Source organism: Leptosomus discolor, chromosome 8, assembly GCF_034619465.1.
Source record: "Leptosomus discolor isolate bLepDis1 chromosome 8, bLepDis1.hap2, whole genome shotgun sequence".
NCBI classification, from domain to species: Eukaryota; Metazoa; Chordata; class Aves; order Leptosomiformes; family Leptosomidae; genus Leptosomus; species Leptosomus discolor.
The window spans coordinates 49,828,210-49,898,977 of record NC_141398.1 but is presented as its reverse complement, the minus strand read 5'-3'; the positions used below and the strand labels follow the sequence as shown (position 1 = coordinate 49,898,977).

Sequence of the window (70,768 nt, the reverse complement as noted above, 5' to 3'; positions counted from 1 at the left end):
AAAAGTTAATTTTAGCTAATAAATCTATATATACACATATACACCGGTTTTCCCCCAAATGAAAGTGATTAGACTGGGAGATGTCAGCAGATACAGAATGGGAGATTTCATTCATTCCTAGATATACATTACAGTTGTCTAAAGGATAACTTTAGGAAGTACAGTAGAACAATTCTTCACCTCAAACCATACTTGTTCTGAAAATTATACTTAAATTTTCAGTGAGAAAAGGACCAGTGTGACCCAACAGACCACTGTTGCAATATATTCTGCAATTAGTATGTAAGTAGGATAAAGTGGTAATGGCTCAGTATAATTACCATCAAATTGCATTTAAGTTAATCAGTAATTAAGTTCATGGTTATGTTAAATTGTCAGTAGCCTCTAACCATTGTTACTGGCACAACCGTGCAGTTCCAAAGACTCAAAGTGTTAGGCACACACAAATCTCTAACCGCATGCACACAAAATGCTTCGACAGGACAAGAGGAATATTTTCCTGACTATTTGGCAACGGTTGGGCCTGACTATTTGGCAACAGTTGGGAAGGACCAAAACCACAGTGAGTATGTATGTAATTAAAAATACTCTAGCTTTAAAAAAACAGATACTATAATCTGTTATTGTAAACTGAACAGTCTATCATCAATGGATTCATATGTTTATATTTTGCTTGAATATTTACATAGACAGCAAGATTGTTGCTGCTTTTTATTACTATCCTGTGAAAGACACGGCCCTCTTTCATGAGATCTTCAACCTTCTTATCTGTTGACATGAGTATTTTCTTTTCTCCTGTATAATCAGGGTCTTCTGGATATAACTCATCTCCTGGGGGCAGAAAAAAAAAAGTGTTAGTTATACATTGTCTACCTTATTTTTCAGCCTTTTGATTGAGTGACACTACCAATTTTTAAATATTTATCAGGACATGAAACTCAGTGGGAATATATTTCACTATACGATAGGAAATTGCCTCTAAACATCTTCAGATTTAAACATACAGCCATAAATTTCTGAAGTATCTGTCAGTGATACTGCAGGGCACATTTGAAGCGTGATTTAATGTTCCAGTGTTCCTGGTAATATTAATACACTATAATCATAGTCTGGTCAGATAGGAATTTATATAGGTGGAGAACAAAACAGATACTTTCAAGTGTATAAAGACAGGCTGCAGTAGGACTAAGGATAGAAACTTACTTTGTTGGAGAAAAGTGTTTTACCATATAAATGCATGTTACTCTTGTGCAAAAACACTAAGATACTACAAATACAGAAATTCTAGAGGTCAGTTGTGCAAAAAAAGGAGAAAGTATAATGAAAAGCAAACTAAAGAAGCAGAAGATAATAAGTACATGCAGCTTTTCTTAAAGAGAAGGCAGAAATGTATATGATTTTGTTTCAGGAATGAAAGAGACTTAAGTAGGAGAAGGGGCAGGAGGAAAATGAATAGTGTATCTTTTTAGATCGCTGCCCTAGCACTGCAGCTGTGCTTATCCCCTTGCCCGAAAAAAAGACAGATGGTTAACTGAAGTAAAAGAGAATTCCCCCTGAAAAGGACTAAATAGGAGGAGTTCTACTACATCCTTCAAGTTAAAAGAACATCGAAATGCTAGGATTTCTTCATAAATAAATGCAATATAATGGCAACCATATGAGACAATGAGCTTATGAGTAAGTACAGAAATAACTATGCTGTCTGCCTCAGTAGCTTGTCTCTGACCCATTACAAACCCTATCAAAGAAGGAAGCTCAACAGCAGAAAAAGCGTGCAGTAACTTGACTTAAAAGAATATTTTTCCTTAAAGGTGTAAATGGTTTTTGACATGTGGCTTGAGTACGTGGCAATTACCATTTTACATATTTAAAAGATTTTATATATTTATAATATTTTATATATTTAAAAGAACGTTTATCTGTTTTCATACCTGGCAAAAGCTGAATGAAGCCATCTGAAGCATTTAATATCACAGGCATCCAACATTCACATCCCTCCAGAGCTCGATCAGAGCTGAACTTGTGTAACTCATGGAGCGAAGAGAAGTTGCACAGCCTGCACAATTCATAGAACTGAGGTGGAGCCAACCATATTTCTTGAGATTTAAAGCTTTCAATGGCTTCTGGAGGTGATGACCACTGTAAGGTGAAAACAAGCCTTGAAAGAATAGTTTCATCAGCAGATAGAAAGTATCTGTAACTTTAAAAGCCATTAGCAAGGAAGTCTTTACAGAAAAAGAGCTTGCAACAGTCCGTATTTTCTGAACACAGTAAAAAGCATGTTTAAACTATACCAAAATAACAACAACAAAGAAATTTTTTAAAAATGTAAAACATAAGCAATCTATTAAAAGTACTCTTTTTCGTATAAAAATAAGTGTTTATATTACACATAGGCATGCAAAGTTTGGAAACAGACTTGTTTTTGGACCCTGACTTAAAGTCTACTGAAACCAAGAGGAAAAAAATTAAACTCAGTGTGCACGCGGTTACCAGAGGTTGCTACTGATGCTTCAAGAATTAAAAGCACCTCCAAACATCTGCTTCCTGTACACATTTCAGAGCACAACAGCCAGCTATTCGTGCTGAAACATTGCGTTGTTCTGCAGGTTTAAACTATTGGTAATCTTCACTTTGTCTCACGTGGTGGGTTTGGTAATATAAATGCGTGTATAAACATTTGCAGTAGATTTATGCAGTTACTAATAGAACTATGCCAAACATGAACTCTTTTGAAGATAAGAGAGCTCAGGTACTTTTATATTTCTGTGGCAATATCTGTTAAAAAATACAGAAATATCAGTAATACCAAAATCATTAGCCAAACTTTTACAGAACTGTCTGGTTTCTCATCTAATTCTAACTTGCTTTCAAACTTTTCAGAATTCTAGAAAAGATTAAAGACCCTAATGTACCTGACTCTGAGCTGTCGTTAAGAAGGTTCTTTGTGAAGTTTTTTAGTTTTACCCCTCCAATTTAAAAAAAAAAAAAAGTAAAAAAAAAAAAAGTAAAAAAATTTGTTTTAATACTACACTATTTCAACAAGTTTGTTTGTTTCTTAAAACATTTCAAGTAACTGCAAAAGACAAAAATGCCTAGCAGTGCTGGCAGCTCTGGAGCACTCTGTACGTACCACGTGGATCTCCCCAAGCACACTGAATGTTTAGGTACAATGGCAATACGCCGTTAGTACTGCACGAGTTAACGTACACAGAGTGATGATTTGTCATCCACCTTTGAAGGGCACAGTGATTCAAGGTGAAAATGATCTTACACGGCACGCATCCCGAGTCATAAAACTTCGTGTAAATGGCCTCGAAGAGACACCCTCTTCTGCCAGCAGTTACAGCTGCACGACTGATGGAAGGGGACAGCGGCAGTTACTGACTGGAAGGAGATGTGCAAGGGAGAGGATCTCCGTGAAGAGGAAAACTCCCTTCCCTTTTCTCACATTTTACGGGAGCGTTACAGGGACGGCGAGAGCGCCGGAGCGGTGTTCGGCTATTTAATCTGCCCTGGAAAACAGGCCAGAGGCTGGGCGATGAAGAGGAGGGCTGCGTGGGTCCCTGCGGCGGGCTGCCGGCGGGGCGCGGCGAGGGCCTTGTGGCGCGGCGGCGGGCGCCCTTACCAGGAAGGCCGTCACCTCTCGGTCGTCCTGCGCCGTGCGGGGCGGCCGCTCCTTCAGGCAGCACAGGTAGAAAGCCGTGTCGTAGCGCCGGCCGCCGCGACCAGCCCTGCCGACGGGGGTCAGCCAGTTGCTCCACTCCTGCAGCGCCCAAATATTGGGGACGCAGCCCAGGTGCCGGCACAGCTGCAGGAAGCAGGCCGGGTCCTCCTGCACCCGGCGCCGCCACTCGTTCAGCTCCGCGGCGGGGGGCAAGCGCTCCGCCGGCAGCAGGGGGACCGGCGCGCCACCCGCCGCCGGGCCGCACCCCGGCGCCAGCAGCAGGATTCCCGCTTCCTCGAAAGTCTCCCTGATAGCGCAGATGCGGAAGGCGACTTCCCCCGGCAGCGGCGAGCCCAGCTGCTGCCGGTCGGTGGCGAAGAGCGGGGCCCGGCTGCTGCCGAGAGGCGGCGGCCTCACGAGCCCCAGCCCGCACTGAGGCGAGGCGGGTAGCAGCCCCAGCCAGTCGGCGGAGAAATCCGCCGCCTCCACCAGGCCCCCCGGGAAGACGTGGGCGCTGGGCATGAAGCCGCTGCGGGAGCTCCGCTGCAGCAGCAGCAGCTCATAGTCAAAGAGGCCGAGCGGGGTGCGCGGCAGCCGCGCCGGCGCGCCCGCCGCCAGCAGCAGCGTGGCCGCTTCCCTCCAGTGCCGCAGCCGCGCGTTCATCGTGCGAGGTGGAGGTGGAGGCCGCGGCCGCGGCCGTGGCCGTGGCCGCGATCGCGCCGCGGGGTCGCCAGGGCGCCACCGCCGCCTGGGCTCCCGGAGGAGCCACTGCAACCGCTGGCAGCGGGCGGGAAAGCGCGGCGGGCCTGGGCCGCGACGGTCAGCGCGCTCTTCCGCCGAGCGAGCGCTTGGGCCGCCCAGAGCCGCGGTGGGATGGGGGCCTGGCAGAAGCGGTCGGTAATGCCTCAGTCCGATCGGCCCTAAGCCGGCGAACGGTGTCCTCAAAGGGCAAAAGCTTAAGGAGATACAGAGGGTTTACAGGCACAGGGCGAGCGCCTGAGAGTCACGAGGCGATGGCTTTGGGTTTACTTGAACAGCTATGGCTTGGGGTAGGTCGCACTGCCTGAGGTTTCCTAGCGCTGTGTGTACTTGCAGCAGGACAAGAGGCAAATGTTGAACAGCTGCCTTGGACTCCAAGGTCTCGCCGAATTCTGCTGAAGGGACTGTAGTTACAGCCCCAGGAATCAGCACAGGGTCAGGAACCAAAGACTCGGATTTGTAATCACAATACTGCTGCTGACCCGCCAGCTGGCCTCAGAGAAATCTCCTTATCTCAATTCCACATCGAGGCACGTTGATGACAGAAATAATTTTAGGTCTTTAATTAAGCATGTCATGCTCCAAGTTTGAATTTGTTCTAGTAGACTTCAAAAGGGAGTAGTATGTAGAATTTTAACTAATTTTTATTACAGAGCTCTTCTGTTTTGAGGCTTTTAAGTACCGTGCTATGTGGAAAAAAAAAAGATATACAGGCAAGATCGCAAAACCTCGAAAAAGTCCTTTGGACAGACACTTCACTTTAGGAAACATTTTATTTTGTTTTATTAATTTAGCATTTGATTTCGATTCCTCACTTATTTTTTTTTAATTTGTGAGGAGTTTAAGCAGAAGAAAGTTGATGATACAGGTTGAGAAATTTTGTAAGAATGTTATTTGCATGTAACATGGAAAATCCTCCTATTCATAATGCTTCTCTTACTAGATCCATTTTGGCAAATACTCACATAGTTGCACATGCCTCTGACAACTTAGCCATTTTATTTTCTGTTTGAGCATGTACTTAATGCCTGTGAGATGTGGTTCACCATAACTGAAATGATGTTTAGAGGCAATTAAACCAGTGGGATGCTGGAATATGTCAACTGACAGAACCAAAAATTCAGTCAAGGTCTACACAGACACAGCTGGGCCATAAGTTCTTCCTGACGCTAGGCTGCAGTTAGCAGGGAATAGATCAGCCAGCCAGCTGGTTATATGAAAACGGGCAGGACACCAGCTGTGGTATAGCCAGACATACAAGTCTGCCCTCCTTCTACTTTCCTTCGTCATGACCAAATACACAAGCAAAACCAGGACATCTGGAAACTCTAGCCTCCTTTTTTACACTAATTTAGTCAGTATTGCTCATCAGTAATTACCATCTTAGGCAATGGAAGCATAAGGTCCACTAATGTGCCTGTTTCCTAGTAGAAGGCATTTTGAACCTAAAATCATGATGTTCACCTTGTATTTGTTTGCCTTTTGCACTCTTAGTATAGTTACCTGTTTTACTGCGTTAAGTATACATCTTGTTAGGAACGTGCTTTATCTAAAAGCTGCTTAACTGGTGAAATGTTAATAAACTACTGAGGTTTTTCAAGATTTAATGTCCAATGAGCTTGAAGGCTGATCAAAAAGATTTAGGGTCCATTATGTCAGATCATTTCGGCATAAAGGCATTTTAAGTAGAAAGTACTCGTGTACCAGTAATGAACAGTGCCATTTTTGAATCAGTTGTAATACCAGCACCTGTACAAAACGGTGTTACTGTGGCAAAAATGCAATGTCTGATATGCCTGGAACATTATTTCAGGACATCTTTACAAAAATCTTGTAATAGAAAATAGTGCAGATTATATCTTAAGTTTCTAAATTGAACGTTTTTACCTTTTTTTTTTTTTTTTTTTACCCTATCACAGTCTAAAGTCTCACAAGTGCTAGTATGTAAAGCAGGAATACCCTGGAAAACAGTTCCTCTGGTTTCACTGGTATCCACTGGTATTAAATTTAGCAGATCTAATTTCATAGGCATTCTTGCATGGGGAGTGGAAATTGAATATGTGGCTGCCGTAGTCGCTGCTGTTCACAACCTCAAACATACACAGAATACCAGGGCTGTCGACAGAAAAATAGTTGTGTGGTTATAGCATTGTTCATGACTTCTCAGCCTCTGAAGCAGTCCTTTGGGACCAAAGACAGCCAAGTGCAAGTTAAGGCAAACATTATTTTCCACTCCAGCCGCTGTATTTTTCCAGACAGTGCCAGGGCATGTAAGGCTTCTCTTCCCCCTAAGAAGGATGACATTCCTTACCCCAAGGGTCAGCATATTCATTCTGTTGATCGCAATTTTTTACCTTCCTTTCAGTATTGGCTTACAAAGAGTAGTTCAATATCCATTCATGACAGAGCTGAAGTCATCTCATGCAAAATTCCGGGAGCATATGACCATGTGAGTCTTTCATTGACCCATTTATCAGGACTGGAGGTGAGGAGGTTCTAAGGATGAACACTCAGAAACTCTGTGTGAAAAGATCAAGGGTGCAAAGGGATGTTTTACCCCCTTCCAGTTTCCTACGAAGAAAGGCAAAAGCTTAAGTGCTGTGAGTGTGCATATATCTGCTCTCAAAGCTATAGCTAACTTGCTGGAGGCAGCTCAAAGGAATACAGAAAATGTCTTAAAGCCAAACTAGATGTAAGGTTATGCATAAAGCATGTTTAATTTCTTCATCCCCAACTTAGAGGATTTCTTTCTTCAATATATTCTGCTAAAATGCAGAGCTCATCTCACTTATACTCAAAATTGGTATAGCGTTACAAGTGATTTCAGAAAGAATGGAAAAATCTGAGAAAATCTGTTACTCAGGGTTGCCAATCCTAAATGAAGCATACCACTTTATTCCATTACTGTGGTGTAAGCCTTCCAGCACAAGGGCGTCCTACACTCAGCAGGGATCTGGCATTATGCTTCAAGGGCCAGTATGTAGGCTGGGAATACAGGAGGCTAGTTTGGAGAAAAGTCTCCCCATAGCAAGAATTAGCTAGAGAGATGTGTGACACTCAGTACGATGTAAGAGAGAAGGCTGGGGAGTCAGAGGTCCCCTCTAGAATTAAATGATTAAAAAAATATATTTTTGCTTAAAAATTAAGACTTTGACTGCCTTTCATGCTCCTTGTATGCCAGAACATACGATTCTTAACTTAATGGACCAAACAAACTTCTGTATTTCAGGTTGTTTTCAAAACCAGATTGTGCTGTATTAAGAAATAAACCCTGCTAAAGCAATGCCAAAATTACATTAAATGAAACACCGTAAGATTATTGCACTGATAATAATTCTTTGCGGGGTCATAAGTCAGCAATGTGGAGGTTACTGCACCATTTTTCTCTCCATTTCAGTTACTGCTTATGAGAAAAAGAAAACATTAGTTTGTTTAAAGAAAAAAAGATTTGAGGTCACTAGATACAGAAATGATTGTAAAATTAGCTTTCTGGGGTTTTTTTTTTGTGTGATTAGAATACTTAGCAACAGAACGACTTCATTCCTTTTTGTCACATCATTGGATAAATTATTTTTCACATACAGATCAGGGCAGATCACATCACTGTAATAATCAATTTCAGATGAAAAACAAGGTCCACCATTATTTTGCAATGCTTACATGCTGTCCTGTGAGTTGGAGATGATTATACTAAGTCAATTCTTGGTTTATTTTATGTGCATCTGGTAAAAGCTTTGTCCCCATGCATATGTAGTGTCCACTATATCAAACAAATTGTTACAACCTCAAGTATCAAAAAATTAAGAGATTTCACTGAGCATGTCTACTACTTCTTAAACTGGCTTATTTCAAAGTGACATTCTAAAGCTTTTAGATTGTTTAGCTCATATAACATCAGTGAATAGGCAGACAACAAATAATACAAAAAGTAGATAATTCACTGTATAGTTTTCCAAATATTGTGTCCAAAATGTGAATAAATGTCAAATTATGAAATGCAGGTTTATAATTAGAGCACCATTATATAGATTGACTAAAAAGAATAATTAAAAAAATGTAGCTACCTTCATACAAAACAATATTCCAACGAATCAAAGCAGATCGGAAAACTACATTACAGATATTATTAACAACTGGAAATGTTCTACTTGCAACAAATGCATAATGGATTACGTGTTTCATGAAAACTGAAATTATGGTTCTAGTTCTGCAGCTTTTAATTACATGAATAGTGTTCACACATGTAATTTCTCACTGAACTGAGTAGTGATGGCTTATATGAGTAATGATTCAGACCACTCTCTCTAGGACCCAGAACTCAAATGTGTATTTATATATAAAGTTACACATGCAATTAGCATGTTAGATTAAGTTGCTAAGAGGGTATCATGTTTGGTGTGTCAAGTACTCCTCAGTCATTTTATATGGTATAAATAGTTAAATATTTGCATTTGTCTTCTTTTCTCATTTCCACCTATCTCACTTGATTTTTCCCCCAAGGTTTATGCTATTTATATAGAGATTCTTCAACAAATTGCATTTGAATTTTTAAATAATTTTTTTCTCAATACAATTACATGTGGCTGTATGACCTTATGTTTACTATTCTTACAAAAAACCCATGATTTTTTAAGCGAATGTAATTCCTTAATGCTGTGACACATCAATGAGTTCAACTGTATATGTCCTTTGAACATTTGTGTGCATTTGACTGATCATAGACTTCAGTAATTATTTTAATGCATAGTTGGAAAACTGACCAAAATAACAGACCACACATTTATTCTACGATTGTGACTGCCGTTTCTGTGCACTTGAATTACATCTAGCTTTTAAAGCATTTGTTAGGTTGTTTAATTTGGTGGAGATGTTATTAGTAAGTATGTGATAAATAATGCTGTGCAATACAGCATAAAGGAAAACATAACAGTTCAATCAAACAAAACAAACAAAAAAAACCCAAACCAAAACCCATCTGACCCTCTGGAGGCTCAAGGTGTCGATTTCTGACACTTAGGAAAACCACAGTAGATATTCTGACAAAACTACTGGAACTGAGCAGTAAACATAATTGCTTTTGCTAACTAGCCTCTGTGGGTGACAGGTTTTCAGAGATGCTGTAATTTTATTTGTATTTGCCCACGTGGCTTGTAGTCACATTGCTGCAGCATGAAATGCTTGTGCTTGGCTATATGAGAAGATGCAGAAGAGCCTTCATGCTGGTTAAATGCCATGTGACTTTTCACCTTTCCACAGGTTTAATCAGTGGTAGCCGATTAAGCTACATTTCCACCCGCATCCCAGTACTGCAGCAGCAAGCTGTCAGGACGGATGAGAGAATCCAGCCTGTGGGACCATCTGCTTCCAATAGAAAGTCCCTTGTAGTGTGACACAGAGAGAGAAAAGGGTTGTCTTTTGTAAAATCAGTATCAACATGTAGCAAATCAAAATATTTTTACTCGTATTCTGTATTCAGTTATCCAGAGAATGGGCAGTCAGTTCCGCTCAGGGATATTTTATATTCTTTATCTCACTGGATATAAGATGCTACCTTCTTATAGAGAAGCTATAGTTTAACATTGTGATGCTATTATATCATATTTAACAAAAAGCATACTTTGCTAACGTAAGATGAAGACGTATTTACTACATATATCCATCTCCTTCCTTTTCTTGTCCTTCCCTCAACACATGCAGATAATTTTAGAGGAAAGACATTCTTTTCTAATCCCACTTTTATTGTATGCTTACCATAGCAAATGCTGCTCACGTGTAGACTACTATTTTGTCCAGATCTCTTCCTGCATTAAATGACTTACATAATCGTATTGAGAGAAAGCACTTAGAGATCTGTAATCCACTGGTCTTACTGAATGACTTTTTACATAATGAAAATCTGTGAAGGGTAAATATGTTGACTAGGAGTTCCATTAGCACTTAAATATAAGGTATTTCTGGAAAATGTACATAAACAACACAAACCTTGTAAGAGAAGAAGAAAGCCCATAACCAATCCTTTCAGACTAGAAACAATAAGCAAGTGTTTAATTTTTAATCCAAAAGCTAATGACATCAGTTATTTAGTCCATTTTTAAATAATTGCATTCATGTAAAAAATAGTTACATGAGGAATTTTGAAAATTGTATTTCATATTCATAATGCTGAAGTTGGATGTTACATTGTTTGCAACATAAGGACAATCACTCTAATTATGGTTCTGTGTTAATTTTGTTAGTAAACTGAAAAACAGTGTAGAGGTTTTTATGGTGATATACTGGATATCCTGGAATAAAATTACAAATTGCTGCATTTACCAGACTCGGTTCTGATAGTTTGATACAACTGTTGATCGTTGTTGCTGTCAATACCACAGGACCAAATGTCACGCTGCTGACATTTTGTCTATCTTTTGCTGAAGTGAATGCAAGCTTTGCTGGCTGAAAGGGGGCAGTTTGGATCCTGACACAGCGAGGATCTAATATGTTAGTCCAGTCTATTATGTTCTCTAGTTTTCAATTGCCTAAGCCAATGGTTCCACACTTTACTCAGCAACACTAAACAAGCAGTGCTGAAGGCAATGTCATCCCTATTATCCTAAAAGTTACTGTAGCTGTTACCTAAGGTAGAGATTTCTTGACTTTCCAGACTGCTGATTCCCTTGCAGTATAAATTAAGATATACCACTATGTTCAACTTCGGGAGCTTGAGAAGGGTGCATTTATGTAAAGAAAACTGTAATGAGAGGGCTTAGCGGGTTAGTTTTATTCCTGCAGTTGAAATAGGAGCTTGTTGTTTTTAACAGCTTATTGACAAGTTGTATTAATATTCCAGTTTTTGTTTGGTTTTAATTACTGCTGCAAGCCAACCAGTAAATTATAAGAATGTACTTTATTTTAAGTTAAATAAATAGTGACAGTAACAAGTTTGAATTATTCAAACTGTAGAAAATACCAACCATGCACAGGCAAAGCCAGTATAATTCAAGTCAGGAATAAGGTTTTAGTATACAGCAAATTTAATGTGTGTATCCTGTGAATAAAGACAAAAGAACAGAAGTAGAACAACAATGAACTTAAGCAATGACCATCTTTTGTACTGAAAACATAGTAACATTCTCATTCACTGATCAGCATAAGAGTATTTGCATTTTCATCGTGCTATTTAAATATAGAATCATAGAGTATTTTGAAGTTTGATTTCCCATTTTTCACTTATAAAAATAGCATTTCTAGTCTCCTTCCAATTGCATTCCAGTGGGGAAAAAAAAAAACGAAGACTGCAAATCTACCACATCTCTTTATTTCTAAGTTTAAAAGACGCATCAGTACTTTGGGGCAATGGTGGTTTCACATTGTTTTGATTTTGTGCGCTGTTGTGAACTCTGTCACATTGAGTGTACACTTGTATCAAGTGTAGGAGATTAATGTCAGGAACATTATCCATTTAGATGGTGCCAATCCTCTTTTAGAATTCTACTTAATCTTTTAATTTCAGATAGCCTAAATATAAGATGATACAGATTTTTAGGAACAAACTAATGATGAATAAATCTGCAGCCAGCTTTGTCTTAAGATTTGAAAATACATTATTTTTCCAAGGTCCAATCTTTTAAATACTAATTGTGTGCATACTCATAATGAAGCAAGACTTACATAATTATAGGCTACTTATATTAATTCTTTGAGTTCTGTATCCAAAAATCCAAATTCCAAAAAATGCAAGGGACTGAAAATTTACAATTTACCAGCTCACTAGGGCTTGCTTTTGAAGGTGAGATTACCTATTCTTAAAAATTCTTCTACACAACTAACTGTGGATCAACAGCATACCCACTTCAGGATACCAAGATAATGAATGCTGTACGTGTTACCATTTTCTTATCCACCAGAAATCTGACTTGGATTACTTGGTTTTTCAGAACGTGGTTAAATAGAACATGGAGTTTTCAAGAAGCACAGAACGGAGTCCAACTTCTTGTCCACCTTTGTGTGAACTAAGTAGAGTGCGAAGAGTGAAAATACCCAGAAATCCTTAGTGATTAGTGGTGGCGATCAAAATATGTACATCCTCCTGCAGCTTTTCCTGTATTTTCCATAAATATATTTAGCCAATACAATTGTGAAGGAGATCTCATTTAAATCAACAGACAGCAATTACATCTTGTCTAGACAGACCGAAATAGTAGCACCAATAAATACAGGCTTGACTTTGTTAGAATGCTGCCAGGGATCTCTACGAACCTAGGTTAACTACGTATAAAACACATCCAATGGAATGAGTGAAATACAATAGAAAGGAATGTGGAGTCATCTTATAAAACTGAATTCCCACGAGAATGGAGCTAGACTGGATCAATGTGCAGAACTCACATAATCCTTCAACATCATGATAGTCAGTAGCCTTTAATTCAGGCCTCCACTTACTATTTTTCCTCACCTACGTTATGTTTTTTTCTCACCTACAAGTGACCATGCTCAAATTTGTCCCACACCTTTCTCCTCAAATCCATTTCTCTTAAGTTTCAAAGATGAAACGATTTGCTGCAGTTTTTCAAAGTGTTTCATTCTTTACTCAAAAATATTAGCTGTTTATGAGTGTTGTCAACATTTTAGCAAGCATGAAGACTACTGTCTAGTAACTTCACAAAACATGTCCAATATTTACTTTTTGATAATGTATCCATAATAATGCAGAAGATAATAATGTATTAAACCCCCAACATTACAGGGTCTTCATATTTCCCTGTGGAGTGCCTCATACACCTGTGGCACTGTAAGGTACATACCAAGCATTCTCGAGTGGATAGTGTGTGTTCACAATAATGGCAGACATTTCCATAAGTTACATAATAAATACCATAATACATCAGTCCTTTTACAAAACATAGAGCTTCTCTGCAAAGTTGGTCCCCCCAGTTTTACATTTAAACGTTGACAATTTTATAGGGAAGCACTGTGAAGTTTTATGGTGCTTTTGCATTCACCTCCCAAAACCAATCCTACAGGCTTCCTGTTTCCACATGATTAATTGGACATGAATGAGATATGAAACTGAGACACCTTTTTAGCTTTGTCTGGATTTCTGCAAAGAATTCCGGAACTTGCAGAAATGTGACCGTACATATACAGGCATCAATCCCTGCCTGTTAACATGACAGGTGATCTCTTTTGGTTATTAGAAAGGTCTACTTTAACTTGACATAATTTTTGTTTGCCAAAATCTATTTTAAAAAATTACTGCTTCCGCTATGGGTAGATTCATTGCTTCTATTTTCACAGTTAATTGTGAAGTGCAAACTGCTTCTACAGAAAGAAAAAATTGAACCAGTGGTAAAGAATCAGCCATTCTGCAGGGGAAGACAAAATCGTGGTAAATGTGGATGAGAACCACGAGATTTGCTACTATTTTTCTGAACATGCAACTCCCCCTTTTTTCGCTCTGGATTTGAAAACCAATTAGTCATTTGTGTATGCTCTGACAACCCATGCAACTGGGTTCTGTACAATCCAGTCTAAATTAACAAACAGTATTTGGTATGAAACATTGTTTGTTTTGTTTTCTCCATCCTCCTCCACACCTCCCCCCTCTGCAACCATTAACTTATTTAAATAGAGATTGTTTACATTCTTTTAGTGGGGTTTTCATCCTTCCCCCTTTCCTCCACTGAAATAACATTTTGTGTATTTGATGAAACCCCCCCCATGTATTCTATTCACTCTGTCAGACACAACACCTGTGTTAGCCTCCAAATTTATGTTACTCCCAAATACTGTAAACAGTGACCAACAGCAAACACCAGTCTATTCAAGAACAAAAAATACAGGCTTCTGAGAACAGTGAGCTATTAATAGCAGACAAATCCCTGTTATAGCCAGTAGTGATAATACCCTGATACCTCACAGTTAACCGTTACAAGTCCAGCAGATGAAGACATCCTATTCTGCAGGCTGATTTGCATCTCTTCAAAACGCAAGAAGAAACAAACGTGCATTTTAGGATATTGAGAGGCAGAAGTTCTGCTTTGTTTTTCAAGTGCTAGGTTTAAATTTTCAGCTCATCCAAGTGACCCGTTTTGAAATGAAAGGTGAGGGGTGAAACACTGCAAAGACAGACTGGAGGGGGGTCGCTCTTGGCAGAGCCTGCACCTTCCTAAGAGAGTTTTACCACGCACACTGCCAGGACAATAGCGATAATGAGCACAGCGGAAAAAATAATCCCCGCTAGAACCTTGCTGATATCGCAGAAGGATTTATTTTCCTCCACAGAGATCATGCCAATAGAAGAAGCGCCCACGCTGATGGTGGATTTCAGTTCAGCCCCTGGGTCTTGCTTAGCCTCTACTGTCCACTGGGGGACATTGACCTTCATTTCCATCTCGTACATCATCTCTCCTACCTGGTTGATTTCGTTTTCGAGGTCTTTCAAATCCACCACGTCTATATTGTGCTCAGCCTCGTATTTCATATTCTGGACGCTCATCGCCCTGGCGGCTACACCAGAGGTTCCCCCACTCATGCCTGTCTGGATCAGGTGCTTTTTGGGGACGTTCAGCGGGAACTCGTGGCCCAGCTCCAGGGCTCTCCTCATGTCGATCTCCAGGATCTCTAGGCACGTGGAGAAAATCACCCATAGCCTCTCGAACTCGGCTTTATCTTCCTTACTCACGGTTTTGTCCTTCAGGACCGTGGTGAGCTTGTTCCTGTTGGCCACCGCCAGCTCCTGGGCTTTTTGCCGGGTTTTCTTGAGCTCCTCCCGCAGGTTCTGGGAGTCCGAGGTGCCGCCGATGGTCAGCACCATGTGCCGGTAGCAGGCGGTCACTTTGTTGAGCGCGTCCAGCAGCGCTTTGCACTCCTCCTTCACCATGATCCCGGCGGCGGCGCGGGGCTGCGTCCCCGCCGGTCTGCCCTGCTGCCACTCCGCCCCGATTACCCGGTACCGGGACCGGGGAGCTGCCAAAGCCAGACGCTACCAGCACACATGGCAAGCGGTAGCTTCGCGTCGCGCAGGCATTCGGCACCCTCTTACCCGCCTCGCATCCCCGCCGGCTGCTCAGGCAGTGCCGACGCCCCTAGGAGCCTGAGCGGGCTGCGGGGAGCTCCGGGGGGCAGGCAGCATCGCTCCCCGCTCGCTACTGCCACCGCGCAGGAGAACCGGGGCGGCTCATTCCGCCCCGCGCTGAACGGCAGCCGGCGCTGCCAGCGATCCGGCGGCGTTTTTTGAAAAGTGCTAAACACCGAGGAGAGGGAAGAAAAAAAAACCACGCGCAGGATGAAGCTCTGGAGGACGAAAGCCGGGACGCTGGCAGCGTGCGGTGCGGTGCCGCTGCCGGTGCCACTGCCACTGCCCCGCCGCCGCCGCCCGCCTTTAACTCGTCCCAGCTGGGCGCCCGCGGAGTCACATGGCGCCGCGCAGGGAGCGCCCGCGGCCTCCGGGGTGCGGCTCGGCCCGGCCCTATAAGCCCTCGCAGGCTCCGCCTCCGCAGGCCCCGACCCCGCGGCGGCTGCCTGGCTCCTCGCTCGTTCCCCGCCGGCGCCCGGCCATTGGCTTCGTGCGGCGCTGCTGCCGCGCCGGGCCCGCCCTGGATCCCGGTAGGGCTTGGCTGAGGCGCGGAGCGGTTGGGGGAGGTGGGCCGCCGGCGGCTCTCTGCGGCCGGGGAGGAGGGCAGGCAATGTTGTCGGTGTAAGTAGCCCTCCTGCCGCCGGCGCCCCCGGCTCGGTTCTCGGCGGGAGGACGGCTTTCCGCCGCGCCGAAGGGAGCGGAGGGTTGCGGGACCTGTTCTGGGGAGCCGCCCGGCCCGGCCCGCGGGGCAGCCGCCGCCCCCCCGCCGGCGTCGTCCCGGCGGTGCCCTCCCGCCCCTCCGTGACGGGGAGGGGGGCAGGGCCCGCGCGTCGGGAGCAGCGCGGCCGCGGCCTGGCCGGTGGACGGGGACTCTGCCGGCCTCCGCCGCGGCCTGCTCCCGGGCTGGAGCCGCGGGGCGACGGGGGCCGGCGGCGGGGTTGGGTCGCGCTTGCTCCCGGTCTAGTAGGGCGCTCGGCGCCGCCGGGCTGGAGGCACCCCGGCCGCACGAAGGGATGGCAGACGACCGTGCCCGTGGTCCCGCTGGCACCTGCCTTCCGTCTCGCTCCTTTCCCGCGGTGAAGCGGCGGGAACGTCTAAGGCGTTGTTGAACTTCTCTTAACCCCAGCCACGTCGGCTGTTTAGGTGAGGTCCGTACTGTCGGCTTCCTGCCGAACTTGGGGCGGCCCCGCCGTGTCGCAGGCGCTCCAGGGCAGCGCTGGGGAAGGACTCGTGTTGTCCTCGCCTTTTGCGCTGGGCGTTGAGGAAGGCCAGCGGGCAGTGCTGGTGTGCGATCCGGAGTGCCTGCAGTTAGCTCCCGTCAGGCAGTTACATGTCAGGGCAGGAAGCACACCAGTTCCTCGCTAGCAGAAGTGATGCCTCACGAACTACCCTTGTGAATGTGCTGAAGTACAATATAATGATTAGTGATGGACTCTAGGCTGTGTTTATATGTACATCTGAACCTTCTAGAAGAACGGAATGGAAGAGGAGTGAGACGTAGTAATCCTAACTATGTTGTCTCTAGCACATGATGCATCTTTGTCAAAGTGCACTTCTGCAGAACTTGTCATAACGTATGCTACTGCATATGTCTTGGTGTTTGTGGGTAAGAGAGTGGTTTTCTGATGCTGTAATAACTTGGAAAAGATGTGAAGATGTCTTCCCATGAGAAGGGGGAGCATAAGCCTTTCTCATATCCTGCCACCCGTGTAGCACAGTGTGTGCTATGAGCCAAGGTAACTTGCTACGAGGAGCAGAGTCCAGGCAGACTGGCTTTCTGGTGCTGAGCCCAGCCCTTAGAGTCTTGTTTAGACTATATTCCTTCTGGATCTTGGTAGCTTGGACTCCACTGAGTTTTTTGCTGTTCGGCCTTAATTTTGGCCCTAATTCTAAGCCATATGTAGCTTCTGCTGCAGGTTGCCACCTGTGGAAGAAACAACCTTTTAACTTCTGTAGATTGTTAAGTTACTACAGAGTAAACTGTGTGGTTCTATACCAATTTGTTGGTAGCCTAGAAGCAGTGAATCAATAATGCCTGTTTCCTTGCAGGAGTAAAGAAATACAGGATGATTTTGACCTGATTATAAGTGAAGTCTTATAATTGCTTAATCATTGTCAGGTGGAAAAAGGATTAGCTCTGGGTTTGAATGTGGAGTCCGATGTGACTTAAGTGTTAAGCTTATTGCTCACTAAATTACGCATATTTGTGTGTGTATAGTAGCTGTGTTTAAAGTCTGCCACATATCGCTAAAGTTACTCTTCATTGTGGCACACCAGAATCTTAAAACTGTCGCTCTGAAAGTAGCTGAAATGGGGAGGGAGGGGGGATTGTTTCAGGAACATGTGATTACTTAAAGCTGAAGGTGGCAGCAGTTATAATCTGTATCAGATAATGTCTAAATGCATCTTTAGGTGTGTCATGTGGGAAGAAAGAGGCTGTTATTTAGATTAGTTCTAAATTAAGTTCAGCTGGATGCAATTGTCCAATTCAGGTAGATTGTGGAAACTCTTAAAATGCAGTTGTAGTTTGTCAGACAGGCATAATGTTCTGAAAATCCTAGTCTTGATACGGCTTTCAAACAAGATACTGGCCGGCTGAAATATTGTCCTGGGAAAACTATTACAATGGAGTGTAAAAATCCTTAGAAGTGAGTTAGGAAGCAGCATAACGAGTAGTAGGAGAAATGTATTTCCTGGTTCTGTGGAAAGGCTTTCTTGCATATTAGTGACCATATTCTTCCTATGCCAGTACCCTTAAAAATGTTTGCAAAGTATTCTGTGGTGCTTCTTGAGCATCACTACTTGTTAAATGCTATATCATAATTTTAATAGACTTTTAAGTAGAATTGTAGGTAAATACAAGTCTGTTTTATTTAAGTGGTACGTAGGCCTTGCCTGATGGGCTGGTTTGAGGATTTGATCCATAGCAAGAATCTTAATTTATATCATGGAAGAATGTTAGACTGATATGTCTGTGTCATGGTGTTTACTGTCAGGGAGCTCTTAATTACCTCAGGCTGGTGTATGGTGCATTACATAGCATCAAAACACCAGTGGTGGTTAAAATAATTCCTTTTGCTAGTTGGAAGAACTTACCTGACGAATTGTGTTCCAGCCTTTCTTATCCTTGTTCTGCTCCCTTGAGAAACTAGTGTAATTCTACAATGTTTTTCATAAGTAGATATTCTAGTAATGGTCTGATGTTTTAAGTTGTTTGCAATGATGAGGTAAGACTTAGTGCTGGCTTGCAAGGACTTGGTTTTGCTATTGAGGTGCACAGAGAATGGATTAAATTCCTGTCCAGTTGTCTGGTCTAAGGACAGTCCGAACTAAGGTAAGTGGGATACAGGGTTGCTGGTTTCAGTTACCTTGTATTTCTGTGGGTGGTGTCTGCTGGGTCTGACTGTGCATATTGGTTTCTTTACCGACTTGCTGCTAGTCTTAGAGTTGATATCAACCCTAGGTGGTCTGCTGTGAACAATGGTGGTCTTTAATGCCGTAGTCAAGATACGGTGTTACCTTCTGTGACACCCATCTCAGCAGTAACCCTCAGTACATAGGCCGGGGAATTACACTACTGTCTTGCCTCAGTAACTAACGAATCAAAATAACTGGTGTAAGTAAAGCACTGTTTATCCTTGTATTTCAAGTCCTTAGTTTTTCTTGCCCCCCTCCAAAGAATTACCTGTGCTGTCACCTCTGCAAGCCTGCAGAGATGGCCTGCACCAAATATTGCAAAGTAATGCAGTGCAGCTCACTAATATTTGGAGGAAGCATCCTTGTTTGAGAAGCTGTTTTGGGAACTTTGTACTGTGTGTTAATGTTTTTCCTCTAAATGTTCCTTGTAATTGTTTATGTGGTTCACTGACCAGCATTCTCTGCACTGCGTTCCAGGGCTTGCTTGTGAATAGCTCAGGGTTCCCCATCTGAGAATTTAATGCAGTTTTAATAGTAAAAGAAAGAAATAGAAAAGTAAGCCGAAAAATGAAAGTTCTTTGCAGCTCTAGTGGATTTCTAAAGCTGCAAGAATTGGAACTCTAGTCTCTATTCTTCTGTGAAGAGGAGAATGCAGCTTGTTCCTAATACTGGCTAATGACAAGATTATTTCAAAAATCAATGGAAGTGACTGGATAGAAGTGGGAAGCTTGTCTGTTGAAGGATGAGTCACTCAAAATGTGCTTTCTCTGGAGGAAAGAAACAGGTGACTGGAGAGTCAGGCCAATATGTTCTTTGCCTTCAAGTCTGAGACAAATAAGAATAATGTGTCCACATCAAACTACAGTGGAAATGCACTGTTAGAGTACAAAGGGGGAACCTTCTTACTACTTTTTAGAATCAGCTCAGTTTTAGCTTTTGCAAGGCAGGGTTCATAATGAAAAGCTGCATGAGGAACTGATACAAACCGATCTGCAAGATACTCCCCAGGTGCTGTAGGGTCTTTGGGGGAGGTCTGTCTGAGAAATCTGATGGGAGCAGTGGCAGGAAAGGCCTAAATAGGGCTTGGGGGGTGTTGGGCAGAGACAAAACCAAAATCTTGATATCTTGTACCAGCTCTTAACCCTTCACTGGAAGGAATGTGTGCCTGAAGGGGAGATGCTGAGAGAAGTGAGTGTCTTCCTGGAATGCTGCTGACCCCTCCTTTCCAGACCCTGTTCCATTGCTGTCAGACTGATGTTCTGGGATCATAAAACTTTTTTTTTCTGCTGGTTGCTAGGACGCCTTGAGATGACTGATGCAAATTCACCACTCTATAATTGATAATTCAGAGGTGTTATTCTGATAGATTTCACTTTCACAGAAATCAATACAAGCTGAATCCAAAAGGGGTAGGAATAGATTGTTTCCTCCTTTGCTCTCTCATGGTGAGTAGGGTGGACTAGAACATGTCTTGGAGCCATTTTATGTTAAGATGCTCAGTGTTCTTCTGTTAGGGGAGGGAGTAAGGTTTCTGGTGTGCTCAGAAACAGAAAAAGGATCTTTTGTTTGTTGTTTTTTTTTGTGGTGAATGCTGATTTGAGGGCTGAAGTCCAGATTGTAACCTTTGCTGAGAAGTGGGGTAAATGAGGAGTAATAGTGCAGGTAACAGTGGCTGAAGGGATAACTAGATTTTTATTTGGACTGAGACTAGTTCAATTCCACTGTTGGGTTCCTGTTTGCTTGCAAAGTGCTTCAAGATGTGCTTACCTTTGGCTGTCCTTGCTAACAAGTGATGCTCTTAAATAGGGGGGGAAAACCCACCTGTGTAAAAAAAGTAATTTATAACTAGGGAGCAATTGCTTCCTCTTATTTTTTTTTGCAGAGCTCTGCGGTTTCCTAGTGCAATAAATATGCATACAAACTTTACCAGGAATGTCTGTCTGCTACTCTGAGCTAAACATCTTTTAGTTGAGTAATAAGTTGCTGCTTGTTCTGATTTTTCCTCATCAGCAAGTGGTATTCTAGTTACTGGTCTTAGTTGTTACTGTTGTAGAGTCTGAATGCTAAGATGAAATGGATGTCATCCTGTGAAACTAGGGAGGGGTGGAACTTCACAGTATTGCTGCGTAAGTAAACTTCAGTGAATTTATGCTTCTTGAACATTACCTGCTAATGGATCTGGATTTTGGAGAACATGGCATTCTGCTGCTTTGTAGCTGGACTTTTGTGGAGAGGACACTGTACTTGATGTTAGCATCACAGTGTAATATCCCAACTTTGTCTCATGGAGGGGTTTCAGCTTACTGAATGAGGCTAATAATTTTTGCCAACTTTAGTACCTGTTTTACTGTCTTTGCCAAAGCATTATTAAAATGCCGTAGTGAAAAAATGAATTTTATACTCTTCAGCATTGAATGAAGTGTTTGTATATAGAATCCCTAATTCTGTAATGAAAGGCATTTTCTAAGCAGTGTGTTTTGTTAGGCCTTTAATAGTGGTATAGCAGGATGTTCAGAAGATGATGTGCCTAAGAATTGAGTAAATAGTTGTATAGCTTGAATGTGGATGTGATGTAACTGTGAAGTAACAATGCAAATACAGGGAAATCTTCTACTTTAATGGCTGTCTAATTTTCAAAATGCTTCTTAAGAGGAACTGAAACCTGATAGGTCTGTAAAAGGTACCTCACTTGACCATCAATGACAAAATAAACTGTCATAGTTAAATCGTAGTCATTATTTTTGGTACCTGATCATAAGACTATTTCCAGTGTTTTGGAGAAAACAGATGTGCTTAGATTCTATTATATGTTTTTTCACTTCAGCTATCCCTTGTAATATTAGTTGTCTCATCAGAATTATCATTCTGATCTTAATCTAGAAAGGATTTGGCTGTTTTAAGGCGATGATTGTTTTTTTTAAACAATAACATAATGCCTGTTAGATTCTATGATTAGGTAGTGTCTGTTCTTCCAGCAAGTTGAGCTATTTCTGTGTTTACAAGCATGAAGCCACACATGTAAGTGATTCCATTTAAACCTTTTCTATAACATTAACACTTGTGTATTGCTTTACAGCTCAGCATGATAGAGTATAATAAACTTCATAGTGAATATGGCTTATGAGAATTTTTAGTGGGCTTTCTGTTAAGCATTAAACAGTTCTGGTGATGTATGTAAGACTTTGTACATTTCTTGTGTTCTTAGTATTAGTAAATCTAAAGCTGTCCAAGGTGCATGTAGGAGAATAAGTGCATATCCCCCATGGTGCTGCCCCCCCCCCCCCCCCCCAAGTTAAATTAGATTGAAGTTGGATGTTGTGTTCTGCCAACAAACTCTCAATGGAGTATTCTAATGCATTCCTCAAATTACAGCAATGCATTAGCCAATGTTTTCAGATGCATTTAACTTTTGGGGTAGAAAGAAATTGACTTAATCGCAAAAATGCCTAAGCCAAAATTTGGGGAAGCTTTAATGCACTCTCTTGATTCTGTAGACTTAATCTGTTTCAATTTAGTATAAAGTCCTTTGTTTTTCTGTAACTACTTGAATTGTAGATGGTTTATACATCCACACTTCTGCCTCTCTGAAGAATGCTGTGGATAGGTGAAGGAGGTCCAAGTGAATATGGTAACTTAGCTGTTTCACTTAGTGAGTATTCTACCTTTGCTTTTTATACCCACATTTTAACTGGGTATGATAGCTATCCACTAATGTAGCACTGAGCAGTTGCAGGGGTAAGGGAGAGAGAAAAGGGAAGGAAGTTCAGAATTGTGATTCTCAAACTAATTTGGCTAGTGGAGGTTATTTCCTGCTGTGTAGGAACATGCATGCAGTGAGCAGTTCGGAGTTCGTGGTCTGCTTCTGCCCAAGGTGGGTGACATACCCATATGAACTAGAAGTTTTAGCTTCCTTATTGGGGTACAGCATGTTGATGGCTTATTAGTTGCCTTACAGTAGCTAAAGTGCCAGAATTCAATGTTTGAATGCAGTTTCTTTTCACTTTTTGCTGGAGCTCACAAGTGTGATTCAGAAATACTGTTCTGTAGTAAAAGAAGCTACATGGCTGGAACTGAGTGTTTTAAAACTAGTTTTGTGGTGTGTAACTCATGAACCAGGAACTGAGGATTATAATTTCAAGCTCTTCCTGTAATGATCTGTTAGCTGAAATGATTCTTAAAGTACTCTAGTTGCTTGTATTTTTTTCAGGTGCAGGCAATGATTTAAGAGCTACATCAATCATACAGAAAGCAAGCTTCATAAGCTCAGGTTTTCTGTGGGAGCTCCTGTCCTCCCATAAATCTCTTCCATCTGTTTTGCTAGGGAATAAAATGTTGGTTTTAATTCCTTTCTAGACAAAGCTAATAAATTGGATTTTTTTTGATGGTGAGATACAGGTTTCTAGATGAGGAGGATTTGTGGAATGTGTTCTTCTCTCCCTCTTCCTATTTTGAGAAGAACTCTTTGAACTTAAAGATTTGTTAAGCTGAAGAAGTGTCAATATAGCTGTACCAATTGGGAACTCTTGTGCACTGCAGTTTTGTCTGCAGTCTCGTGCTTGGTTGCTGCCTTGTGTCAGTGTGCTTTTTTCCCTGACACAGTAAGTGGTATGCTAATACCTTCGCCATCGCTGTCCTCAGGAGGGTCAAAGCAGTCTCATCTATTGCTTGAGCAGATGCTGAACATGAATTTGTGAAATAAAAAGGCAGATGAAGATGCCTCAGTGGGCCAACTACATTAATAAAAGCTTGATTTAGAAAATGCCTGAGAGACGGTATAATCTAGACTCCTAGCTTCATGATGTCTATTACCACCTCTAGGAGTGGTCTAACAGGTTCTTAAAGATTTACAACATGAGACTTCGGTAGCTTTGCCAAACAATCTAAAACATGTGTTTATCCTGCCTTTTGAAAGGTGTTCCTGATCTGTAATCTGAGTCTGTGTTCTTCAGCTAAGGCCTGTTTGTTCTACAGATGTGGAAAAAAATGCCCTTCAGGGAGAGCTTGATCCACCTGGGGAAAAAAATCTTACCTGTTTCATGCAGTTTCTTCATGTTAAACAACATCGCTGCATTTCATTTTCTTTGGATTCTTCTTCCAGGGCTTTCTTGCCTTTCTCACTTCAGATTCTCCTCCAGTCAGTTCATCTCCTCTGAAATGCAGCACCCAAAAAAGGATGTGGGACTCCAGAATAAGTCTTGCTGTGGCAGACTATTTTGCAGGCTACACATGTGTGAATAAATTTTCAGATTCATGTTTGGACTGTAAGCTGCAGTCATTGAAGATATTACTTGGAATTGTGGCCTAGCCAGATGCTCAGCAGGCAGGGTATTTTTTTGTAGCTAACCAGTCCTGCTTATTAAAGTCTGTCTTAGCCCTGGTGTTCTACAGATCAGGGGTGAGACCTGTGTTCCTGCAGCAGACCTGCCTCTGGGCTTGCATTGCTTTTTCTTCCCCCACTACTGGTTGAGGAAGCCTATAGCTTGCATTTGGATTGCAGCTGCCTGCCAGGGAATGTTTATAGCAGTTTTCAGGTGTGGAATTGCTGGTGATTATCCTGTTTCCCAGGCAGTGTAGTAGGTCAGATCTTGTGCAAAGCTGTACTATTTCTAAGTTTGAAGTATCATGGTTCCTGAACTTGGCTAGTCTTTTGAAGGTGTCAATGAGCAAACATTTTCTTCCCCTTTGTGATAACAAACTTCATATCTGTGCTCCAAAGACCTCTGTTTTGGGACTGCTGAATTGGTATTCTTTTGTAGAAGCCCTTATTTTTATTGCGTGTTTTGAAAGCAGATGAACCATTTTATCTGGAACTTCACTGGAAAACTGAGGCAGTTATCTGCTACTGCTAAACTTCAGTGGTTGAGGCTGAGGTTGTCCAAGCTGTAAGTAACTGGTCATAACTTAATAATGGAAATTGCTTTCAGCTTTAGCTGATTATGTTTGGGTTTAGCTCATGTTTGTGTAAGGGAGCTTTCCTTGTGCCTAATTATAAGGAGGGACCAGACTGTAGGTCAGCTAACAGTCTATAGATCAGTTAACAGCATAGCTGAAACTCAAAGGCTATCTAAAATTTGATGGGGGTTGTGTGTACGTTTTTCCACTCTATCAAACTGCCATACAATGGTTTCATGCCTCTTCCATGAGAGGCATTTTTTAGCAGTACAGCATTAGGAAGATATTACAAGTGCTACAGAACAAGCATAAGAAGCTCACACTGAACAAATAACATGCTAGGCATAGTTCTACATTTAAGAAAATAAGGGCGTACTGTTTGTGTAAGGGTGGCTTGCTCACATTAAAGTTCTGCTGTTGTTTTCGTGCTTTCCTAGGACATACAGCTGAAACTGCATAAGGAAATCATGCAGCTTCTGTTGATTCCTAAGGGAAGCTGGATGAGGGGAAAAGTCATAGAACTGACTGTGATGTAGATGACCACAAATGATGCATTTCACAGTGACTTTAATTATGATATGGATATTCATATCTCCTTGGTATACCTCTTTCCTGTCACTTTCCCTGGAAAGTTGAGGATTGCCTTTCACAAGGGTTCCTGTTACACTGTCTGGGTGTCTCATTGATGTGTATTGGTCAGGAATCCATTTAGACCAGTGAGTCTTAAGACTGAGCATACTGCAAAAGCATTGATGTCCTGTGATGCACAAGAATCTGCTGTAAAGAAACTGTTAATTCATGTGTCTCAGCTTGTTTTAGATCTTAGCAGTCTGAGTTCGTTTGTATATCAAAGTAATAATGTAGATCTTTCCTCTCCTAAGTTTTGTCTAAACATATCATGCATTTAGACTTCAACACCTCTCAGGCCTAAGGAGACATCATGAAGAGAACTACATAATTAGAAATATATATATTAATGGAAAATAATCTTTCTGAATATCTTCTGAGTAACTATAGCGACCTTATTAGTTACGTGTGCCACTGACTGCTTGCACCAAGACCTGAAACTGCTTTTTCCTTTTAGATAAGGAGAATCAAACTGCCCCCTAGGTATTCCCAAATATTATATTTTAACAGATACCATGTATGACACTAACCGCTTTCCATATATATTTTAGAAAATCTCCTTGAAATATCTGAAGTCCATATGGCTATGTATGATGAAGATATCTTGAAAAATCCCTTCTATTTGGCCATTCAGAAGCGGCGTCCTGATCTATGCAGTAAAGTTGCAGAACTCCATGGTATTGTAAGTATAAATAAGTAGATTTAAAAGCTGCTTATTAAATATTAACTATATGAATTTAAATCATATGCCTGCTATGATGCATGCAAAGATTAGTATGAGCCTACAAAACTTGGAAGTGGAACAGAGCAACTTTTAGTTTAAGTTGCTTGTTATTTCCTAACACAGACCTCTTGATATATTGCATGGTAATAAAAGATCAAAGTTGGTGTTTTTAAACTTTACAGGAAGCTTATTTTCTTTGCTATGAACTAAAGTTACATATTCTCCCATTTGCTTGTAACTTTAAATGGGATTGACCTTTGAAATCCCTGGTGAACAGACAATCCTAACTTCTGACAGGATTTTACATAGCAAAACAAAGCCATTAAACTGAGCTGGAATAAAAACTCCAGTCTTTCAGATTTCTAATCTGGCTATTCTGCAGTCTTCATCCAAAATTGTGCGGAGATGACATTAAACTTGGAGTTTATTGTTACCCGATTATAAAATACAGGGTTGTTTCGGCTGTGTGTTATTTAAGATGATGTGATTAGTGAAACGCTAAAATCTGTTTTCTGTTCTGGCTGTATTCTAACACCATTTTGGAAGGCTTCTGAGTACTGAAAGAACCACTTGCTTTATGCTTCTCTTCCTTGACCATGACATATATTTCTTTTCAGCATGTATACAGTGTTTGTTGTATTCATAATGTGTTGCTTTCTAATTAAGAATTTCTCTCCAACTGCTAATGTGTAGTAGACCCAAGGTGTTTTTTACTGTAGTTTTTTCTTTTCTGATGGATTTTTTTTTAGTTTGAAAATATACTTCACTTTTATCTGCCTAATCTTAGGTCATTAAGGTGACTGGTGCTCTGTAATGTAAGATTTCATCTCCTCCTCTCAGTATTGTTTGCTTCAGTTACATCTGTCATAGTTTTTTGGATAAGTCACTAAATGAAACTTCTAGGTTAATCACTGGACTCTGTGAGTCTGTCAATGGACTTTCCTTTTTATTTATTTAAACAAAAGCACCTATAGCTGCTACACATTTGCTAGTAAATGTTTATAAGCCAGATTCAATTGCTTGCCTCTAAGGTGCAAAAGCTATTGGTGGTTAGCTGTTGATACAAGGCATTTATCTCTAAAGCATGATGTAACTCTTTTAGGTGTTAGTTCCATGCAAAGGAAGCCTTTCAAGCAACAGTCTTTCTACCTGCCAGTTTGAATCTTATGTTCTGAAGCCGCTAGAAGAAAATTTTCAGACCTTAAATGGAAAGGTATTTCTGTTTTGATATCTGAATGTATCTTGTGGACACTCCAATAAATGATTTGCTGCAACTGATGACTGATAATGTGAACTAATGGTTACAGGAGAGGTAGCTAGGAGTTATAGCTAACTGGCAACAGTACTAAGTTGCTCATCTAAGCCAAAGTTCTCAGGGATATACTGCTTTCTAGCAAAAGCTGTGTTTTGGCCTATATACAAGAATAATTGTGTAAGCTGGTTTCAGCTTACTACTTTGCTGAAGCAACTTTGACAATTTATCTGTGTTTTGTGGTGTGGCAGAAGTGCCTTTATCACTTAGTTAAGAACTGTCTTTCTAGCTTTCAGGCAAATAGTAGCCTGCCTATATGGTACATTGATGCAAGTTCACCAAGGCTTAATACAAAATTGTGATGGTATCCAGTTGTATCTGAGGCCTGATGTATTAATTCAGTAAATGGAGTAGAAACGGACTCACGTAGCAGAAGCTATGATAACTAAGGCTAATGTGGCATAGGATCACATTTTTTCACTTGTAATTGTGCAGTCAGAGACCTTGCACCTGTTTGCAGGCTGTCATCTAGATCTTGCTACTGCAGATGTCCTCACTGGAGCTGCTTGAGAAAATAAAGCTGAGTGAGAAATGTAGACAAGATGTGTGGTGTTTTCTGAAGCTGGACTTAGGCCTCAGTTCTAAGTTGTTTTTCAATTTCTCTTCTACTAAAAATGCTCTAAAATCTGCGAATGGTCATTTGGACCTTGGAGATTGTCTGAAATCTCTAGTAGTAGACTTGTAAAGAAAGTAGGTATAAGCAAGGTTTAGCTAGCTGTTGTAGACTGAAGGAGGCTTTCTTTCAGTGTCTACAAAGCACAAGAATATGAAAACTCTTGAATCTGGGGCTTTCTTGTCTTGCAAGATTCTCTCCTTTCCCTGGAAATGTAACTGTTCAATGCAGAAGCCAGAGACTAACTTTCTTGGTGGAGTTTTACACCTGACCTGTTTTTTGTTTTGTTTCAGGAGATCTTCATACAAGGAAACCTCATCATTTTAGGAACTGGTTTTAATTATCATCTCTCAGTACCTGTTCTTTTTGAGGAAACATTTTACAATGAAAAAGAAGAAAGCTTTAGTATTTTATGCATAGCTCATCCATTGGAAAAAACAGAAAGCTCAAGTATGTATTGAAGTGTTAACTTGGTGGTCTTGTTTGCATAGTGAGCAAATTAGTACGTTTGATATGCTTAGTACACTTCCTTTGTTCTGAAAAATGTTGGCTTGGTTGAAAGCTCTCGGCACTTATTGGTCTGCTGGGGCAGATGTTGATATGCTGCTGGAGAGAAATACTAAGTTTCTGTCAGGCAAACTTCATTCTGTAGGGTCTATGCACCAGTCTCAGCACTAAAAGCCATCAGTGGAATACTTGACCCAGTGTGATTTTTTTTTTTTAGCAATGCTCAGTTTAGTGCTGACTACTTAAAGGGATTTACTCTTAAATGTGACATGTGTCTTGAGATGCAACGTGAATGCACAAAAAGCTGGAGATTCTTTCATGATTACTTCATCAGCATAGTTATGTAGCAGCTCTTCTGGTGGTAGTCCGTGTTAATTTTTGTCCTAGTACTGAAAGTTCTCTTGATAAGGCTGGAACACTATTTTCAAGGCTACTGTTAAAGCTGTGAATGTAACAAGATTTCCTTGTGGATTTGGGTAACAATCTGTGTTTACCTATTAAAAGGAAGAGAAGCTTCTTAAAACATGCTTTTTCTGACATAAAAACTTCTAGTCTTCCTGAATACATAAGGATATCTGTTTGAAACAAATGACAGTGTGAAATAATACTGGGGTAGTATGAAAATAATACTGAGAGAAGTGTGAAAGTTGTTCTGAAAAAGAAAAAGCTGGCATACATATAGACTTAAATTCTATAAATATCTAAATCTAAAAAACTATTATGGCATTCCTTTTTTGGCCATTACTTAATGTAGTTGTATAGCAGTCTTTCAGGAGTGAGGTAATTGATAATTTCAAAAGTAATTTGAAATGAATGAGATCTAAGCCTGTTATTAGTTGTCTGCCTTTGATTGCAAGTGAAAGACTTGCCTACAAAAAATTTTTTGAAAAAACAGTGAGTTTTAAGTGAGGATATGGTTTAATGTTTACATGAAGCAGCTTTGCTCTCTCATTCAGAGAAAGTGTATCTAAATAAAGTATAGGTTACGTAAAAGATCCAAGATGGGATTTTTACAGCTCACTTAGAGCACATGGACTTCCTGCATGGACGTTCAGTCAATACTGTAGTGTGCTTTTCTACTTTCAAGCTTGTTTTGCGCTCAGATTGAGTTGTGTGTGTGGCAATAAATTAACCCCAGGGTAAAAAAGCATGAGAAATCAGGTTTAGCTATTCCAAATAAACGCTTTACGTAAAAGGTAAGAAAGCCTACTCTAAATGTGATGTGTTAAATTCTTTTAATTATACGTAAAACCTTCAGTTAAAGGTACGTTTTATTGCACACAAGTTCCCTGTGAATGTAGGGACAGAAAGTACTCTACCATGCATACATATTAAACCTGTATGTTAATTCTTGGCTTTTATTTTAGGTGAATCTACAGCTTCATCAAACTCCTATTCTCTTAAAAATATTGAAGATGTTAGAGAATTCTTGGGAAGGCACTGTGAGAGATTTGATAAATATATAGGATCTTTCTATAGAACATTTAAAGAACATGAAAGGAAAAGCCTCCGCCACTACATAGTCAGTATCTTGCTTCTTGATGTTTAATTTACTAAACATAATTCGCTTCACTGTTTTGGATATCTTTGTCTTATTGAGCTTTTCTATGTCAGAGTAGTCTATAGAGTTGAGGAACGTGGGAAGGGAGAAAGTAGATTTTTTTTTTTAATTGTGAATTACCACATATTAACTATTAGGTAAAGGCAATTTTTTAGCTAAAAATCTTACCATAGTGCATGCTTCTAAGGCAGGGAAGACTTCCTTTCTTTGCTTATTTGTGCTTGTTGCTTCAAGTCAGACTAGCCTGAATCTAATTGCTTTTTTCTTTTCTCCCTTCTAGGATTCTGTTAATGCACTTTATACCAAATGTCTGCAGCATCTTTTGAGAGATTCGCACTTGGTAAACACTTACTTCACTAAATGCATAGTACATAGTGTTACTTGAGCAATAAGGTATCTAACTTTCTCTGCTGTTTGTATGGCTTTCCTTTTCTAGAAGATGCTTGCAAAGCAAGAAGAGCAAATGAATCTGATTAAACAAGCAGTTGAAGTAAGCATCTGAAATAAAGGAAAACAATTAGCAAGCTATTTTTAACTCCCACTTTCATGCCTAAAGTACTGTTATATTTTTTCTACAGATGTATATCCACCATGCTATTTATGATCTAGTCTTTAAATATGTGGGGACTATTGAGGCAAGTGAGGTAAGTGTGGGCCCAGGCCAACCTCATGAAGTTCCACAAGGCCAAGTGCAAGGTCCTGCCCCTGGGTCGGGACAATCCCGATGAGTGGCACTGAGTGGATTGAGAGCAGCCCTGCGGAGGAGGACTTGGGGGTGCTGGTGGATGAAAAACTGAATATAAGCCAGCAGTCTGTGCTTGCAACCCAGAAAGCCAATTGCATCCTGGGCTGCATCAGAAGTGTGGTCAGCAGGTCAAGGGAGATGAGTCTTCCTGCTCTGCTCCACTCCCATGAGATCCACCTGGAGTACTGTGTTCAGCTGTGGTGCCCCCAGTGTAAGAAAGACATGGACCTGATTGAGTGGGTCCCAAGGAGGGCCACAAAGATGATCAGAGGGCTGAAGCACCTCCCCTATGAGGACAGGCTGAGAGGGTTGGGCTGCTTCAGCCTGGAGAAGAGAAGGCTCTGCGGAGACCTTATAGGGGCCTTCCAGTGCTCAAAGGGGGTCTACAGGAAAGGTGGGGAGGGACTCTTTACCAGGGAGGGTAGTCATAGGATGAGGGGTCATGATTTCAAACTGAAAGAGGGGAGATTTAGATTAGGTGTTAGGAAGAAATTCTTCACTGTGAGGGTGGTGAGACACTGGAACAGGTTGCCCAGAGAAGCTGTGGCTGCCCCTGGCAGTGTTCAAGGCCAGGCTGGATGGGGCTTTGAGCAACCTGGTCTAGTGGGAGGTGTCCCTGCCTATGGCAGGGAGTTGGAACTAGATGGATCTTTAAGGTCTCTTCCAGCCCAAACTATTCTATGAAGTTTGATTGCTAAAGGTCAGTTACATTAACCTAGTGCATTTTAGAAAAACTGTTGCCTTTCTGTTGATTAGGATGCTGCTTTTAACAAAATCACGAGGAGCCTTCAAGATCTGCAGCAAAAAGACATTGGAGTGAAGCCTGAGCTCAGGTGAGAGAGAAGATTGTGGACTCCTCAGAGTCACTGAGATCCTGTCTGAAGTAGGTCTTGGGGCAGCCAAAAAGTGTCTTCCTTTAGACAATAGCAAGTTTTTCTTGTACTTCATTCCTTTCAGATGGAAAAGTAAAGATTTGCAAGGGTCATTTTAGGGTAGTCTTTGCATTGATCATCTCCTTTGCTTTTATATTCTTATGCTTCCCTCTCCATATATGGGTACAGAAATACAAGTGTACTTGGAGTAGAGGTGGAAATGTTTCAATATCATTCTTCATTTCAGCTCTGAATAAGTTAAAACTTGGGTTTTGGACATCCTGCACAGGAACTCTGTATGCTAACCATTTCTTTCAAATTCATAGTTTTAATATACCACGTGCAAAGCGAGAACTGGGTCAGTTGAACAAATGTACTTCCCCTCAACAGAAGCTACTTTGTCTACGGAAAGTGGTACAAATTATTATGCAATCTCCTAGCCAAAGAGGTCAGTAACTAGTGAATTAATAACTTATTTTTTAACTTTTTTTTTAACCAGTACACACAAAGCACTCTGGTATATAAACAACTGCTTGAATAGTACTTGTGGATTGAACACAATTAGGCTGGGGTCTGCCTTACAGATCTCTAAGCAAAGCAAAATGGAGGCAAGATAGACACTTCAGTATTTTCTCATGGGGCTGAGGTGGGGTACTTGGTTAACTTGTTTTACCTAGAACATGTGAGAAGCTTGCATGTGTTAGGACACTTTCTCATGCAGAAGAGTTCAGGGTGATCTGTTTTAAACACTGAGGTTTGCTGCTAGATCATTCTTGTCTATTTTTTCCATGCTTCTTGATAATCTTGAAATTGATACTCTTAAGATGCATCTTTTGCAAAAAGATGGGGGTGGGGGGGCAAACAAGCCTTCTATATGCTGCATTCAAAGTGCTTCTGTGGGTTACAGAAATTATTCTGTGATAGGAAAAGATGAAGCTCTTAACCTGGTATTTATTTCATCTAGCATGGAGAGAGAAGATGCTTTCACTAAGCAAATGGAGTAGTACAATGAACTTAGGCTTTTCCTATTAGATCTCTTCCTTTCTCCAGGAGGATTCCTGGGTTATGGAAAAGTGTGTCAGCTTTGAGGGTAGGTTTTTTTTCCCCCCTCAAATTTCAGAAATCTTGAGCTCGTGCTCTAGCCCTTTCTGTATAGGAAGGAGGGAATGCTAGTCAAATATTGCAGTTTGTACAGTACAAACTGTATTTAGTTTTTGGCTCCTGGCAGCCTGTTTTAGAGTGAGATTGAGAACACTTGAAGGGCTGCCTTAGTTACTCGATGCATTTTGTACTAGTAGATCTGGCCCTTAGCCTTGGTAGGTGGAACTCCTTTTATAGGTATTGGTCTTGATTGGAACTATGATGTGACTAACATGAGATGTAAATTCTGGGTTTTTTTTTAGTTAACATGGAAACCATGTGTGCAGATGATCTTCTCTCTGTTTTGCTGTATTTACTTGTAAAAACAGAAATCCCAAACTGGTATGTAACTGTATTTTGTCAATATATAGCTCCATTGTATAGTCTTACATGGGATGCTGTTGTAGGGGCAGATGTTCGTAAACATGTAGTAATAACTTCCTGAAAGTGTGAAAGGGGCTGATGTAATGCAGAAAACTTTTTATTAGGAAAACCAGCAAAGATATATTACAGGTGTGTCTGAATTAAGGACCTATCAGGAATTCAAAGTGCTGTGGTTTTTTTGCTTTTTGGATTCCTAGCCTAGAAAAATGTTGTAGTGGGAGGCCATCTCGTACCAGATCTGCGTGTCAATATAGATTTTGCAGGCTGGTCCTTCATCTGTGTTTGGAGTTGTGAAACCTTTTATGTAGCATCTAAATGTTTGATGTATTTCATGGAGAGAAACTAGATTGGAATGCTTAATTGCTTGCTGCTAGCATATGCCATTGTGTTTATCTCTCCTCACTATCAGTAAAAGTATATCTAAACTTTCCACCTGCACGTGAGCTGAGTTTTAGTGTTGGCGTATCCCCTATCTGAGATTAGAGTTTTTCGTTTAAAGCGTAGCTATCACTTTACATGGATGCTTATGGTGCTTGAAACATAAACACATTTGAAATGCGTGAAACAATCTCCCACTGCTGTTCTTATCCTGTCCTTCATGTTTCTTTATATCCAATTAATAACTCTTCATTGAATAGTTAAGAGATAAGTAGGGTTATGATCCACCCACAAAGCTCAGAACAGCCATAGTATTGCTAGCCTAATAATCTTTCTGGAAGCTTTTTCTTAAGCCATACTTGTTGTCTGCCTGGATTGCCTAAGGTGAGTTGATGTATTAAGATATGTCATGCTAGTGTTTTACTTTTAGTGGTTCATGGCTCTGACTTCTTATTTCAGGATGGCCAACTTGAGTTACATAAAGAACTTCAGGCTTTGCAGTTCAGTGAAGGATGAATTGGGATACTGTCTAACCTCAATTGAGGCTGCAATAGAATACATACGGCAAGGCAACCTCTCTGACAGATCAACAGTAAGCTGCTCTTAAAGTCTGTCAAATGTGTATTTGATAAGCTTGTAGGACTGTGTACCACTGTGGTAGTAAATCCAGTCAGAGGATACAAACAGCTAATGTGAGTTTTTTTTGCACTCCGAGTTGAGGTAACTATACCTGAAGCAAATGCTAAAATAATCCAAATAGTTACAATGAAGTCCTGATGCTGTAGCAGTATTTGTTCATTGCATGCTCCTTGAGGGCGTAGTTAAATATCAAATCTGCTTCATATGATAAGAAGAAAAATGACAGCACTATTTTCAACAGCTCACTTTTCAGTAAGTTTAGTATCTCCTGTTTGTACTCTTATCATGGTTGTGAAAGCAATGCAGTACTTGATAGTAGGCATAGCTTAAGCAGATTTTTTTTTTTAATGATTTTAAAAAGCTTAGCTATGCTAGCAGAATGGAGATTGCAGTGTAATTTAGAATTATTCAGTAAGTTTTTTGTACTCTAAAGACTTAATGTGTTTGCAAGTGCAGATTGCTATGTTGTGCAAAGTTGATAATTTAATGGGAGTGCAGGACTATGATAAGGTGGTGTTTGAAGGTCAAATATTGCTCTTGGGATCTCAAACCCAGCAGGGGCGGGGAGTTTGTGGATGCATGAGTAACTTCCTACTGGACAACTACAGCTTCTATGAATTGGGTCAAATCCCTGCAGGCCAATCAAGAGTGATATTAATGTGACTTTAGAAACTTCTATGCTTTAAGAAATTTGTAGCTTATTCAGTGAAGGAATCCAGTCTTACTGCTCCTGTAAAACTTTCTCCTGTTGCAAAATTAGGTTTTCCTGATCTGATGTGGAAATCAAAAGGAGTGAACTTGGAACCAGAGCGAGTTCAATGTGTCTCAGTCTGCCCAACTGCAAAGCACTGGAATCTAATTGCAGGGGCCAGAATGATGGCTCAGTGTGCAGGGCTTGGGATGGGGCAACCTGGGGCACAACTTAAAGAAGAAGCACTTAAAGTATCATTTTAGCCTCTTGTTATTTTTGGTTTTGTTCTTTTCTGAGAACTTTCCATGAACCTGTCATATGTCGGTTTGTTTTGTACACTCAAAAAAAAAAAAACAACAACAAAAAACAAAACAGAAAACATGAAAAAGTCCATTTTGTGTAAAGAGACTGTGGTATTTCTTGTCTGTAATGCTGTATTGAATTGTTTAAAAAAAAAAATAAAAATGTTAGTTTAAAGGAAAACCTGCCAAACAATTTTGCTTCCTGCAGTCACTTGGCTATCATTAACAATCGATATACAAATAGCAATGCTGGTGGTCTGGATGGAGAACTGGAACCAAAGTAGAATTTTCTTCCACAACACTGCCTGCAAGCTGAAAACAGGAATATACTGTTCTTGAAATTTCTAGAATAAAGACTGTTTCCTATTAAATGTCTGGTCCTATCCCTCCTTATATAGCTAAGGATAGCAGGTTTTTTATACTGGGATTGCCCTCAAGTGAGGCAAATAAGATACTATATTTCTTTGAGAGGCATCTTGAAAGATGAACTGTGTATTTAAAAAATCTAAATGAGGGCAGTCTCATACTGCATCAATATCAGAGCAAGCAATAAGTGTTCCTGTCCATACCTCAGCTGGATCAGCTCCAGACCTAGAGTGCTAGCCTCTTCCTCACTTCCATGTGTGTACCCTGGGTGTGCAACAGGAACTCCTTCTATATTGCCTTTCATAGAGTCAACATGGCTTGAAGGCAGCACCCTGAGATGAGATGGAAAACAGCAGAACCTTGAAGACAAGGAACTAGGTGACCCCCTGCCTTCTAGCACAGCTGAAAAGGAAAGAGCTAAATCACCCTTTTCTGTAGTGTAGAGTAAGGGAGAAGGTGGCACACAATGAAGAGGAAGAAACTAGGGGCCAAAAAGCCCCTTGACTGAAAACTGAAAAAGGGTAGTTAGGAGGTAGAGGAACATGGTAGGAATTTCTGGTAGCACTGTTCTCCCTTCATTTCCTTTATTCTCTGGTAAAAGAGATAAACTCTGTTTAAAGCAGTGGCAGCTGTCATGTTGATGCCCCATGGTTTCCTTTTTTCAGATTGTGCTGGGAGTGGTTGTGGGATTTCAGTGAGCAGGAACATTGCTGTGCCCTGGGGCTTCATTCCATACCCTTATGTGGCTACGCTTAATTTTATAGCTGGCTTCAGATGGAACTTCTGGCAGCTGAGTAATGCTGTTGTCCAATCCCTAATGAAGCTAACTACACAAAGAAAATTCAGCAGGGAACTAATGTACCCCGTGGGATAATGGGCATATTATCACCCTTATGTCAGTAAGAAAATTGCACTTAGGAGACACCTGCCAAATCCCTTCACCCAAGGTCATGCAAGCCCTGGAAAGACATTTGGTTGGGGTGGGGAGAGGAGCATGTAACTGGTAGCATGAAAGATTAGATTTTATTTTCTAGGAGTTGTCAACCTTATTTAATTAGAATTCCAGTTAGTAAGTGTTGGACCTTAGTTGTGTTCCTATGCATAGCTAGTTCAGAGGGGTTGAAGTAAGGTATAAAGCAGGGAGCTGGAGCTAGCCACTAGGGAATGGGCAGCATTTTGACCCTTCTGTGGAAAGAGCTGTACGTGGCAATGAAGTTTGCATGGAGGAAGTGCAGGTGGGAGAAGCAAGGAAAGGAAGGTTTGAACACAAACTGAGGCTAATAAAGTGTTTGGGGGTGTGTGTGTGTAGAGATAATTTCCCTCAGTCATCAGTTGTTATCTGTGAATGTCACCCTGGATAGATAATTATACAGGTACAACCTCATAGGTAAAATATTTCTTTAGTACAGAGTAGTGTTAGATAAAAATCATTAATGATTGGATGTGTATTTTCTAGACAAGAGACTTAAAATACCAGAGTCCCACTTAAAGCAATCTATTTTTTTTTTAAATTCCTGGAGTGCAAGTAAAGCTGGTACAAACATGTTTTGTCTTTGAAGGCCCAAACTTGCTTAGTATTTCGACTGATACCTGATTCTTCTGCTATTCTATATTTCATTTTCAAAGATATGTAGGGTTTCTTTTTTCTGATTTATGTAATAAATAAGATAATACCTCTGCATAAGGATTGCTGCCTCAAGTGACTCTCTGAAATAATTATTCTACATGGGGAACACTTCTTTTGTAAAATACACTGTGGAAGGAGCAGTGCTAAAACTACAGTAGGACTTGCTAGTTGTTACTTAGATTCTCCATAGTGTAAGTATAAAGCTGTCTGTGAACATTCATTCATATTAGAATATTAGACTTCAGAAACTTACATGAGCAGTAAAGCTTTAACACTTTTTCTAGTTAATAAAATTTTTGATCATATATTTCTTAGGGAAGTTATTCCTGATCATGCTGAAGAATCTATCCAAGGAGACTAGTGTTATGTGCCTTGTAATGCTGAAAAAATATGCTTGGGTATCTTTTTAGCTGAAGTACTTCAGTTCAAGAAGTTTGGTGAATATTTGTCATCTTCATGTGTCTAAATACAAACTTATTGTGAAGTACAGGTCTGAACTTTTGTCTCTAGACCTCACAAACATGCTTTTAATGATACTAGTTTTTATACAATGGAGACTTTTTTACAAAGCTTTATGAGACTCTGTGTTGATTTTGAAACTTGAGTGATCAAATTTCTAGAAAATCTGAACTTTATTTTTGGCATTCAGGTGACCTTGTTTATTTGCAGTTCCCTAGTTTTGTAAACTTTATGCTGACTTACTAATGTTAAGAGCCAAGTTGGACGTTTTTTACTCATTTATACCTGGTCTTTACAGACTTAATTGCAGAAGCTGTAGCCTGCATCCTAAACCATCAATGTTTATCTGATACATAGGCATCTATCTTAAATGCAGTCGTGTTCAGTTTGATGGATGCTGGGAGTCTTTCCATTTCTCGGGAGGTAGTCATTATCCAAAAAGCACGTACAAAGAAATTATATTCACTGCTTGATCAGAATCAACTATGTGCAAGTGTTTCCATCTACTTTCTTAGAAAGTGTTTTCTTTAGATTGCTGTTTTATTTCATGTGAGGTTCAATGCTGCCATTTCAAAATTGGACTCTACTTGAGAATTTTCACCTGATTTTGGAAGCATGTATGTTCTTTAGTGCATCCTGAAGTGTATCTTCAGATTTCTCAGAAGATGGGAAGTACTGATGTGAGAGTTGCACTATGTGCCTGCTTAGCTTAATCTCTGATTTTCAAGAAGTGACCAGTAGGAAACACTACATGAATGAGTCTGCTACAGAGTAATGCTTCACCTGGTACAGTCTTTTATTTTCTAGCAAGTAGCAGGGAGTTCAGCAGAGTCTTTGAGTCAGAGTTGTATTGGGGTCATCTTTTTTTAATAGCCACCAGTAGCTATGGCTTAAATGAATGTCTAATACATTTTTGAGTCCATTTATACTTTTGATTTTTGAAACATCCTATGGCAATGAGTTCTAGAATGAAGAGAACATTTTTTTTCTTCTCTCTCTTCTCCCCGCTGCCTCCCCAGACCCAATGTGTGATGATTTTATTGGGCATCCCAGTAGTTATATTTTGAGGAATAGTGGATATTCATTCTTTGTGTGTTTTCTCTGGACTTTTTGCGATTTTTATCAACCACTGTAGCACAGTTCTAGAGTGAAGAATCTGAATTTTTCCCTGTAAGAAAGCTACATTGCACCTTGTCTTTTTTTTATGTCTTTCCTAGTTTTGCTGTGTTCTTTTTTAGATGGTACAACCATAATTTCATTAATGCTCAGTTAGTTCATGGAGAATTACAGTAAAGGAATACTCTGGTGAACATCTACTTATTATTTCTTTGAACAGCAGGTATGCAGTCTTTTAAAAGTCTTGGAATCCTAAATGTGAAACTGATGTAGGTTTTACGTGTATCTGATAATTCATAAGTGGTAAATACAGCGTTTAATATTTTAAAAGTTTAATTCCACTATTAAGGTATGGTACTTTACCCGTAGATGGTTTTACCTTACAGATAATCAATCTGTATATTTTATTTTCAGGAATCTGAGAGACTGTGTGACAAGCTGCTTTTAAAACAAAGGATGAACTTGTTGTCCCAGATGTCTGCTAGTCCAATAGACTGCTTATTTAAGGTTAGCAACTTTTATGGCAGAATATGTATATACTTACACACTGCATGTTTATATTCCTTTGTTTCTGCAATTTTCTGAAATGTAATGCGGTGTCAATTACGTTAGTACTGGCAAGTGTGTTTTAGTAGATGCTAAAAGTGTGTTTTGAATCTAGTGTGGTTTGGTCCCAAAAATGTTACCAAGTTAATATAACCTTGCAGATTTCAGCACATGATACATGAAATATGGAAGCAAATGAGGATGAAATGCTGCTGCTGTTGGTATTGATTGGCCCATTTAATGCACAGATGTGATATTACTGTCTGGTCTTTCACAGCTTTTAGTGCTTGAAATTGAAAGAGTTTTCTGAAATAATTTAAATGTGGTCACCTGACAGCTAGTTCATATTGTATGTTAATTTCATATTGTCATTCCAAAATAATTTTGCCTTTACAAGGACACAAAGCAAAGCTTATAATTATATGTGTTCACAGCTTATGGCTAGAGACTTAGTAATTTTATAGAAATGTTTTTGCAGAGAGGGAGCTCAATTTCGTGACTGTGTCTAAAGAGAACAATAGGAATTGTTTTAATTTTTTATAGAACATGAAGCAAGCCAAGAACAGATTCTTTTTAATACTAAATGCCCATTGGGGGTTTTGTGCTGTGACATTGTTCATTTCTGCTTTTTAATGCTTGAATACACGTCTTTTATCATCGGTTCGTTTCATTTTGTGTTTTAGTAAATGACTGTTTTTCATGTAGGTTTTTTTTTTTTCTTAAAGGGAGACTTTTTATATTGGTTCCTCCTTCTGGTTTTTCTCTTGTCTTTTTGTAGCATATTGCTTCAGGTAATCAGGAGGAAGTGGAGCGATTACTAAGTCAAGGTGACAGTGATAAGGACACTGTACAGAAAATGTGTCATCCACTCTGTTACTGTGACAAATGTGAGAAGCTAGTTTCTGGGTAAGCACTTTTCATTTCCACAAATACACAAAAAGCTATGTAAAAGTCTTTATCTAAGATTTACTTTAGAAAGTATGCTACTTTTGGTTATGGAGGAAGTTGATAGCACTTCAGTATGTAGTAGAGAGCGTACGTTTATGTGATTTGAAAAAATAGAAGAAATATTAGGAGAATGCTGAATGCCTTGGAACCAGTCAATTTTTTGATGGAGTCTGTATGTCCTTTGGTAAACATGGTGTGAAATGTTTCTTCTCTTGACGCTAACTTACACGTCTTGGACAAAACCACATCTCTTAACAAAATGTGAAACTCTGTATAGAATAGTTTGTCAGTGTGAAAGGATAAAGGATAAAAAGTTCCAAAACTAGTTTTTTGTTGGCCTTGGCAATTTTTCTCTTTCTCTCCTCCTTACTGCTGCTGCATAGGTAACTGAGCTGCTTTTAAACAATTGTGTTTTAAAGGAAACTGAATGATCCTTCCATTATCACTCCATTTTCCCGAGATGACCGGGGATATACACCACTTCATATAGCTGCTATTTGTGGTAGGTATTGTTGGTTTTCTTCACTGGTGTTTTTTATTCCTTATGTTCCTTATCTTCATGGTAGCATGTTTTCCAACTTTCCATTAAAGAGTGAATTTTGCATTGAATTGTTTTCTGCTTATTTGCTATGGAAACGAGTGTCTTGGCATGGACTGAAGTTAGTGTATATTCTTTTATGCTCAGTTTCTTATGGCTAAGTTATTGTTTGTTTGTTGGCTGGCTATTTACTTTTGCCTTAGTGGTTACCACAGTAGTCCTTTCTTCAGCTGTGAGAAAAGCAAAAATGTGTCATCAGAAACCAGACTTGTTTTAAAGAACTGGCAGATTGAGAAATGAATCTTTACTTTCTCCTGGCTATGCGTGTTAGATCTGTACCATCTCTTCTGTTGTAATGTTCATTACGCCATTCGTCTTGCATTTATTAGAAGATCTATTAATTTTGTTAGTGATTTTTTTTATCACTAATTTCCTTTTTTATTATTATCTCGAATCCTGATAGAGAATGCTTTGTGTGATATGGCTTTGTTTTCTCTTCTTACTCATAAGATGCAAGCATAGCTTGCTTTTAGCTGGAGGTTCTTTTATAGAGCTTTGACCTTGAGTAATCTGCAACAAAAAAAACAAGTACCAATGAAGTGAATATACAGTATACAGAAACATAGTATGCAGAAATGCAGGGTGTCTTGGTTTATAGTTCATGTTTGAATTTGAAAAGTAGCAATGTTCTTGTGCAAAGTTTACTTCTTTCTTTTAATGTCTGCATATTTTTCAAGGGCAAACATCGTTAGTGGATTTACTAGTAGCCAAAGGAGCCATTGTCAATGCTACAGATTACCATGGTTCAACGCCACTTCACCTTGCCTGTCAGAAGGGGTATCAAAACGTTACAGTAAGCACCAAAAGGCTTAATTAGAAAGAAAAATAAATTCTTAACATAAATAATAAATAAATTACTCTTACTAAGCTGTTCTACTGTTACTGTCACTTAGGTCTTCTGAGAAGCTTTTTACTGTGTACGCCGTCAGAATTGAGGATCTTTTATCATTGTAGTTTGCATGATATTTTATTTTTTCCTGTACTGCAAAGTTTTCAGCCATTTGTAATAACCAAGCAATTGACAGCTATGCATGCCTGATAATTCAATTTTGTTAATAAAAATCTCTAATACTAGTACAAATGGAGAGCCTGTTAACATCTCTGCTCTTGATTAAGACAGAAGACATTGCAGTCATTGGAAAGAATTAAATGACTTCACATTGTGTTTAGGATGGACTGTATAACTGCATTAATTATTGTGTACTTGAATTTTATATATGTGAGATTCTTCAGTTAGCAATGTTGAAATTAAGCTATGTCTTCGCTTACATGGGCTCTTAAAATATAGTATAAATTATCTTGTGTTATGTATATTGCAGTGTTTGCTGCAGTAGATTTTTTTTCAATGACAACTCTGAATATGTAAGAAGCAGCTTTTATTTGGTTCTTAGGGTAGGGCAAAACCAGTACTCTAATGCCAGGAGGGTAGTGCCTGAAACAGGAGAAACAGGTAGTTTTTCATGAAGTGCTTCATCATGCTAGAAACCTAAAGGAATATACAGAGTAACAATTGTTTGTCCATTAATTTTTTAGTTACTTAAATGTCTACTTTTATTTTTCTTTTAAGCTTCTTTTATTGCACTATAAGGCAAGTACCGATGTTCAGGACAATAATGGAAATACTCCACTTCATTTAGCCTGCACTTATGGTCATGAGGATGTAAGTCATTCTTTTGTGATAAACTAAATGGACATTCTAATGGAATGGAATTAAACTGTGATGCAAATTTGCGCTAAACTTACATATTTTAGAAAGTAAATAAAAGATATTTATTAGAACTTTATTCAGTAGTTCATAGCAATTTTAATTATGCATTCACATTAAAAATAGTAGCGTTGTGCAAATTCAGTTGAGTTATTTAACTCTTTGTTTAATGACACTGACCCATAAAAGCTTGGTCTTTAGGCAATGCATTATATGAGCAGCAGTGAAAAAAAACTTTTTAGGATTGCCTATGCTATATGAGTTGAGAAACAATACTATAATTTATTGATAGCTTTCCTTTTCTTTCCAGTGCGTCAAAGCTTTGGTCTACTATGATGTGCATTCCTGTAGACTAGATATTGGTAATGAAAAGGGAGATACTCCTCTCCATATAGCTGCTCGTTGGGGCTATCAAGGGATCATAGAAGTGCTTTTGCAAAATGGGGCAAATCCAGAAATTCAGAACCGAATGAAAGAGACTTCCCTACAGTGTGCATTAAATTCCAAGGTATTCTTCTTTACTTTATAAACTGATTCGTTTCTGATGCAGTTCTATAGAGGTGTAGATGCTTATCTGCTAATAGAATTTTGTGGTCTGGTACAATTAAAGTGAAAATGTGTGTTTCACTTTAAGGAGGAAGGGTCACATTTTAAGTCTAATAGCGTGATATAGTCTGTGGTATACAACATAAACTTGTAAATGGGTACTTCTAATCTGCTTAGTCATAATCTGTTACTAATATTAGGTTATCGGCTAATTTGTGTTTTGGTCAGTAGATTCCTCTTCAAGTGGAGTTACATGGGTTCTCTTTATTAATATTTTTATGCAGATTTTGTCATTGATGGAATTAAACTATCTAACATTTGAAAGAGGACAGAGTGCTTCTGAGGTAACAACCAATACAAGTTGCTAAACTTTTTTTTGCCTATGTTTAACCTGCTTAATCTGATATGTAACTTTTTCTGGGTGTTTTTTTGGTTGTCGTTTTTGGGTTTTTTGGTTTGTTTTTTTGTTTTCCCCAACTTTAAGTCACCGCTTAGGTCTCCCCAGCGCTCAACAGAAACTTTCAGCAGAGGATCATCTGTCTCAAGCCTGTCATCAACATCAACTGATACAAGGCAAGAAGAAGTAAAAAGTAGTTATAAAGAGGTAAGACTGAGGTACAAGTTTTGACAATAAGCAAAATGAAGGAGGCCAGAAGAGTGATATTTTGCAACACTGTTTTAAACTGCTTCAGGAATAGCCTTCTGTCTGGTTTGGAAAATTATATGCTGCTGTCCTCAGGTGCTTGTCATCTCAGTATATAAACACCTATTTTGGTATGGTGTCAACTGCTCTGCTGGTTATTTCTGGGGGAAAATTGAAACCGTGTTTGGAGTAGTTGACCAGATTTACTGCAGTTAACTATATAATTTGAGAATTCTTTGAGGTTTACAAAATTATAATGGCAGTCGGTGCTCCAAGGACCTTGCTGTCCTGTCCAGTAATTAAATGCCATTGTTAGCTTACAAAATCTGTCAGGGAAAAGAGACTAGTACAGGCTTACGTGCAAACAATTTGACAAACAAGAATGTTAAGACAAGCTTTTAAAATAGGCATAGGAAATGAATTTTATGACGTGTGAAGAAGTATGCACTATATATTAAATGTCTTGCATGTATGTGGGTGCTGATTTTGCTCTGTCCACACCAACCAAGGTGCCATCCTCTGAATTTTTTTATGTGAGACCCCAGATCCATACTTTCCGTTTATCCCCTCCTAAGACTGTCATATCACCACTCCTTCTGGTGCTTCTCTCTATTTTTTCCCCCAGTCCTCCTGTTCCATTTTTTTCCAAATTGACCATTTTAGTATTTTTGTTTCTGTCTGTATCACCTCTACATTGAAAATCTTCTTTTTCCTGCTATTAAAAGATTGCCAGAAGTTTCTGTTTTATAAAAATGTTCAAGAAACTCAAAGATGTGAAGTTTGACTGGACGATATTATTTCACACTTCATTATCGGTTACTCTGACAACCTCAGTGTAAGAGTGTACCTCCCTGTTTGTCAAGCACTCTAAATAAGGCCTAATATATGTAAAAGTTCACCTCGTAGATTGAGGATTCAAGGAACAAATTTATCACACCCAAGAGCTAAGACTGTAGTTCAAACCAGGCAAAAAGATTACAAGCGGTTTACACCTTAGATTCTTGGGGTTAATGACCTTCTATAATCCAGCTTTAGGTCATTTCTGTTTGCCAAGTTTCACATGGGATCGCTGCTCTTATTCTTACTAAGCAAAGAGGCAAGGGCCTAATCCTGAGGGAGCTCCATGAAGGGAATGCCACTGGATGTAACAGGAAGCTGATGAAGTCGGTTTTTGCAGACCTCAAGGCTTAGACTGTGGATTAGATCTTTATTAATCAATACTACTGGTGAATTAAACTCTTCACTTAAATGGGCCAGTCATGGTCTATATCTTGTATATGGCTTGTTTACAGCTTAGAAAAGAGAGAGTAACAGAGCCAGGCATGTACATTTGGAACTTCCTGTGTTGGAACTAGTAACTCCTTGCACAATTTCTGTTCAGCAACAGAAAAACTGAGCGTGCAAGTGAATTGCAGTAGGTTTGCTTCATCTATTTTTGCATTTAAAGGAGGGTACTTCTGTTCCATGGAGAAGTGAGAAAGCAAACTGGAAAGATGGGGAAATGCACGTAACAGACGTTTTGCCCTAAGTACTCTTAATGAATTATCTATAAGCTGCATAACAGATGTTGTACGCTTCTCCACTGCTAGGGCCTGAGGCAGTTTTTAGAACTGTAAGGAAGTTGTTATTTTTGGAAAGAAATTATCAGAGCTTGTGGGTCACTTGCTATTGCTGTTAGGCACCTTGTATGTTTTGAGACTGACTCCTGAAGAACATCGAGACCTCTACATTCTTCAGTGACGTTATCCTATATGATTAGGGGAAATTTATGGGACACACAGATCTCCCCAGTATATATAGACCATTTTAGATGTATATGTGTAGAGATTGGGATTTGGCTTGCCTAACTTCACATGTCTGAAAGACAATTGTCTTAACTTTAGACATCTATTTTTCCTCCTTAGTGGAGAGAAATTGGTACCTCCAGAGAGAAATTAATCTCAGACATGCTTAGTTTGGCCTGAGTTGCACTTGAGTGTCATTTGTTGACTGCATTTTGTTCTGTAGTTACCAGAGAGGGAGTTTAAATGACTGGCTTAGATTTAGACAGCTAAATTTTAGACATTCAAAGTTAGGAAAGAGGAATCCTGCTTGATTGCCTAGTGCATGACTTCAAGGAGCTTCGTCCTGTATTAGAAAGGAAGTAATAAAATAAAACTTAGTAGCGTTCCTAATAAGAGATAAAAATGGATTAATAGAGTTGATCTAGCCTCCGATCTTTCAGCTGTAGATGTGTCCTGGGTTTCTGTTAAAACGCTGAAGAAAGAGATCAGACCAGTAAAACACTTCCTTTTGGTCTCATTCTTCCTTGTTTGCTGTACCAAACACTACTGTCACAGTCAGCAAGACAGTAATTTCTAGAAGAAGATTGAAATTTGACTTTAGCTGTTACTCTATGTCATGTTCAACTTGCAAGTTGTTTCTTAATATTGAAACAACTTTGTTTACACAGCATCTTCGGTGTTTCTAGCACAGTGCTAGAATAATTTGCTATAATGCTGAAACAGACTTTCACAAAGCTTATTAAATGATTCTTCAACAATCTGCAGAGGCTGGACAAGTTGCCTATTGATAAAGGACTCTCCCTGCCATTTTACTGGCACCTATCCCACTTCTATCATGTTAGCTCTCAAATCCTTCATGTGAGAGTAGAGAATCAGAGGAGAAGCGGGGAGACAAATACATCTCATTCTCCTGCTTTCACAAGCAATCAGAGGGATCAGAGGAATGGCATCAGAGCGTTGCAGAGGACCTTCCATCTCTTCTTCACCCCACTTGCCCCTTTTCCCCCTGTAGAACTCATAAACAGGAGAATACCTGCACCAAGCAGTGGTGCTCAGGCATGAGCTGGCCTCATGTGGTGGGTTGATCCTGGCCAAAATGCCAGGTGCCCACCAAAGCCACTCTATCACTCCCCCTCCTTAACTGGACAGGGGAGAGGAAAAAAAGTAACAACAGGCTTGTGGGGTTAAGACAAGGACAGGGAGATCACTCAACATTTACCGTCATGAGCAAACCAGACTCGATTAAAGGAAGATGTAATTTATTACCAATTAACTCAGAGAGGAGTAATGAGAAATAAAACCAAATCTTAAAACACCTTCCCACCACCCCTTCCTCCTTTCCTGGGCTTAACTTTGATCCTGATTTTTCTCCCTCCTCCCTGCCTAGCGGCACAGGTGGGAAAACAGGGAATGGGGGTTGAGGTCAGTTCATCAGTTTTTTTGCCGCTCCTTCCTCCTCAGGGGGAGGACTCCTCACACGTTTCCCCTGCTCCAATGCGGGGTCCCCCTCACGGGAGAAGGTCCTCCATGACTTCTTCAGCATGTGTCTTCCCACGGGTTCAGTTCTTCATGAACTGCTCCAGTGTGGGTCTCCTCCATGGGGTGCAGTCCTTCAGGAACTGACTGCTCCAGCGTGAGCCCCCCTCACGGGGTCACCAGCAGCAAATCTGCTCCAGCATGGGCTTCTCTCTCTCCACGGGCTACAGGTCCTGCCAGGAGCCTGCTCCGGTGCAGGCTTCCCATGGGTTCACAGCTTCCTTCAGGCATCCACCTACTCCAGCGTGGGGGCCCTCCACGGGGTGTAGGCAGTCATCTGCTCCACCGCCCATGGGCTGCAGGGGGACAGCCTGCCTCACCATGGTCTTCACCACAGGCCGCAGGGGAATTGCTGCTCTGGCACCTGGAGCATCTCCTCCCCCTCCTTCTTCACTGACCTCGGAGTCCGCAGAATGTTCCTCTCACATATTCTCACTCCTCTCACTCGCTGCAATTACTGCCCTGGTATAACTTTTTTCACTCTCTTAAATACGTTATCACAGAGGCAAAAAACACCGTCGCTGATGGGCTCGGCCTTGGCCAGCAGCGGGTCCGTCTTAAAGCCGGCTGGCATTGGCTATATCTGACATAGGGGAAACTTATAGCAACTTCATACAGAAGCCACCCCTGTAACCCCCCCCCCCGCTACCAAAACCTTGCCATGCAGACCCGTTACACCTCAGCATACATGTACTTATTTGGTCTAATGCTGGTCCCCTGGAATAACTGAGATGAAGAGACCTGGCTTTTGCTCATGCATACCCTTTGGTATATATATATCTTTTCAGCCATTCTTTGTGCTTCTGGTAGCATGTTGTAGCTCAGCAAGTGTCCAAACAATACTGGTGTTTATCAGGGTAGAAATTTGTCTTGAGTAGGGATTTTTAATGTTAGGTTCGCAACAGAAATGCACGGTCAGCTGCTGCTGAAGTGGCATAATAATGTATATCAGCTTACATGGCTTTGTTTATGTGTGGACTACATGTCCTCTATTTAGGTAAGTACTATTTATCTTCAACTGAGCAAGTCAGAGATCATCAGGTGGCCACAGGCCTTGCACAGCTTTTGCATTTTGTAAAGCAAGAAGATTTTTCCTTTAAAACTTTTATCAACAAATATGAAATGGGCCAGCAGTAATACTACCACATAAGTTTAGGAGATTAGTAAAGGACAAAGGATTTTCTGTGTACAGTGTAATGCCAATACTAACAAAGCAAATAAATTGTTTTATTCATGCCTAGGTGGAAAAACTCCTAAGAGCAGTTGCTGATGGAGATCTAGAAATGGTGAGTCTTGGCATGGCTGATGAATATTATTGAATTCCAATTTACTTCATTCAAATTGAGGAAGTTATTTGTAAATAATAAGTGAAGAATGCTTTGGATAATACCTTCCTTCAGCAACAGTTAATCAAGTTCTGTTTGTTTTCTACAAAGAATATTCGCTCCATGTCCCCAAATTATTTTACCTACAATGCTTTAAGGCCCATTACTTTGACATTTCCATGACCTCTTACACTAAAGAAATTACTTTAAATTGAATAATTCCTTTGTGAAAGGCCTGTCAATTAAAAATGTATGCATAGTCACCTCTAGGAGATGCAAAGAGCTTGGGAAGAACAATATTAAGTGCATGCATGTTGAAAAGAAATATGGGAAAGAACAGTTTGTTTGCTTGCAGGTGCTCAAGCTGCCCTGTCCAATGCCATTGTTAGATGGGGAGCATGGTGCATTGCACAACTGTAAAAAGATATGTATACTGAAGTCACAATATTGGACTGGATATGCAGTCAGAACAAAACAAAGGCAAAATAGAGGAGTTTTCAGGTAAACCTGATTTTTGACAGCGAAGTTAAGTGTTAAGGAAGAATGGACTTTGTCTCAGCGTAGAATATTGGATTAGGCACTCTTCTGAAATTCTTTCCACCCAGCTAGTCTTGACTCTTCTCGTGGAATGGATATGTGCAAATCCACCACAAAAAAAAAAGGCAAATCTCCTATATAAAATAAACCTTGTGGAGCAGTTAAAAGTCTGGCATACAGGTTACAGTGCCCCTGGAGTGCTCTGCTAAATATTCCAGGAAGTGTGTTACTCTGCAATGTAGAGAAGGTTTTAGATGGCAAGTTAACTGGCAAAGGGAGATTATGGACAATTTCCTGAGATGCTTCAGTGTGTGTCTGCTTAAAATTACATTTAACCTTTTGACCAAAAAAACTTTAAACAAACAAAAAAAGTCTGTTCCACTGTAATTATAAAGCGGTGCGCATGTTCAGATTTTTGGTGAGACACTGGGATTATTTTGTTGAGAGCTGCGTGTTTGGGTAATGAGAGCAGCGGTATTGAGTTGTGATAGGAGAAAGTGTCAGTTATGAGAGTCTTAGTCTGCAGTGAAAGGGGGAAGTGAAGTGCCACCAATATCTATTTTAGACATGTACAAATGTAGCATATAGTAAACCTTCACTGATCTGGCCTTCTATAAACAGATCAGCTTGAGAGAAGGTTTCTTTTTACTCCAGAGAACAATGTGGAATTTGCAGGGAAAGTAATATTCCCTGTAAAAAACATCCCTTTCCTCTCAATTATGTTATCATTCAGGATCAGGCCCTTACTAGTTGTCCTAGGATTTATTCTAGCTGCGTCTGTTTAGTTTCATAGATTATTATTCTGTGTTTGGTTTCCCAGAGCTTGCTTAATGGTAAGAAGCAGAACTTGCTGACAAGTGTGAGAGTACAGACAGTGGGAGGAACCTGTAGGAAATTCTTTTATTCCCATTCTCTTCTTGACTAGCATCTATAGAGCTCTTGGATTGGTCCAGTTCTGTGGCATCGAACCCAACTCGCAAATCCAGCAAAGACACTTCTATTTCAGTTTCAGCAGAAGGTGATTCCTTGATTTTGCTCCATGCCACTGTTCAGTGAGAGGCAAAGGGCTAATCTTTCTTCGTGGTAACAAGACAATGATACATCTTTTGACAGCTCTCTTAAAAGCTGGTAAAAAAAAAAAAAAAAAAGAAAAAAGGAGTAAAAGGAAAACCCTTCACAAGATGACATGTATTACACCTCTGTGCCCACTATGTAGTCTTGTAACTTGCTGTATCTGGGAACTTCCCAGAAGATCTGCAGGAGCTCTGAGAGATCTAACCTCCACATGCAAGTGCCTTCCTTGTGTCTTTGTTTTTGAGCATCATGACGTTAGCCCTTTTCATGCACCTAGACTGTTAATGTATTGTCCCTGGCCTTATGAGGACAATTTAATTCCCATTTCTATCTTGAGTTTCTGAAAGACTTGTCTTGTTGAGTGTAATACAAGCTCAGAATGATACACTAGATAGGGGTCAGGCTTGCATTGCCAGATGGTGTAATAGTGGAGACTTAATACAGCCACCGCTAATTCTAAGATGTCTTTAGTTTACAGTGAATTCATGAATTTCAAGGTAAAAATGTATTTCTTAAACAGCTTTTTTTGTTGTTGTTGTATAAAATTTAATGTAGAATTAACATGCAGTAAGCATCACTGTTTGCAAACTGCACATGAATGCTCTGAGTCCTCAGACTATCTTCACTGAAGGGCCCCTCTCTTCCTCAAAAATGAGGCATTGTACATTGAGGAAGAAGTGAAACTGTTGAGCTCCTAGGAAGTGACTGACATAAGAAAAGTCAGCACCCCTGCAAAGTTTTGGAGATTGGTTAAATGTTGTCATCCTTGTCACTCCTTGTGTTTGTTAAAGCAAAAGATGAAACAAAATTCACATTGATATGAGCTAGCACAAATCATCTGAGGTGAAAGGATTTGGAGGGCTTGATAATAGGTGAACACTGAAGTCTTGATTAGGCAGCAGAAAGTCATTTGTAATTTACTTCACTGCTGTACTTGGTGAACTTTCTAGCTGCTTTGTCACCAATAACATTTGCTTTTCTAATTTGGCCTGCGGGCAGCTGATGCCAGGAGGTAGCTGTATAGTCTCCCTGGGATATTCACAAGTGTATGTTTGTGAAATCTTATGTGTCTATATATGCAAATGTGTTAGGACATGGAACCTTTGGACTTTATAAAACGGGACTTGCTTTTTATGCCAGGTACGTTACCTTTTGGAATGGATGGAAGAAGACTTAGAAGATGAGGATGACACAGCCAGTACATCAAAACCAGAATTCTGTCATCCACTATGCCAGTGCTCAAAATGTGGGCCAGCACAAAAGGTTGGAGTATTCATTCTGTGGAAGAGATTAATTTATATTCTTGTAATGTAACATTTAGCTCTAGGGGAGTAGAATTCATATTGCCCAACACCTCTATCTAAAAAGCAATTAAATATATACAGATCTTAACAGTGTTCATCTGATGTCATGAAATTGTTCTCTTTGTGATTGAACTGTAGAAGATATTGGATTCAGGAACAGTGTTCAAAGACTTGCTCAATATCTAAAGGAGTGAAAAAACTTTGCAGTTTGCTTTTAGAATATGTGGACTGCTGTCATTAAGATTTGGACAACTTTGAATAAATGTGAAAAATCTTCCAAGCCTCAGCTTCTGGTTCTCTTTTGCAGTTTACATTGCTAACTGTCACAGAGTATCTACTTATCTGTTAGTAATCAGTTTAGCAATGAATACCTGCTAATCCTATAATCAATGTAATGCTGATAAAGTTGTCTTTTTAATTGCTTGACATCTTTCATACAAGGTATATCTAAAACCTCTTCAGAGATTAGATATAATTGGAATGACTTTGTTTCCCCTTATTGATCATGGATTGTAGAGGAGAATCAGGCTTTACAGTACACTTTTTTTTTTTTTTTTTTTTTTTTAAATTTAAATAAGGAATGATTCCAGCTTCTTGGATGTAGAAAACCAATTGCTTGCCTTTCAGGAAGAAAATGTATTACTATGTCTGAAGGTATACATAACTGGATAAGTCATTGCAAAATAAAAAAAAGTATAAATTTTTGGTGTATTGGCTGCTTTGAGGTAGCAGTAACCGTATCACTTAACTGAGAAAATGTGAGATGGCTTAACTTCTTCTAAATTCCTCGCTCCTACCTTATGTTTATTTTATGCAGACTAAGAGTGTCCTTAAATGCTTCACATTTACATTGTGCTTTATTCTCTGGTAACGTGTGTCTATGTACCCTCAGTACAGAGATCATGTGCTAAAGATGCCAAAGTCTGAAACCAGAAAGTTCATTTTATTGATAACAAGGGAAGGAATGGCATTTACTGTGGAATTTATTTGCCTACTGAATGAAAAGTAGAAGGAAGTTGTTAACTAATCTTAACGGCTGTATTAGGCAGGCACACATTTAAAAGCACACCTAGGATAGGCAGAATGAAACATTGTCTGCCACTGTAAATGTTAAGCACCTACACAGTTTGCAAGAGGAGTTAAAAAGGATATTCTGTACTGCTGTGTAATCTGTCTTCCAGGTAGTTTCCTTGACTCCCCGTGGGAGTCTGTTCTCTGGGCCAGTGTTACTTCCACATGAATAAAATTAATTTTAGTTTTTATCCTTGTTACCTTGAGCTTCATATAGCAGTAAAATAGGTGTGTAGTGTCTGTCTCCAAGAGCACAAATGTCCGTATAAATCGAAGTAACTCATAATACTAACACTCTCCGTATGTCAGCATCCTAACAGATATGTAAACCCTAAGTTTTACTTCGTCTCAACCTGTGCTGCTTTAGCCTCTTTTTAATATCATGAATACTTTGGCTGGAATTTCTCTATATGAAGCTATCATGTTGGAAGAAAAGAGATAAAAATAAACCTCATTGTTGTGTTGAAAAATACTACCAAGCTGCTCTGGTTTACTCACTCTTTTCCTGAAGTCTCAAATTAGGCTCTGTAGCAGAAGTTCTTGTAATGTCCATCTACCTGTTTTGTATATATGTAGCAGGTATTTGGCTGCTTTTTGGTCAACAGAAAGTAGCATGACTCGTTATATAGTTTTGTTGTGTATTTTCCTCAGAAATTTGCAAGGATCTCTGCTAATGGACTTGGAGTAAATGTTTCAAACCAAGACGGTTTTACACCATTGCATATGGCTGCTCTGCATGGACACTCTGAACTTGTCTGTCTCTTGTTGAAACATGGAGCCAGTGTCAGTGCCAGGAATGCAAAACATGCAGTTCCTCTTCATCTAGCATGCCAGAAAGGTCACTTCCAGGTAACTGAGCCTTTTCATAAATGCAAGCTATTTAACACTTAACCACCAACAAAAAGCTGGTTTCTGAAATTATCAACAAGATTAAACCATAACAGTGAAAATTAGTTTGGCAATTCTGTTTTTTTCTTCTGGTGTCTAAAATCTCCAGACAGAAAGGGGATCTTTCAACTGAAAGAGTTTCAGTAGGCACCTTTTCTTTCTAAATGACCTGAAATGATGGTTTAAGTAAAGTGCTGTAAATAGCTACTGTTGTACACCAAACACTTTAAAAATACCTTGTGCAGCTGAGTCTTCCTATGTATTTTCTCTTTGTACCTTCTGTTCAAGGAGGTTCTGTGTACATCTGTTGATGCAATGGACTTGGTATCTTCAATACCACAGTATTAAATATTTACCATATCTTCAGCACATTTCAGTAGATTATGAGCCAAGCGGAGCTCTGAGGGTAGCAGATAACCTCATCCCTGACTTCCTTCCCTGTCAGGGAAGCATAAGCAGTGAATGAGAAGCATGAGCTAGTGAGGGGAGGATATTAATACAGGAGGGAGAGTAAATGAGAGGGGAAAAGTAATGATCATGAAAAAGCAGCTGCAGACAGGCAAATGGAAATATACAGGAAAGTGGAAAACTAGGGTTTTGAGAATAAGGAGCTGAGGATTGCAAGAGGAAAAAAAAAAAAAAGAGAATTATGAAGATGATGGGGAGACAAAGCACTAGGGAAGCAAGAACAAAATGAGACTAGAACCCAAACTTGTAGGTTAATGAAAGTTCATTCCTGGGGTATTTACAACATAAAGAACTCCTCCTGAGTGTTCTGATGAGTTCGGAAAGGGCAAAAGGATACTGTTGCTGTGGTGGTTTGGTTTTGATGTTTTGTTACTGATTATGTATGTTTTTCACATACCTTGAGTTTTATTTTCTGGCCTTTCTTTCAGTTGCTTAAAGTTTATTTTTAAAAAGCATGTGGTAAAATATGAGAATTTGTATGATAGGAAGAGATCATCTGTTTGGCAAAGATGAGACTTTTTTCGCCATCTTTTCTTCTTTCATCTCTTTGTTCTAGATTTCAAAATAATGTTAAAAATAATAAAAAAGGAGGGGGTACTTTAATTGCATGATTATGGTTGGCTGCTATCTTAAATGAAAACATTGTTACTTCTTTCAATAGGTGGTAAAGTGTCTGATGGATTACAATGCTAAACAAAATAAAAAAGATATATATGGAAATACTCCTTTAATTTATGCATGTTTGAATGGTCAGTATGAGACTACGGCCTTGTTGTTACAGGTAAGATCACGGAAAACAGAATGTTCAGAATAGTATTTCTTACGTGGTATCTGCTTATCCAGTACTCGGGATTAGTATCTTTAGTTATGCGTTTCTCTGTCAAAACTACTTGGGGGTGGAAAAATAAGAGTATTTGTTATCTCATTCCTTTCAGTCCCCTCCCTTCATGGTTTTTTATTAGCTAAATATTAATTTACTATTGTACAGCTAGCTGTTTTTATGGAACTTTTTTGTGGCAGGTGTTAGGTTTTTTTGCTTGTGATTCTATCACATAGGGTTTTTTGCTTTTTTCGTGATGTAATTTTTTAAAAAATATCTCTTAAACTTTGAATATATAGTAGATAAGGTGCAGATATGAAATGAGCTGATCTATGAAATTGTGGCTGTGAGAGAGGATATGATCAGGTGGCTTGTTGTTGAACTGGTGATTGCTAGCATATGCTTCTGCATTCGTATACAGCTACAAGGCTTCTCTTGCATTGTTCTTATCCATACTTTGAAAAGGAGAGAAAAACAGAATAGTAATGTGCTACCTCCATTTCATGCTACTCTGTCTGTATAACTTCAGTTTTATCTTGCTGTCCAGCATGGAGCTTCTGTTAACCTTTCTAATGCCAAAGGAAATACAGCACTGCACGAGGCTGTGATAGGAAGGAATGAAGCCCTGGTGGACTTGCTGCTTCAGAACGGCGCAAAGACACACATACGGAACGAGAGGAACTGCACCCCTGCAGACTGCGCTGAGCCGGTGAGTGCAGAAAGCTCATTTCTGACTTTAGATTTTCCTAAAGTTCGTATGCATGATGTAGGAAAGAAAACAAATTAACTATTTGTCACGACAATATTTGCCAAGACTTCTGTATTTAACAATTGTGTATGACACAGAGACGGAAGATGCCTGTTTATTGTACAGGGTACAATATGATACCTGTGGTCTGTGAAACCTGTTGTTTCTAGGAAAGGTATCCTAGACAAAAAGGATGAGTCTAGAAAGAGTGAAAACACATACGTGGATGAAAATGACACTAATGCTAGTAATGGCAGAGAGAGCAGAAGAAATGTTGAATGTAGGAAAGTGAGCGCCTTTCACTAACCAGTTACACTGCTAGCAATCTTCCTTGTTCCACCCACCATCTTTTGTGCTTAATGCCTTTTCATACCTTTTATCTTGTCATTGATAACTCTGATCTTCCCCTTTATTAATAGCAATAACATAATACGTAATATTAAATTATAAAGAATTATTTCACTCTTTAAATGATTTGATGCATGATCCCTATCTTTATGTGCTTAAATAGCCTCTGAGATGTAGCATAATGACCACAAAATTCTGTACTGAATCAATTTTAGTAAGTGTATTACCATTTAAACTGAAATTAGCTTAACCATAAATAATACAATTTAAAATAATAGGTCAAGACAACAAAATCATCACTTCAGTACAGTGCAACTTGTGGAACACTGATTTTGTCCCTACTCAGAATTATACAATTTAAAGTTTGCATTTATAATGAGGTATTTTTGTGTGCGTTACATTCATTTTGTCAGCAATTAACACACTCTGCACAGACTAGAATCCTAAATCGTATGGATGTTTTTCTTTTCCTTTAATAATCGTGAAAATGGAAACTTTTAAAATTAAGAATTCAAGTATCATTAAGCTGCTGGAAACAGCACCAAGCTATTTACCTGCATCAGCAGAGAGAGAAAAGGAGTGTGAGCAGCATGCTACTATCAAGATAAGAAAAAAAGGTACATGTCACATTTCTGTTGGTATGAATAAAAAGAGATTTAGGAATTCATGTGTGACTACATCAAATATTTTATATAATTGATTTATATATAATTAAAGAACAGACAACTATTTTGGGTATTTGTTACAGGTAACACCTAAAATACTGTAACTAAGTGCAGCAGACTTTGTATTATATTAATGACATCGCTGCAAATTCAGCTTTCACTTTTTTGGTGCGTGGCGGGGAGTTTTACATGTGAAAGCATTTAAAGTGAAAAACCGTGCCACATTTGAGATGATACAATTAACCATGTAATAATTGTCCTTTTCAGTGCAAAGTAAAACATTAATTTAAATCACCTCTAGTTTTTTCTAGTAAATTACTTTGCCCTAAAACAGGTTAGGGAGTGACTCTTCCATTAGTTACTGTCTCTCATGTTATGGGACAGAAATAAGGTGACTGTCTAAACCATAAAGCACTGTTTGCAGAAGAATGACTTTGAGCAAATGGCAGCATGTACTACAGTCAAAGCAAGTATGTTGAGACACGTGGTACAGTTCGACAATACAGCTGAGCTGATGAACTGACATGTTGCCACTTCAAAGAGATGGTTGTTACTCTCCATCCATCCATCCTCACCCCTTCCCCCTTGCCCTCAGTTGCTGGTCTTGCTTATCCACTACTTCCCTTATGCTGGCTGAGAAGTTTTTCAGATGAATTTTCAAGCTGATACAGTTCACTGACCTGAGGCAAGGGGTGTAACAACTTTTGTGCTGAGCTAGACAGCTGAGCGTAGCGAAGGCCAGTCATGCTGATCTGATGAAGAATGCTTACTCCTGCGACTTAAAATGCTTTAAAATTTCCAAAGATAAAATGCGATTCTGATTCAAGTTATTACTATTACAGTTTTACTGTAAAATTTTAACTCTAATGTCAATAGATACCACTTTCCATTCAGAACTGTTTTTTTAATTCTTAAGTGTGACTCAGTTGTAATTTTAGCTGCCTGTTCTTTTAAACCCCTAGTGAATTCTAAGCCATGTGAGAAAGCCGATGATCCTGTAAGCAGACAACTTCAACTGGTCCAATCAATTAACAGATTTAACAAGTAAGCATAGAAGCTTCCTCAGAATTGTTTATTGTTTCTCATAACCAAAAAAGAAATACAACTGTTAATAAAGCCCAAAAGTGGGTCAAGCATTGTTACACACCACATATAACTAATTTGACAGTAGATACTAATCCTCCGAGGCATGCAGATTCATATCACCAGACAGATGTTCTAGGCACGACATGCTCGATGGGGGTGAACAGCAGTGACGTGCTGTGCCGCAGGAGGGAAAAGCTGGCCGGCGAAGCAGTACTAGCAAATGTATTTACAGTTGTGTTTGCACAAACACTTGGTGTACCATAAATTAAGAATTTCAGAGCCAGACTGCTTTAAAAACCTCATCTTAGTGCTTCACTCAGAGCGGTTAGGTTTTGCCTATGATCTTTTTAAACGTTACTGTATATTCTGTGACAGCATACAGGAAATCCTAGTAGGCTGTCATTTCGAGGTGGTGGTGTCAGATAGTAGCCTTTCTGTATTGAGATTGTGCCACCTTGTGGATTTGCTGTGATCGACACTTTTGTGGAAAGACTTCTGTATTTAAATTTAATTTATTTAAAATATTTTTTAGAGCAAAACATTTACGGAGAACAATAACAAGAGATAAAAGTGTCCCTAATTTTGACTATCAGTTATTGCATCAGGTAAGTGGAAATACCTGCTTGAATTACTTGTATAATATAGCAAATATGTTTGGTTTTGTCTGCTATTGATATACATATATCAGGAAAGTTTCTTTAGTGTTAGTTGTGGTCAATGAATCCCAAAAGTTCTGACCTGTTTGCTAAATTGCTAACGTTTCATTGTTGTTCAAACTTCAGTGGTGCTTCTGTAACACCTCGTAAACATCTTATTCTTACTTTTAAACCTCTTAAGCCTCTTACTGCAGGCTTCATCTCTGTCTTGTTTTCTGTGTCATGTCTAGCAAAATCTAGGTTATACCAAGGCTTGAAAAACTCTACAGCTTGTCAGAGCTGTAGCCAAGCAGAGATGCTATTTACAAGAGAGAAATTTTTCTGTAGAGTAAAATTAGGGTTTGCATGGTAAGTCTGCTTGTAGAAGGAGATTGTTTGCAAGGGTAATACCAAACTGCATGTTGCAGTGTCAGCTGTGACATAATCAGTTCATCGATGGTTGGGGGATACCGTGACATCCTACTCCAATCTGACTGTTGGATGCTGCCTCCACCTGGAGCACGTGCTCCCTCTTCCTCCTTTACACTGGCTTTAACTCTCATCAGACCTCTTGCTGAGCCATTTCAGCATACTGAATCAAGAGAAAAATAACTTAGTCAAAAGAAAACAATTTTCTACCAGATCAGTTCAGTAGCTGTCCATTATTAGATTGGCACAGCCTTGGAAGTGCAGACTCTGCCGCTCATCTCCATCTAGAAAATGGAATACTGCTCTATTTCGTAGAGCCCTTATGAGATTTAACGTTTGCACAGAGCCTCGAGAATGCCAAATTAATGTTCTAAACCTGTAATAATTTATTAATTCTTTCTAGTATTAATGATAATATCCCACTATTTAATTAAATGTGGGATTTAATTTTATAACTGTGGATCGCTGAAGGCAGTATGTCATGTAAGTACAGCAGCTGTCAAAAAACATACGTGACCATGGTACGTAGCACTTTAACCATGTGTGACTGTCGTGGCTTTGTGAATTTGCACGTCATACAGCTCTAAATTGTTAGCGCGTTTAAACATGTATCATCACTAAAACTTTTTCAAGATTGTTGCCATTATTTCAGAAAAAGGATGTCATAATTAATATCTGCCTTTAGTTCTTGTCTTAGAAAATCTGCCACTATAGCATGCTTGGATTCTCTTTTTTCTCTTAGTTACTTTAACATTTGCAGAGTGGCCAGTGATCAAGGAGAGCCACCCACTCTGAAAAGTCAAAATCAGGAGCAGATGTGGAAATGGAAGATAGGAATAGCTGGAATGACCAAAAGGAATCTTTAAGGGGGTGGAGAGGGTCGTGTCCCTCCCCTGACAGATAAGGTCTGGAAGCAGGGAGTTTTTGCCTTTGGGTTTAGCGGTGCCTGGTTGAGCCTATCTGTATTACTATTTACACGTTTCTTAATGGTAAAATGAATGGCTGTTCATTTCAAGTACCTTGAGGCTTGCTTTACAAAAGGTGTTTAGAAGAGTTAGGATGATATTGGGATGGTGCCATGAAAGGAAGTTTTGGAATGCCTTCATTATCTTTTCAGTTCTGGTACTGACGTATGTGTAGCCTGGGGCAGGTTGGCCTCTTCTTGTTTTCTTAGATATAGACCTAATATAATTACTGTCCTACAAAGTACACTATTTTAAATCCTTGGCTGCGTTCTCAGTATAAAGAATATAATTAAATGAATGTGATAATTATATTCAAGAAACACTGTATTCATTTTACTTCTTTGTAATGAAGAAGGTAGACAATGCTTTTAATGTACCATCTTTCTGTCCTCACAGTTAGCCATTAAAAGCTTTGATAAGACCAAGTTAAAATGTGTTGAAACGCTGGACCAGAGTGAAGTTAAGATTATTGACACAGGATGCAGTGATGAGTTTGCAAAACATGATGACATAGAAGTTCCTCACAGGAGTAAGTTAATGCACCGAAGACATACTGTTAATGTGCCACTTTCAGCAGAGAATGTCAGTGATAATAGTTTATCCAGCCCTAGAAACTCAAGTATTTCACAATCGAGAGACTGCTGTGATGACTTGCTTTCAAAACATTGACAAGGAAGTGTGAATTTGATGTCAAAAGCTGAGGAACTAGGTGGTGTTCATGTCAATAACCCTTCACTGTATATCGAAGAATTCAGTGCCGCCTGCAAGCCTGCCTTCCAAACAGAATACAAGGATGACTCTTCAGCAGAAACAGTGTTCCGAGCACTTTTGAAGACTGAATCCTCTGTTTATGTTGGAGGTAACTACACAGCCAGATCATTACTGATCTCAACAAACAGGGACGTACCAGGATGTAGATGGCAAAATTACTTTCCCATTCTACTTAGCACTTATTAAAAAATTATACGTAACAGTCAACCAAATGAAACTCTGTATTGTATTTTTCAGCCACCCATTTTGTTTTTAACTCTTTGAATAATTTTTGCATTTTCCGTTTTTATCACTACATTGGATAAGTATATATAAATATATATTTATATATATAAAGATATATTGGATAACAAGGTATTTATTGCCAGAGGTAAATGAAATGTCTCTATTTTTATTGTAATGTTACAAACCATTATAGTATATATATTTCTGTATGTTTCAGTAGCTGGGAAAACAGTGGTCAGTAACATCTGCAATGCCACATTAGAAATTTAAACATGCTGTTAATGTGAGGGGATGTAATCCTTGCTAATTTCTTTGCAATACTCCCCTGTATTGGATCTGCAAGATCAAGTTCTTACACAGGAGCCAAGGCACTAGGGAGAAAGTAGAGCCCTTGACAAAGATAAACTTTGGACTCACTATTCACAGCCTAATGAAAAAACATATGCAGAAGCAAGCATGCATAAGGACACACAAAACTGTTTTAAGTTGATTGGGTTTTGATTTTCTTTCCTCTAAAGCCAGTCATGCAAAAACGCACAAATATTCATGATTCTGAACCTGGGCAACATCTGCAGGCAAAACTGCTTAGGAGCCTGCTCTGGGCTGCTCTTTAAGAATAAGGTGAAATTCCAGTTATGCAAGGTACTTCTCACGTCAGTAAGCATTGGCTGGAATAGGCCAAATATTACCCTCTTCCTAGAGGGGATCACTGAAGAGTTGAAAGCTTGCAAGTAACCACAAGATGGCTGCTTAGGTTTGAACTTCATTTTCTACTGTTTCAGTTGTTGTAGGAGAACATGTAAATAGCACAAGCCAGGTTTCTAAGTGCAGTATTTTTTTTATTCTTGGCTCATCGCATCCAGCTTGCATTTTATTTCACAAACTATTTGTATGAATAATTCTATTTCTTTTAACTGTGGTATTAGTAAACTGCCCGGCAAAGTATAAAGCTGGAAGACATACTGGTGATTTTTTTCAAGTAACTTTTTAATCGGAGATGTAAAATATGACATAAGTGCACGTGTGGACATTTGGAGATGAGGGTCGTGTTTATTTTTCTAATAATTTATGATTATGATTTTCTGATGTGCCTTGGATTTGTGCCAAATGATGGAAAGAAAAAACTAGTAAAATAACTCTTGAAAAAGCTGTTTTCTTTGAGTGCTTTTTTCAAAGCATTGAGTCTTTTATGCAGATTTCCTTGCCTTTGTTTTTGTAGGCATTTGAAGGCTTCACCTTTCATCTCTGTGTAACTTGAGGGATCAGTTGGAATTTACTCTCAAGTTCAATATGATCTTCTTCCCTCCTGTATTGACAGATTACCGTTATTAGGTTGTGTGGTTTTGGATTTAAGGCGTAGAGGTGTAAAATACAGAATTGTTAGTGAAACAGAGTGTTTTTCACCTAACTTCCTTCTCTAGCTCTACACTCCCACTAAAAAAAAAAAAATAGGATGGATGTTCAGCTATTACAGACCAAGAAGAAAGAGATAGGAACTATTTTCTTCCTTCTTGTTACACTATAAGATGACTTAGAGTAGGCCACTTGTCCTAACCTAGATTTTCCTTATGAAGTTTAAGATACAAGTAAACTGTCATGGATCTGATTTCCAAACTACAGAGTGAGAATTTTGCTTGTGTTTTAATTATACTGTGCATTTAGTTAAGTTACTCTTGTCTTACAACTTCTTGACAATATGCTTGAGAAAAATCAGTTTATTAGCTTTTTAATACTGGTGAATCTATGCTAGAGTGTAAGTACAGAATACACTGGTGTAACTCGAGAACACGAGTTAGCCAAATGACACTAAGTTCGGTTTCAGCCTTGATATGAATGGCTATATAATGGTTGGTTAATTTTATTCTTGAAATTTAAGAATTGGCCAAGTGTTAAAGTAGCTCTTGTCTTTCTTTGAAAAACCTCCCCCCCCAATGAAGTATTAAATTTGCAAGAAAACCTATAGTAGCTTACTAAGGCAACTTAATGCAGACTTGGTGTATGTTGCTTTCTCTATTTTTTAACAAAATCTGTCTAAGATACCTAACAGGAGAATGTATTGTTTCTTTTGAGTTTTATAGAAAAAGTACAAATTTATTAGAGTTAACGAGAGTTTTCTATTCTATTACAGTATCAGAACAGTTGTCCTTGTGAACCTGGGGCTATGTAAGTGACCAAGCTTCAGTTTTATTCAGTGTTCAGTCTAGGATAAAGCTTATTTCCAGGCATTTTGGATGTATAGCATATGTATATATATATAAAAAAAAGCACTTAAATGCCAAACAGTTCCACTATAATCTGAATGATGGGAAGATAATGACTAACAAATTATTTAGGTAAATGAAATAGTTTGCAAGTTTCCTTTGACACGCTTAACCAAGCTTTAACTATAAGGTATTTTTTAATTAATGTTCAAAGTTATGATGATCAAAGGCTAAACTGAAATAGGATTTGGAGGGAGGACCCCTGGAAGCTTCCCTGGCAATCTGTAGTGCAAATATACTGAAGTCACCTTCATGACACTTAGGATTTGTCTGCAAAGCATGTTACCGTTCAGTCCAGTTTAATCTCCAAAAGGTTGCAAGTTAATTAATCCAAACCATGACTTCACATTTTGACAACAGAGACCCTGGAAAAGCTGTTCTAGAAGGACAGCACAGCAAGAAAGCTTATGTTGTTACAAGTAGAATTTGACAAACTTAGGAACGGGACTGTGAAGGATGCTTGGGATATTCTTGTAGCACCAGCAGGAAAACTTTTAAATCCTCTAATCATACTTGGCTTGAAACTCTTCACACTGGTAAAGGGTCATTAGTCTTAAGAAATTTCACATACACCCACAGTATTACTCAAGTTAAAGAATCCTAATTATAAACAGCAAAATGCCCAGTTTAGCTCTAATGAAACTATAATAAAAACTACTTAAATGCTTTTAAACCACATTCACACAAGACGAAAAACACCCACTAGTGCTCACTTTAAACAATTTTATTAGGTTCCAAAAAACCACTGCAATTGGGATCATACATCTTCCTCTTAAATTATGTCAGAAAAGGGGGTTGTGGTGGTAGAGTGTTTATCAGCACATTACAGTATTTATCCTACTTATTTCCATAACCATATTTTTGAATAAAAGTGTAGCACAAGTTCAGTTTTACTTTATGCATGCAGGAGGTGCAGAAAGTTTAGGAAAATGGTCTCTTTTTTTTTTTTTTTCCAAGGTAAGAAACACTCCAGCCATTTGATAAAAATGGAGGTAGTCTTAAGAATATATGATACCAAGTGTCTGAACGGTGCTGTATTACACAGTTAACTTGCTTTTTCTTGAGATAGCATGTTATTTCCTAGCAGAACGGTTCAAGCACATGCTGGTTACAATTTCTTGACACGGGCTGCCTGATACGAAGTCCTCTGATCCAAACACTACTTCGATACCTTCACTTTATTTTATAAATTTCCAGTAAGGACTTGAGAGCCAGTGAGCAGCTGGATGGGAAATCTCATTTCTAAGACTTCTGTGATTATAGCTCAGAGGTTTTTGAACTCCTACAGAGAGTGGCTGTTCCCAGCTTTACACTCAGCTCCTCTCACGTTATGGTATCTCTAATAGCAGCAAGTTAAGTGTGTGCAGTTGCTGAAAGCATAGCTTACACACTGAGTAAGGGGCAACAAAATGTTCATGCTAATGACACAGTGGGGAATCCCACACTGCTCAGGCCTCTTATACTAAAAAAATTTAAGGTATAAAATCCCCTTCTCAGATTTATTTTACAATACAAGTTCATTTGTTGGCCTTTTTATAAAAAAAAAAAAAGCGTAAACATTTTCAGATCTTGCTTTCTGCCCGGTAACAGCGTGTTGCCTTTTTCCAGGCCTTCTGTTTGGCAGACAGTCTTACAGTAGTATTAATAATCATCCTCTTCATCAGAATCCAATACTTTCCTTCTGTTGAACTAAAATGAAATACATGATGTGAAAACAGAAGGCTGACAGCAAATCCAACACAGAGCAAGCCTTTCAAACTCCACGTGTTTGACAGTGAACACCTTCCATGGGAGCAGAACGCTCACCCCGTCACCGGCCCCCGCCAAGTCCCTGCTGGCGCAGGGGTACAGGACAGGCGCAGGGCAGGTCTGTCTCACAACATGGCTCCGATGTCCCCGTGCCAGTATCTGCAGATTTTACTGTTGCTAAGGACTGCTACAGTTTAACCCCAGCGCTTACTGGAGGTAGGAAATACCAAGTTAAGTTCTACCCTGAACTGACATGGTATAATACGTGCAATTTTTCTGCTCTGTTTTATAACAAATTAAAATTATATTTGGGAAATAAAGCTTACCTTTACTGTTGTTTTCTTTTCTGTTTGCTGACTCACTTTTTCAAGTATTTCGATCAAACCTTGTTCTGATACCTAGCACAGCAAAAGAAAAGCCATATAAACACCTTCTGAGAGATGCTTAGTATCAAACAACTGAATCACACTTTCCCTTCCTACTAAAGGTGTTTGATGGAGTTACATAACAGTATTTAGAAGCTCTCAATCACCTTTTCCTGTTATTTAATTTACATATATAAAAAACATCCCACTTTTTTTTTTTTAAGAATGAATTAGGTTTGAAAATGAATGTCTGCAAGAAAGAATTAGAGAAAACATAACTCACCTTTCCAGCTAGCTGTCCAAATCTTGCCATCTGTATAAGATAATTCTCTACTGCTTTTGCTTTGTCTGGTTTCACAAGTGCTAAATTGCTTACTGCAACAAAAACAGTCTCTGTTCACTTTCTTTTAAAACATACTCAAATACCTTCACTAGTAACTAAAACGTGACAAATGTCCCTATGAAAGAGTCTTTTTCATGCCAGGGTCGTGAAATAAATTGAAAGGCATCTTCATTTATATAAAATAAAGATACAAGATAGTTGTATTTCTTTCTTTTAAACATTTGTTTCTAATTAGATTAACTAATTTTGACTCTCACTACAATTAAAAAAAAAAATCTTTTGATTAACATCATTTAGAAGTCAGTTAACCCCTCCCCTCCAATCACTGATATCACCAACTGAAAAGCTGTAATAGTTCTACAACAGTATTGTTCTAGTCTGGCCTCTATACAAGCACGTAACATGCTCGATCTGAGCAGCCCTGGAACACACTAGATGAGAATTTTTTTATTAGAAAGTTACTTGGATACTTACATCTTGCACGAGCTGCTTGATCAAGAACTTGAGCTAAAATAGTATTTCTTATCTCCGCTTCCCTGTAATGAAAAATTAACTACACATTAAAAGTCGGATTTCAAATACCTAAAATAATATGCGCAAACCAGCAAATTACAGAAGACTTTTGATTCGTGTAAATGACTTCTTGAGGTCCCTTCAAACCTTACATCATTTTTTTTAAAGCATTTTCTGTCATAAGTAGCTCTATGTACATTGACAAAGTTACATAGCTGACATCTTCCAAGAAATCAAGACAGAATTTACCACTCACACCTCCTTACTGTTTATTATTACACCTTAAAGACAGAAGCCGTGCTACCCACTGTAAAGCTGCTGCATTCAGTTCCATGTGCAATTTTGCCAAAGGCAGTGTATGGTAGAGCATAAGGAACAGCCCATGCAGTTGCAAGACACAACCAAACCTCATTATTTATTCAGAATTTTTCAATAAGTCTTTATATACTTACAGTATTTGGGTAAGTACTTGCAAAACTGGAATAGTAGTTTATGCATTTCCATTAATACAAACTGACTGTGTGCAAAGTCTAGCCCTTTAAACGCTTATTTTCAACTTTCCACTGAGTGCAAATATTGAATGCTCTTTCCACACTAAGCTCTGACATGAATAACTGTTTCATATTTTTAACTGCAATAGATGTCCCAGAAAAATCAAATGAACTAGGAAAGTACGTTCCCACGGCACTAAAGAGCCAAACCCAAACTCATCGGACAAAACTCCAATTTGGGAAGAGTTCTGCCAGCCCTTAAGATTTTCTTATGACCCACTGTTACCAACCCTGAAAAGTCAAGGCTTCCAGAAGCAGATGACAGTGGCAGTGATGATGTTTCCCCAAAACATCCTATTATATCACTAAGGGTCATGAGATTATTGCATTCAGCTGAGTCCCAAAGTGAAAACGAGCTGCTACTGCTGTTTACCTCCATGCCCTCCCACCCCAGGCAGGGTTCAGACTGCCTGACAGCTCTGTTGTAGATCATCCAATACAGTCATGGCCTGGGAGCCACACTTGGATCAAATCTTTGGTATTTCAGCTTCTTTGTTTTGGTTTTTCCAACCGCACACACACAATAAATAATCAGGTGAGTATTCCAAAGAAATTAAATACTCAAAAAAAAAAAAAGTAAAAGTCAATTTCAAAATGATTCAATGGAAGACCAAAAGTCAAATAGTTCTCATTTATACCTCTGTTTTGCTTCCTGTTGTGATGGATCACTGGAAGGGTCCTAAAGAATGAGATCAGAATCAATATGATCATTCAGAAATATTCCACACAGGACAGTAAGTTTAAATATCCCAGCAGAGTCAACGTAAGCTAAACCTGTCTGCTAAACCCGCCTGACCATGGACAAGATCCTGAAAATAAGAATCTGCTGCCCTAGCTAATAAATATGCCATACTATGCTTTCCTCACAAAGGAGTACTGCAAACCAGTGTGATGACCAGTGCTACTGGATCTATCCACAGATTGTTGTAGGTTTGGACATTAAAAGGCCTTCCCATTAGGTCTAAGATAATAAACTTCCCAAAGCCCAGAAAAAAAGACAAAGGCATTTAAAACCCATTAAAGTAAGCTAAGGACAAGTGAAATTCAATGTAACATTTTGTATTTATCGATATAGCAGAAAACACAATGCTAGCATGATATTCTGGGACTAACAGAAGCAGCTGAAATAACTATTCAGAAGTAAGTAACAACAAAGAGGTAAAACCTGAACTTCATGTTGAATCTGCACCTCGAATTTTATAGGCAACGTTTCAAAGTGTCAAAGCAGAACGGGAAACCACACAGAGAGAGGAAACGAGGCTGATCATAGGTATGGAAGATCCCTTCACAAAACCAACAAAACACACTGGTACACTTCAGCTCCGAAAACAGAGACGACTGAAAAGACCGGCGATGGTAATCCATGACGTTGTGAGTGGCACGGAAACAGGTCGGGGGAGGGAACGCCTGTGTGCTAACCCTTCAAGGCAGCAGCCAACGCCCCCAGGGCGGGCAGCAGGAGGCAGGCCCAAAGTGCCCTAAAGGCGATGACTGCTCATGCAGCAGGAGAGGAGGTGGCCGTGGGGGTACGGCCCGGCCCGGCCCGGCCCGACGGGTCCTCACCCCCTCAACCCCCGCCGGCCGCCAGTCACCGAGGCTGCCGTCGGCGACATTTTCAGTCAAAGCACCAAACACGGCCAGGCCGCTTCCCGCTTCTCCCCGGCCTCGGCCCGAAGCCTTTATTCACGGAGAGGCCTCCCCAAGGCTCCTCTCCCTCGTTCCCCGCCCGCGCTGCTGAGAGGCGGCCGCCACACACGCCCCAGAGAGGCACGGGCGGAACGACAGGCCCTGCCGCGCCCGGCGAGCGCCCGCCTCCCCCCGGCCCGGCGGCAGGGAGCGGGGGCACTGCCGGGGCGGCGGCGGGGCGGGCGCCCCCGCGCCTTACCCCGTGCTTGGCCTGCAGCTCGGCCAGCCGCTGCTGCCGGAGCGCCTCCAGCTCCTCGTCCGCCATGGCTGAGGGGCGGGCGCCTGCGCCGCAGCGCCCCCGCCCCACTGCGCCTGCGCTGCCGCGCCAGGCTCTACCAATCCACCGTCGAACGCTTTGCCGAGCGGCTGAGCGCGGGGGCGGGGCTTTCCTCAGGCCCGGCCTTGCCTCGTGGCGCCGCGCTTCGCTCTCGTGTCGGCGCCGCCCGCCCAGCTTGGGCCGCAGGGCCGGGCCGAGGTGAGACGGCGGCGGTTGTGAGGCCTGCCCGGTACCCAGCGCTCCTCAGCCCCGCCCCGCCCCGCGGTGTTGCCCGAGCTGTCGCTCCGAGAGCTCGGCCCTTCCTCGCGGTGACGGGGCTGCCAGGCCCGCGTGCTGGTCCCTTCCGCTGGCGCGATGGGCACCGCTGCAGCAGCGGTGATGCCGTGAGGAGAAAGTGTGGGAAATTACGGCCTTTTTCTTCTGTCAGCTGCTGGCAAAAGGAGCCTAAATCAGGCTGGGTCAGGCTGCTGGTTCTCTGGCTGCGTTTCTGGGAGGACGCAGTGCAGGGCGGTTATGTTATGCCAGGTAAGCTGCTGCTAGGCTGACAGAAACAGTGCTGGTTTGGGATGTCCATTTGTTTGTCTCCTTGTAGTCTAATACTGTTCTCACAGGCACTGACTGGACTGATAGCGCTTCGGCTATGTCTACTATAGGTCCTGCAGTGTCCTCAAAAAAGAAAAAAAGGGGGGAGGGGAGACAGGCAGGATTTGGTTAAGCTTCCCACATGTGCAACAGTGACTGATACTTCCCCAAGCTCTGTTCAGCTGTGACTCCCCAAGAAATTACTTATGTGCTGTGACCATTGCTTCCAAGTTCAATCCAAGAAATGGTTCAGCTTCCTCAGCTGTGAGGTCTGGCCTTGTCTCTGGAATCTAGGAGCGTAGAAAGCTCACAAAAGGTACTGGCCGTGATCTGATTTGGTACAAAGTCACTCTAATAATTCGAAGTGACTATTGTTGACACATTCACTTGATAGCTTCAGTCATGTTAAATGAGTAACTTTGACATCTCAAATTTCAGCTTTTAATGTTGGTCAGTCACACATTCTTGTTAAAGGCTGTATTTTTTTCACTCATAAGACTTAATTTAACCAAAGAAACAACTTGAACACCAAAAGCTGTTCTAGCAGGATAAATAAGCCACAACTTCCTAAAAATAGAGGTTTCTGTAAAGATATATTCCCAAATATTTCTGGTCTAGTATTATAAAGTAACAAAAAGTATCAATTGCTTGTTTCATTAATACTTTTAGCTAAGAACTCCTGCAGTGAATGCAGACACAATTAGCGGAGTGGAATTAATTTTCTTTAGAGCTTTCTATGCTGCGTGATCCAAATGGATAACGTGAGCCTGTGAGTCCTACCTGAAAACCTTGCATCCATCCAAATAGCCTGCGAAGCGTGTTTGTACCTTGATAAATTCAAAATCAGGGTCGATTTCAGTGCATTTCAAGGAAAGTTTTGGGTTTTACTTCCATATTAGCAGCAGAGGGAGCTCTAGTTCTACAAAAGAGCATTTGTTGCTCATCATGCCATAAACCAGAAACCGCAAAAATTGTTGAGTTTTTTTTGCTGTGCAGTATGTTCTCACAGATGAGGCTTTAATCTATATCGTACATCTCTGTTGCTGTAAATTCATGCTCCATTATGCCACCATATGCTTTGCTTCAGTCGGAGAAGGCTGCAGTAATCCTAATACTTCATCTAGCTTTCTAGGTATTTGTGTTGCATGTTTGAGTGCATATTGTTTGCTGACACACTTAAAGGTTATGTCTTAATAAGTTGTTTTAAATTAGTTTATTAGCAGTGAGCTGGCAGCTGATGAGTTTTTATGTTTTGAGAAGGTATCATTCTAGTTATTGTCAATTAGAGTATGAGATTCGAGAAGCAAAAAGTGAGTTTGGTTCATTAAAAAAATCTGGAGGTATGCAGCAGAGTGCTTTAGGTTGTATTTCATTTTTGGCTAGTCAGCTGCCTAGTTTCTTTTTCATCTGCTCAGAGGTATATACCATTACCTCTGCAAACTGGACAGCTCTAAATGTGAAAACATGAGAGAACAGAGAAATACTGGTTGAGCTGCTTTGTAGTGGTCAGGACTTTTAATTGTGATGCAGAAATAGTGGATTCCTGAAAGTTTTATACACCTTTAATATGTCCACAGAGTCCTGTGAGTCATTTATATTGATGAAGAATGGCAAACAGAAAACAAATGCTTTAAAAAGACTTTTTTCTATATTTTAAACTCCTTTTTCTGATACCTGTGCATCTCTTAGAGTGCAACCTAGTATATATGACGTATCATATGTAATATAAGTACTATATAATTATGTTAACTACATTACATAATAAACATACTGTGTATAAAATAGAAAATGTTATATATTTCTAACTAATCTCTATATAATATAAATATATTTTTAATATAAATGTGTAGTGTATAATTAAAAAAAGAATTCGAAGAGCCTTATTTTGGTATGTCTGGTTTTGAGATACTTCAACAGAC

General features: G+C 39.8%; 4 protein-coding genes across 4 annotated transcripts; 1 reads left to right on the top strand and 3 right to left on the bottom strand.

Annotated features, from left to right (window-relative positions):
* Window positions 1-610: 610 nt before the first annotated feature.
* Window positions 611-4,330, bottom strand: NUDT19 (nudix hydrolase 19). Its single transcript, XM_009951398.2, has 3 exons — window positions 3,629-4,330; window positions 1,932-2,139; window positions 611-831 (listed from the first exon to the last, which is right to left on the bottom strand). The coding sequence occupies exons 1-3, from the start codon at window positions 4,328-4,330 to the stop codon at window positions 611-613; spliced, it is 1,131 nt and encodes a 376-aa protein (XP_009949700.2).
* Window positions 4,331-14,576: 10,246 nt separating this feature from the next.
* RGS9BP (regulator of G protein signaling 9 binding protein) lies at window positions 14,577-15,290 on the bottom strand. Its single transcript, XM_009961710.1, has one exon. It carries the CDS (start codon window positions 15,288-15,290, stop codon window positions 14,577-14,579), a length of 714 nt encoding a protein of 237 aa, XP_009960012.1.
* Window positions 15,291-25,977: 10,687 nt separating this feature from the next.
* On the top strand, window positions 25,978-60,320 carry ANKRD27 (ankyrin repeat domain 27). The gene is made up of 28 exons (XM_086468950.1): window positions 25,978-26,103; window positions 27,248-27,358; window positions 28,364-28,520; window positions 29,945-30,099; window positions 30,419-30,478; window positions 30,575-30,628; window positions 30,717-30,782; window positions 31,640-31,716; window positions 32,082-32,203; window positions 33,159-33,237; window positions 34,117-34,249; window positions 39,272-39,364; window positions 40,182-40,309; window positions 40,771-40,853; window positions 41,627-41,742; window positions 42,517-42,609; window positions 42,965-43,162; window positions 43,485-43,544; window positions 43,685-43,804; window positions 48,405-48,449; window positions 51,240-51,362; window positions 53,126-53,323; window positions 54,492-54,611; window positions 55,198-55,359; window positions 56,255-56,363; window positions 57,374-57,455; window positions 58,030-58,102; window positions 59,923-60,320. Exons 1-28 carry the CDS (start codon window positions 26,002-26,004, stop codon window positions 60,193-60,195), a joined length of 3,192 nt encoding a protein of 1,063 aa, XP_086325076.1. The 5' UTR covers window positions 25,978-26,001; the 3' UTR covers window positions 60,196-60,320.
* A 3,172-nt stretch (window positions 60,321-63,492) lies between these two features.
* On the bottom strand, window positions 63,493-68,255 carry PDCD5 (programmed cell death 5). Its single transcript, XM_086469243.1, has 6 exons — window positions 68,190-68,255; window positions 66,943-66,983; window positions 65,715-65,776; window positions 65,181-65,272; window positions 64,859-64,930; window positions 63,493-64,472 (listed from the first exon to the last, which is right to left on the bottom strand). The coding sequence occupies exons 1-6, from the start codon at window positions 68,253-68,255 to the stop codon at window positions 64,425-64,427; spliced, it is 381 nt and encodes a 126-aa protein (XP_086325369.1). The 3' UTR covers window positions 63,493-64,424.
* Between the last annotated feature and the right edge of the window lie 2,513 nt (window positions 68,256-70,768).

Bases quoted from the DNA above. Each gene is read 5' to 3' on its own strand.
- PDCD5 (XM_086469243.1), bottom strand. From the start codon at position 68,255: ATGGCGGACGAGGAGCTGGAGGCGCTCCGGCAGCAGCGGCTGGCCGAG. The intron at 66,984-68,189 runs GTAAGGCGCGGG...CTCATTCTTTAG, and splicing joins AGCTGCAGGCCAAGCACGGG to GACCCTTCCAGTGATCCATC. The intron at 65,777-66,942 runs GTATAAATGAGA...TTTTCATTACAG, and splicing joins CAACAGGAAGCAAAACAGAG to GGAAGCGGAGATAAGAAATA.
- ANKRD27 (XM_086468950.1), top strand. From the start codon at position 26,002: ATGGCTATGTATGATGAAGATATCTTGAAAAATCCCTTCTATTTGGCC. The intron at 48,450-51,239 runs GTGAGTCTTGGC...TTTTTATGCCAG, and splicing joins CTGATGGAGATCTAGAAATG to GTACGTTACCTTTTGGAATG. The intron at 58,103-59,922 runs GTAAGTGGAAAT...CTGTCCTCACAG, and splicing joins ACTATCAGTTATTGCATCAG to TTAGCCATTAAAAGCTTTGA.
- NUDT19 (XM_009951398.2), bottom strand. From the start codon at position 4,330: ATGAACGCGCGGCTGCGGCACTGGAGGGAAGCGGCCACGCTGCTGCTG. The intron at 2,140-3,628 runs GTAAGGGCGCCC...TTCACCTTACAG, and splicing joins GAGAGGTGACGGCCTTCCTG to TGGTCATCACCTCCAGAAGC. The intron at 832-1,931 runs GTATGAAAACAG...TTCTGCCCCCAG, and splicing joins CTTCATTCAGCTTTTGCCAG to GAGATGAGTTATATCCAGAA.
- RGS9BP (XM_009961710.1), bottom strand. From the start codon at position 15,290: ATGGTGAAGGAGGAGTGCAAAGCGCTGCTGGACGCGCTCAACAAAGTG.